Raw genomic sequence first — 70,927 nt, 5'->3', positions numbered from 1 at the left:
TCCTGAACCTAGTAATTCAAAGATGTGATATTTGTACAGTCAGTCCTGCAATTGCTCCATGTGGTAGTTCCTTAGAAGTGTATGCTTTACTTGCAAGTTTTCAAAATGCTTTCCTACACTTTTAGGTTGGGTTCCCCAGAAACAGCATAGGAAGAAGATTCATGAGCAAGTGACTTACAATGGAAGTACTCCCATGAGAAACCAGCAAGGGAATGCGGGAAACAGGACAGGGAAGTGGGAAGAGGCCCAGCACAGGTATGAGTTCAGGTGCAATCCCAGCCTCAGCTGACCCTAAAGGGGACTCAGGAGTATAAATTACAGCTTACGGTTTATCCCCCGGTGGGGAAGGGAACTGTCATTAGCTACAGGCCACTGGGGCCAGGATGGGCTCATGAATTCCCAGAATGTTCCGGATCTTTGCTTGTGGGAGAATAAGCTCCAGTAGCCCAAAGGCCAGCCTCCAGAGAAGGTCTCAGGTGGGAGCCTTTGGACAGGAACTCTCAGAACCTGGGAGACAGACACGCAGAAGCAGTAAGATTCTCCTAGGAGGCTTGGCAGAGCTAGCGCACTTGATCCAAAAAACCACCAGGGAACAGGCATATATCCTCCATTTACAGAACGGGGAAACTGAGATAAAGAGCCACTGTGCTCAAGACCACACACTCAGAACCCTCCCCGCGCCTCAGTCTTCCAGGCTCTTCCTTCACCACCAAGTAAGTGGACTTTTCTTACCGTCCACTGTGGTTATCCACCCTGCCCAAGGTGACACGCGCCAAGGGAAGGAATGTAATCAGGAAGTCAACTCAGCTGCATTCCAAAGCCAACTGGAAATTCCTTTCAGATTTGCTGCTGGTTTTTATTATACTCAGCTATTAACCCCCTATCAGAACAGGTTATCAGGATCTAGTAGCAGCTTCTTACTTATTAATCTCAACACCTCTGAGAAACAGACTGCGGAATAGGTTTTGATGAACAAGCTCACCATTTTAATGTGCCTTACATTGTCCCCACTCACTCCACCCCTGTACCTGTGCCATCCCTGTAGCTGTGCCATCCCTGTACCTGTGCCATCCCTGTACCTGTACCATCCCTGTCCTACCTGGGCAATGCCCTCTCCTCGACTCCCTTCTAAGTCATATCCTGCCAGCAGGCAAGATCCCCACTTAAGCCTTTGAGCATGTTTTGTCAAGACACCCACTACCCAGGGCCTGCTCCCCTCTGACCTTGGAAATCGGCTGTGCAGCCTCTTGCTAGTGTTTTGTTCTGCCTCCCTTTTTAATGGGTTTCTCTCCAAAGCAAAGATCCATTTCTTAGGACGCCCTCAGCCACATTCTCTGTATCTTCTTCAGTGTTCAGTGTGATGCTTGTAAACAGTGGATGTTTGGATAGCATTTAGCCACTCAGCGCAGGAGAAACGTGGCAGCACCAAGATCGATCTCAAGTCACGAGCTCAGCTCAGCTTGGAAATGTGTCCTCTATATGTTCCGATACATGTTTCCTCTTTGAAACTGGGTGGGATCTAGAAGACCTTCTGTTCAGGACTACCCCTCTAAGGGGTGCCAGGGAAAGGAGCGGGCTCTGGAGTCAACCTGACTGCCTGGGTTGTTAACTGTGTGGCGTCAGACAAACCTACTTCACTTTTCTCTGCCTCCATTTTCTAGTCTGTAAAATGGGGTTAATAATATAAAAAGCACCCGTCTCATGGGACAAGGGGATTAAATGAGTTAATGCATTAATGAACATAGAAGGGTACAGAGTAAGCACTCTAAATAGATCTACTGGCCAGGTGTGGTGGCTCACACCTGTAATTCCAGCACTTTGGGAGGCCAAGGCGGGTGGATTACCTGAGGACAGGAGTTCATGACCAGCCTGACCAACATGGTGAAACCCTGTCTCTACTAAATCCAAACAAATTAGCCAGGTGTGGTGGTGCATGCCTGTAATCCCAGCTACATGGGAGGCTGAAAGAGAAGAATCGCTTGAACCCAGGAGGCAGAGGTTGCAGTGAGCCAAGATTGTGCCATTGCATTCCAGCCTAGGCAACAAGAGTGAAACTCCATCTCAAAAAAATAAAAAATAAAAAAATAAATAGACCTACCTATTAGTAGTAGTATTGCTATTGTTATTTTACAAAAGTCAGAGGGTTAAGGAATTTGCCTCAACATTTTATATCTAGGAAGATTATGCTCAAATATCACCTTCTCAATGAGACCTTCCCTGGGCACCCTATTTTAAATGGCAGCCATCCCCTTTCCCATACGTTTCATCCCCCTCTCCTGCTTGTCACCTTCTAACCTGCTATGTAATTTACTTATTTAATTATCTGTTTTCCCCACTATAGGGGAAGTCAACAGCAGGGGTTTCCGCCTATTGTGTTCACTGCTGGATCCCCCAAGGGCTGGAACAGTGTCTGGCACACAGTAGGGACACAGGAAATATTCATGGAATGATGAAGCAGCAAATCTAGGATTCAGTGATGTTCTGGCAGCTGTGAGCACCACCACACACTGGCTTGGGTGATGGCCTTGGCTGTAGCTTCCCATACACAGTCTTCCCTCTTAGCCCCTACTCCCAACACCCACAAATACATGGTGATAGTTCAGCAGTAAGTCACAGAAAAGGCTCGACTTCTACACGGAGGCGCTGCATGAATGAGAAGGAAGACAGGCCACAAGAGGATGGCCATTTCATCATTTTTATTCTTCCACTTTGGTAACAAAGCCCTCAGGCGTGGGTCCACCTGAGACTGAACCCTACCGTATAGATGTGTGCTGTCCAATCTAGAGGCCATGTGCCACATGTGACTATTCCGCATTCAGCATGTGGCCAGTGCAGACTGAGATGTTGCTGCCAGTCAGAGATGCATTCAGTTCCGAGCTCTGCCCTTTATCAAGCTGCAGGACCCGTGCCAGACCCTCTGCTTCTGCCGACCCTCCTCTCCGGCATGGTGGTTGCCAGGGCTCCCCCAGCTTCCTCAGTCCCTCCTGCTGCAAGGCCTCCCTACTTGAAGAATCTGAGTATCAAGGTTTTCCTAGCCTGCCTTGTCATCCCTGATCTAAATCAGCAAGGGCGGCTCTGGGCACAGCTGCTGTAAATGCAGCCCCTTCTCGCGGGAGAGGAAATGAAGGGAACAGGCCTCTCGGCAAGGCCTGGCCCAGTGTTCCCTGGACTGGCCCTGGGGCAGCTTGGAGCAGGAGGGGCTGGGCCAGTTGCTTAGTCCTTTGAAGCTGGAATAGCTGCTTGGGTGGGGCAAGCGTGTGGATGGGGCAGGTTTTTTTCTTACTGGCAAGAATTTCCGCTTCCAATGGCATTCATCTTTCCCAGGAACTCCCTTCAGCTAGAAGAGAAAAGAAAAAGCAAACAAAAGCAACCCTCCCTGAACAAGGAGACTTTCTTTCTATGACTGTGAGTCCCTGATAAGAAAAATCTCTGCCATTTGTGGCATCCTGTTCTAGAACCAAGCCTGCAACTCCTCTCCCTGGCAAGGCCTCTCTGGGTGTGACTGATGGTAGTGGGGGCACTGAGTGGCCTTCAGGTGGTTGCCACAAGGTCAGCAGTAGATGAACTGTTGGCGCTCAGGGACATGAATTCAAGCTGTCAGCCAAGTGTGCAAAATTACCCAGCTGAGGCTAATTTAATTCTCTCTGTCTCTCTCTTTCTCTCTCTCTCCCTTCTTAATTTTGACTTAAGACACAATGACTGGGAGACACTTAAAAGAGATTAAAATGACCATATCATCATTTTTATTCTTCCACTATGGTAAGAAAACCCTCAGGCTTGGGTTCACCTGACACTGAATTCTGCTGTGTGGGTCCATGCTGTCCCACCCAGAGGCTATTTACCACGCATGACTATTGAGCATTTGGAATGTGGCCAGTCCAAACTGAGATGGGCTGTAAGTGAAAAATAGGCGCTGGATTTCAAAGATTTAATATGACCAAAAAAATAGCTCAATAACAATGTTTATATTGATTACACGTTGAATGACAATATTTGGGATATATTGCGGTAAACAGAATATATTACTAAAATTAGTTCTCCTAATTATATTTCTATATATATTCCTATATATATATTTTATATATATTCCTATATATATTATATATATAAATATACATAATTTATATATATTTATATATATATAAATTAGCCGGGTGTGGTGGCACATGCCCGTAGTCCCAGCTACTTGGGAGGCTGAGGTATGAGAATTGCTTGAACCTGGGAGGCAGAGGTTGCAGTGAGCCAAGATCGTGCCACTACACTCCAGCATGGGCAACAGAGAGAGAAACTTTGTCTCAAAAAAGGAAATTTAAAATTGTATACATGGTTTACATTATCTTCTATTGGACAGTGCTGGTATAGAACTCAGTTTTCTGAGGATTTTAAGTCTCTACATTCAAACAAGGAAGAAAATGCATTTGCCGTGCCAGCCTTCCTTGCACAGTCAACCCATTTTTCCCAGGCTGCAAGATAAGCAGAGCAAAGCTTAACTTCTCGCTCATTATTCATTCCAAAAACCTGAGAAAAGAGGTAAGCATAGGACTTTCCTCAGTCACTCAAAAGCTCCAAAAGGAATTAAATTCTCATTTTTCTCCAAAGGCAAAGCCATGGTAGTTCCTGCAGCAGGCGACCCTTGTTTCCAATAGTACCTCTTATTTAGACATGCTCATTATTTCAGTATCGTCTTTGTAATTCACTGTTCTTCTAACTAGCCAATTAATAAAATGTGTTTGGAAAACCATTTATGAACAGCCAACTCAAGGATATCCCTGGCTGGAAATGTTTAGGCATAAGTCATATCATTATTGCTAGGTGCTGCCCTGACTTGAATCTCCTAAAAGAAATTACTATAACCAGTACTTGGGAGTTAGGAATACCTATACCAGCTCTTTGACTAGCAGCTGCGTGATCTTGAGAAATCCACTTCCCTTGGCTGCACGTTCATCATCTATAAAATTGGCAGGTGCTTTCTAAGAGTCCTTCTACATTTTATGTTAGATTTAAAATTCTAGACTTAAAAAACCTCAGTTTTTTATATTGCATCTTGACTGGGACAAGCTTAACAATTTCTATCATAATTAAGATGCAGTAACAAAAAGTTGAACTTTTTGTAGTCAACTTTCCAATATTATTCAGAAGTTTTAAGACTATCTTACAATGTTTTTCTTCTTTTAAGTTTGGGGTTATCGAATCTAAGCAGCAGAAGAACCCTTAGTATATCCTCGTTATCTTATAGTAAAAATCACATCTGGTTTGTGTAATCACCCCAGGGTAGCAATTTAGTAATGTCTTTCAAAAACCGCAAAGGTTATCTCTCATGATCCTATAGTCTCCTTCTTGGAATCTATCGTAAGGAAATTATCAGAAATTTGAACAAAGATTTATACAGAGAGTTAATGAGCCAGGCTACTTAACAAAGCAAAATAATAATAATAATAATAGTAATAAACACAATTGGAAAGAGCCAGATGTCGAGTAACAGGTGAACGGCTAGATAGGCAGATGATAGATAGATAGATAGATAGATAGACTGGTAGACAGATGATAGATAGATAGATAGATAGATAGATAGATAAACAGATCATAGATAGACAGGTAGACACGATAGATGATAGATAGATGATAGACAGGTAGACGATAGATTAGATAGATAGATAGATAGAATAGATAGATAATAGACGGGTAGACAGATGATACATAGACAGGTAGACAGACAGATAGACATGTAGACAGATGATAGATAAAGATAGCTAGATGATAGGTAGATAGATAGAGAGAGAGAGAGAGATGATAGATAGGTAGACAGATGATAGATAGATAGATGATAGGTAGATAGATTATAGATAGATACATAGATACATAGATGATAGATAGACAAGTAGATAGGTAGATAGAGAGATGATAGATAGATAGGTAGACAGATGATAGATAGATGATAGACAGACAGGTAGACAGATGATAGAGAGATGATAGATAGATAGGTAGATAGATAGATAGATAGATAGATAGATAGATAGACAGACAGATGATAGATAGAGAGATAGACAGATGATAGACAGATGATAGACAGGTAGATAGAGTGATGATAGACAGATAGATAGATAGATAGATAGATAGATAGATAATAGGTAGGTAGATAGATGATAGGTAGACAGATGATAGATAGATAGATAATAGACAGATGATAGGTAGATAGATAGGTAGACAGATGATGATAGACAGAGAGATGATAGACAGACAGATGATAGGTAGATAGATAGATAGATAGATAGATAGATAGATAGATAGATAATAGACAGATGATAGGTAGATAGATAGGTAGACAGATGATGATAGACAGAGAGATGATAGACAGACAGATGATAGGTAGATACATAGATAGATAGATAGATAGATAGATAGATAGATAATAGATAGATAGGTAGACAGATGATAGACAGGTAAATGTGATAGATAGATAGACATGATAGGTAGATAGACAGGTAGATAGATGATAGACAAGTAGACAGATGATAGATGGATAGACAGGTAGACAAATGATAGACAGATGACAGATAGATAGATAGAGACTGGTAGACTAGATAGATAGATAGAAAGATAGATAATGGATACATAGGTAGACAGATGATAGATAAACAGGTAGATAGATGGACAGATAAAGTAAATCATAACAATAGAATGTTATCACAATATTACTAATGATTTTTAAAAGCCTCTTTACAACAGGGGAAATGCTCCTGACATATATTTTCAAAATCAGATTGGAAAACAATTCTTCAAAATCTTAACAGCAACTCTCCCTAGGCAGGGGCCTTTATGGGTAATTTTTATTTTCATACTTATGCTTTTCTATATATTTTCCAAATTCTTTAATAATTCCAATTACTTTAACAATCAGAAAAATAGTGACTTTTTTTTTTTTTTTTTGAGATGGAGTCTCTCTCTCTCTCGCCCAGGCTGGAGTGCAGCGGCACAATCTCGGCTCACTGCAAGCTCTGCCTCCCGGGTTCAAGTGATTCTCCTGCCTCGGCCTCCCAAGTAGCTAGGATCAAAGGCGTGTGCCACCACACCAAGGTAATTTTTTTTTTTTTTTTTTTTTCGAGACGGAGTTTCGCTCTTGTTGCCCAGGCTGGAGTACAATGGCTCCATCTCGGCTCACCACAACCTCCGCCTCCTGGGTTCAAGCGATTCTCCTGCCTCAGCCTTTGGAGTAGCTGGGATGTGCCACCACGCCCAGCTAATTTTTTTGTATTTTTAGTAGAGACAGAGTTTCTCCATGTTGGTCTGGCTGGTCTCGAATTCCCGACCTCTGGTGATCCGCCCGCCTCGGCTTCCCAAAGTGCTGGGATTACAGGCATGAGCCACCGGGCCCGGCCTAATTTTTTATATTTTTGGTGGAAAAGGGGTTTCATCATGTTGGCCAGGCTGGTCTCGAACTCCTGACCTCAAGAGATCCACTCTCTTTGGCCTCCCGAAGTGTTGGTATTACAGGTGTGAGCCACTCCACCCGGCCAAAACAGTGACTTTTAAAAAGAGAACTCATCAGCCGGTAGCGGTGGCTGACGCTTGTAATCTCAGCACTTTGGGAGGCCGGGGAGGGCAGATCATGAGGTCAGGAGATTGAGACCATCCTGGCTAACACGGTGAAATCCCGTCTCTACTGAAAATACAAAAAAATTAGGTGGGCATAACGGCGGGCGCCTGTCTCGGGAGGCTGAGACAGGAGAATAGCATGAACCTGCGAGGTGGAACTTGCAGTGAGCCGAGATCGTGCCACTGCACTCCAGCCTGGGCGACAGAGCGACACTCTGTCTTAAAAAAAAAAAAAAAAAAAAGAGAATTCATCGCTTTTCTAAGCCCTGTGGTGTTGAAGGCTTTGTTTGGTTCTTTAGTGGATTCATAGCTGAAGTGGAGAATCTAGCAACCCACTTGCTTTCAAACAGGACCCAGTGCATTGTGGTGTTCAATAAAGCTTTGGTTCATGATCAAATGAAGACTTGGAGAGAAAAAAATAAAGTATGAAGAGTCAAGTAAAATAAATTTTTATTTTCAAATGAATGCTGAATAATTTTTTTTTTTTTTTTAAGACAGAGTCTTATTCTGTTGTCCAGGCTGAAGTACAATGATGCAATCTCAGCTCACTGCAACCTCCGCCTCCTGGGTTCAAGCGATTCTCCTGCCTCAGCCTCCCGAGTAGCTGGAACTACAGGTGCATGCCACCATGCCCGACTAATTTTTGTATTTTTAGTAAAGATGGATTTTCACCACCTTGGCCAGGCTGGTCTTGAACTCCTGAGCTCAAGTGATCCGCCTGCCTTGGGCTCCCGAAGTGCTGAGATTACAGGCGTGAGCTACCACGCCTGGCCTGAACACCACAGAAAATAATTGTGATGAATGGAGAGGGTGATCACAGGAGCCTGGTGGAAACGGAAGTCTTTATGGGGGACACCTGTATTCATCTGCGGAGGCTGCCATAACAAAATACCACAGACGGGGTAACTTAAGCAACAGAAATTTATTTTCTCACAGTTCTTGAGGCTGGAAGTCCATGTTCAAGGTGTACCTTTGATTTCTCCTGAAATCAAATTCTTCCCTTGACTTTCCTGGTCTGTGCAACTGCATCACTGGTGTCTCTCTGTGAGTCTAAATTTCCTCTTTTTATAAAGACACCAGTCAGATTGGATTAGAGCCCACCCTAACGACTGCATTTTAACTTATCACCCCCTTACAGGTCCTATCTCCAAATGCAGTCACATTCTGAGGTACTGGGCATTAGGGCTTCAATATGTGAACTTGGTGGGACACAATTTAGCCCTTAACACCACCCATCCCAAGTGATTCCCCCTGAGAGGCTGAGCGGCAGGGAAACTGGCCAGACAATTATCCATCAACTGCCAGCAAGTGTTGGTGGAGAGATGCTCATGGAACCGAGGAGGAGAGGCATTAATTCCCTGGCATTTCCAGGCAAAGGCCACAGACTTCATGCCTGAGGAGGTAAGTATGGGCAACTCCCGCTGAAACAGCAGACAAAGATTTTTACCCGGAGCCCAAAGGTCCCCGTAGGGACGTTTTTGGAGGAAGAGTGAGGTACCAAGTTAGAAGAGTCAGAATGCAAGAAATTCTTTCCTCCTTGGCTAAGAAATTAGACTTGACCCTATAGATAGTGGGGAATCATTAGACACTATTTATATAATACTTGCATAACTTCCCTCTCAACTTCCCTGATTTTTGTTTTGCTTTGTTTTGTTTTTAACTCTAGGGACTGAAAGTGACCATTCTATATGAGACTACAGAAGTGTTGCTTATGAACACAGAGCACTTAAATAAAGATAATCTTGGCAAACAAGTCTTGGGGTTGAAATAAAAGATAGCCTTTGTTCTGCCAAATAAAAATATCACAAAATTGACATAAACACTGCTCTGCTTCACTGTACTCACACAGCCAAAGCAAAAAGTCAAGTCCGTTATCCGCATAATTCTGTTTTATTTATGGAGATTTTGGCTTTACTGGAGGATGCCTACCTAGTCTTACTCTCTTCCAGAAAATAATTAAATCCTGAGCCATCTAAATGCTAGAGGTAAAATGAACATTCTTTCTAGAATTTTCTTCTTTAAAATATGGAGTTCTCGTATTGTACAGACTGTCCAATTCTTTCCTAACCTTTGACTTCCTCTGCTACCCTTAAGAGTTGCCAAGTTCCCCACCAAAGATCCCAAGAGGAAGGTAGTGACAAGAAAACTGTCAATGGGCTGTGATGGAGCCTGCTTTTCGTATTGAAATAGGGATTTTAGGTCAGGGATCCAAACAAAAAACCAAAACAAAACAAACTCATCGAGATGCAGGCCCCTAAATTGAGACTAACACTACTTAACTTTTCATTTAAAAGAGAGATGGAACAGAATGCCATTGGCTTCCCAGAAAAAGTGGCACTGTTCCCTACTTAAGCAAAATAGATTTAATTTGCCTTCTATTTTAAGACTTGGCCCCATCTTCTGTCCCTACCCTTGCTGTCCTGTTACCTCGTCTGTCTTCCAGACTAGTGTTTTTATATTTGCAAGCCACCTTTATTCCCTTTCGGAACAAGACACAAATACAGACTCACGTACCCCAACAAATAATATTTGAGGGCCCTTGTTGATGGTGCCACTAAGGCTTTTCTTCTTTTCCCCATTTTGTCTCCTGAAAGGCTGGAGTGTGGGAAAGGAAACAGCCCAGTCTTAATCATCTATATTCATAAGTGGGTGCTGGTGAAGGTAAAGTTCAGAAAGCATCCAACAGAGGGCCTATTATTTGCACCCTGGATAGTTACTATGTGTTTGTGTCCCCCAGAATTCATAGGCGGAAACCCTAAGCCCCAATGTGGTATTAGGTAATTAGGTTTAGATGAGGTCATGAAAGCAAGCCCCAAGGCCCCAAGGGATTAGTGCCCTTATGAGAAGAGGAAGATAAACCAGAACTTCCTCTTTCTGCCATGTGAGGATATGTTGAGAAGGAGGCTGTCTGCTGGCCAGGAAGAGAGCCCTCACCAGAAACACAATCTGCCCATACCTTGATTTTGGACTTCCCAGCCTCCAGAACTGTAAGAAATAATTATCTGTTGTTTAAGCTAGACAGTCTATGGTATTTTGTTATAGCAGCCCGAGCTGGCTTCAGACCTCCAGGGATTGCATCAGCCCAGACTTGAAGGTAAAGCAGCAAACCTCCAGGGAGTTTTCCCTCTGAGCCACCTGGCAAGTCATGTGCGAGGGCCACAACAGCACTAATGCATTTCCGTCAGTTCTCTGCTGAGTGCCTGAACTGGTGTAGCCTTGGCCAGCCTTGAGGATTCCAGAGCCTTGGCTTAGCAATTTCTTTCTCCCTTATGAGAACTGGAAACACCAGTCTTTATGTCTCTGATGCTCACCCCAGAGTTTCTTACACTCATAGCATTTGGTGGAGCTTCACAGAGTAAAATTTTTCTCCTGTGCATTCTCTGGGGACCTGGCCTTTTCTCTTACTGCTAATGTGACAGTTTCCATAAAATATCACTATGTGCCATCTCTCTAAATTTATGGCTAATTTACTTTTCTTCTAGCTCATTCAATGAAAAGCAGTCACAATAAATTACACATTGCGTTTTTTAGCTGGGCAGACATTCCAAGTTGACAACAATATCTTAATTACAGAAGCTTGTCCTGTTCATCTAAATGGAGACCAGTAAGACTTAATTGCCTGAATTGGGGAGATGGGGTTGATTCTAAAACCTGTGTCACTGCCAAGATATTCGCTGCCTACTAAGCAAGCTGATCATGTTTCCCTGAAGCAATTTACACAGAGCACAGTGGAGCAGAGTTAGAATAATTATTCTGAAATTAATCTATATGAAAACCCACAAAAACTCGCTTGACATTTGGATTGTGATCAAAACACAATTTGACTTTTCCTCTCTTGTTGTCTTCAAGTTTTATATAGTAAGGGTCATCTTTGCTGGCACCTGCATCACTCAGGCCTTCCTGCAGTCTCTTGAAGGCCCAAACATAGTCTCAATTCAGTAAAAGGAATGTCTTCCCTCCCTCCCCAGGGTGGAACTCTTTTTGGGTGGGAAGCCTGATGGGTTTTTACTCTCTTCCTGACTGCTTGCCAGGTGGAGGGTCAAAGGGCATCAGAGAAAGAGAAGCGGAGGCAGAAGACGGTTCCTATTGCAATGGGACATCCCAAGTTGGGCCCTGCTCCTGTGCCTGGCAGACTGTTAAGGCTGATGCTCTTGCAGGGCCCTTTCAGAAATCCCCCGCTGGCCCCTCTCCCCTTTGAGGGGGAGTTCCTTTGATGGGGCAAATATATCTCCATCCCCAATAACCCCTTCGTCAACCTGAGACACCTCCAGGTTACCCCTCCAGTGTCCCGCAGCTGGGGCCTCCTGGACCAGACACATCACGGTCTCTGTCTTAGTCCGTTCCTCCTGTTAACACAATACCACAGAGTGGATAATTGATCAGCAATGATAATTCATATCCTACAATTTTGAAGGCTGGGAAGCCCAAGATCAAGGCCCTACTGGGTTTATGGTGGGGGCTGTCCTCTGCTTCCAAAATGGCACTTTGTCTCTGCGTCCTTTGGAGGGGACGAATGCTGTGTCCCTTGGCAGAAGGGCTGAAGGGCAAAAAGGGGGGCCTAACTAGTTCCCTCCAGCCCTTTTATAAGGCACTAATCACATCCTTGAGGGGTGGAGCCTCAAGGCCTAATCACCTCCTAAAGACATCACCTCTCTCAATACTGTTGCTTTGCGGATGAAGTTTCAACATGAATTTGGAGGCACACAAATATTCAAACCATAGTAGCCCCACAGCTGCCTTCCTGCTCCCGCAGATGTGGGGAGCAGGGAGCCCCCAGTCCAGCAGCTCCCTAGCACCTCCAAACACTTAGTCATCTCTGGCCTTCAGATTTTTTTCACAGCACTTAGACCCCAGTTCAAGGAGACAGAGGCCAGCCCTCAGGGGCTCCCAATGGCATCAACATATTGTCAAAGCTCTCAAGGCTCCTCTGGAAATCTTCCTGGTCTACACTCTGGGGAGGGGCAGGCAGGACCCAGCACAGCCCCGTGTTGCACTATCACAGCTCACTGCAGTCTCAAACTCCTGGGTTCAAGCCATCCTCTGCCTCAGCCTCCTGCGTAGACGGGACTACAGGTGTGTGCTATCGAGAACTGTCTCTAAAAGTAGGATTTCAGATAACAGCTGTTGTCTGGTAAGGGAGAGTTCCCTCACAGTAGTCCTTTCGATGTCTGTCACAGGGCCAGGCATGGTGGTTCACACCTGCAATCCCAGCACTTTGAGAAGTCAAAGCGGGAGGATCACTGTTCTGTGTCCTGTCTTGTCTTCCTTAGCATCTTTCCCTGCTGACACAGAGATCTCTTTCATTTGTCTAATAGCTGGTTGTATTCCTTTGTTGGTTAATGTATTTATCAATTCCCCGTTGAAGGCTTTGAAGCATTATTGTTTCTACAAGTGATATGGTCTGGCTGTGTCCCCACTCAAATCTCATCTTGAACTGTGGCTCCCATAATTCCCACGTGTTGTGGGAGGGACTCGGTGGGAGACAACTGACTCATGGGAAGGTTTCTCCCATACTGTTCTCCTAGTAGAGAAAAAGTCTCACGAGGTCTGATGGTTTTATCAGGGGAAGCCCCTTTTGCTTGGTTCTCATTCTCTCTCTTCCCTGCCACCCTTTAAGATGTGCCTTTTGCCTTCTACCATGATTGTGAGGCCACCCCAGGCACTTGTGACTGTGAATCCATTAAACCTGTTTTTCTTTATAAATTACCCAGAGTTTGGTATGTCTTTTTCAGCAGCGTGAAAACGGACTGATAACAAGTCAATCTCCCCTTTTTTTTTTTTTTGAGACAGTGTCTCACTCTGTTACCCAGGCTGGAGTGCAGTCACATGATCACAATCACGGCTCACTGCAGCCTCAACCTCCCGGGGTCAAGCAATCCTCCCACCTCAGCCTCCCAAGTAGCAGGGACTACAAGCACATGCCACCATGCCTGGCTAATTTTTTGTGCATTGGATGGGGAAAGAGTTAACATCTGAGAAGATAAAAGTAGAATCTGAAAGGAGGGAAGCAACAGAGAGTCTGGAAATGTGGCAGGGCCGGGGCAGGGTTGGGTTTGGAGTGGGAGGCGTGTGGAGACAGGTTTGGGAACAGCCTCAGTAGGGGAGAAGTTGGAATCTGGAAGAATTTGGAAACAGGTTTCTGAAGGGCTTCAGGCCCTTTATGCTTTTTTTGCTTATTTCTTTTTGAGCTTTTCTCTTAGGTTTGGAAGTTTGCCAAAGGAATGTGCTCTGCAAGTAAGTCAACAAATAGTTCCTGAGGATCTGCTCTATGAAAAGCCCAAATTGTCTTTGAAAAGCACGCATTGTTTAAAAATGTTTAATTGTCGTAAAACATACGTGACATAAAATTTGCCATCGACTATTTTTTAAACAATATTTTAGATGATGCATAATAGATATACACAGTTTCAGGGCTGCCATCAACCATCTTTAAGTGCACAGTTCAGTTAAGTATATTCACACTGTTATACAACCAATCTCCAAAATATTTCCATCACCATTAAACAACAGTTCTCCATTTTCCTCCCCCTGGACCCTGGCAACCGCCCTTCTACCTTCTGTTTGTATGAGTTTGGTTACTCTAGATACCTCATGGAAGTGGGATCATTCAGTCATTGTCTTTGTGTTGCAGAGCAAGCATTTTAAAGTCCTGCTATGTGTCCATCACTGTGTGAGACTCCGAAATAGAAAAGGAGGATCTTTAAAAATGGATCTTTTTTTCACTACCACTGTCATCAGCAAAGCTGGGAAAAGGGCAGACCCTGGCTATGGCCTCTCACATTGCCCCAGTCCCTGGCATGAGTGCCTCACCCAAACTTCTATTCTGGCCCTAACTTTCCTCCCTGCCCCCATCCAGTGCTGCCTGGACCAGCTGTCACACTGGACTCTGGGACAAATTAATTCACAAGAAACTGTCAACGGCTGACAGAGTAATAAGTCAGATTGTGTTTCAACATAAAGAACAAAATATCTTTTTAACAAAAATATAGAGAAGGGGGTCTCACTGTGTTGCCCAGGCTGGTCTCAAACTCCTGGGCTCAAGGGATCTTCCTGCCTCAGTCTCTCAAGTATCTAGAACTATAGCTGTGTGCCACCAAGAACTAAATCTCTAAAACTGGAACTTCAGATGATGGCAGTAGCCTGGTAAGGGAGAGCCCGTTCACAGGGGTCCTTTAGGTGTCTGCACAAAGCAACTGCGTTTCTCTCTGCCCGTCACTGTAAGCCTGTGGCCCTCAGGACAAAACACGTTGCCTTATAGGTGCATCCTAGGAAGAATTCAGCCCACTGAAGTTGCCATCAACTGGCAGAGCACTCAACTGGCAGTGGTGTGGACCTGCTGTCTCCCTGCTCTGTGCTGGAGTGGAGCCCCTGTGAACTGCCTCTGCCACAGGCAAAGTTCTGAGAGAAACTAGAGAAACTGGACTGACTTGGGGGAACCATTTATGACATCAGGTAAAAGACCTTAGAATGCCAACCTCTTCAGGGCCACGGCTGTCTTAGTTCAGGTTCTAGAAGCAGAGAACTTAGTTCTCTGTTTAGTCTTAGTTCCTGTCTTAGTTCAGGTTCTGGAAGCAGAGCCTAAGACAGGGATTCCAGGGCATGTGATTTCTCCAGGCAGTGCCCTTCAGGAAAAACCTCCACGAGCATTAGGGAAGGATGGGCCAAGAAAGGATGAGTCTTGAGTAAAGCCGAGCTGTGACCTGAGGCCCAAGGGCCACGGGGGCATTTCCATAGGGCAGTCACACCGTCCTTCAGAGAAGGGGGCTGGCCTTTGTGCCTCCCCATCAGTCAGCCTCTGGCTGCAGTAGCAGGACTAACCTCCCAGGTCACAGCAGCTTGGGACAAAGTCCCTGCCTGGTAAAAGGATCTGGCTGGTTCTTTCAGGGGAACGTAACATCTGCATGACTCATGCGTGCAAACCACCCACACGCTAGGAATCTGAAGTGGTTGCTCCTAGAAACAGAAATAAATGACCGTCCAGTGATGAAGAGTTTTCCCCAGCAAAGAGACAACTGGGAAGAGCTTTCCAGTGTGAGAACCGAGGTTGTGGTTTAAGGTAACTAATGATTTACATAAAGCCAACTTCCATATTACCTGATACATGGTGAAATATGGACACAGCGCTTTTTGAGAGGCAGAGAAAAATAACTCAGTACACAAGTTTACTGCCTGTAAAACCCAACACCATAAAATTCCCTCCAATAAGAATCGGCACCAGACAGGCATTGAAATATTCAGCATCTTCTGAGATGTAATTACTACTCCGCTGTGTGCATCTGTGTTTGCTGTCCCCTCCGAATGGAACAGGATGCGATTTCACTGAATTGGCAGATTTATCCACCTGGCTTTTGAGCAGTTGGTCATTTTACAGCCTGGTGGTGAATGCCTTTCCCCAAACCCCCAGCACACAGGCAGGCACCCTCCGCCCCCAGCTCCCAAATCCAACAGAAAAACTCAAAAAGAACTCAACCAAGGGTGGATGGTTTTTCTGTCAGTTACCTCCTTTCCGATCCTTCCAGAACCCACAACAGCCAGTCGGCTGTGACACTGGGGGCAGATCAAGAGTCTATAAATGACATATGACTAAGAAGCAGAGGGATACCAGCTGCTTATTGACAAAGTGGGTGGCTCCCAGTGAGGCGTGAAAGGACAGAACTGGCCCAGGCCAGCTGGGAGGCCTTGGCACATAAAACAGAGCCTGCTCGGTCACAGCACAGCCACTGCCATTATGTGAAACTTGAACCTGACCTTCTACCCAACAAGCTATCTCATAGGGGTTTCTCCTTGGTTTCTTGCAAGATTTATACTCACCAAGGTAGCACTGATTTCAAGGAAGTAGCTTCTCTGTTTCTTTATGGCTGAATACTGGGTCAACTAGCGGTTTGCCCAACCCAGAAATTCAGGGTGATGAGACTGTGCCCGTTAGGGTGGGGTGCCCCCTTCAAACTCCTGCATCCTGTGGGCACATGGGCTTCAGTCCCAAGGAGTTAGCCTCTTTGGGGTACACATCCGGTGCTGGGGCCAGCGAAAGAATCCAGATTCCCTAATCACACGAAAAAGGTGCCTCCTCCTCTGCCAAAGTTCACTGTCAACTCTGTCCCAGGGCCCCAATAGCGCTAACACCAGCACCCCCTCCACCAGTGTAGAACGGTGGGTCATAAGGTGCTGGCATGGATGTGGAGATCAGCTAGTTCAGGAGGCTTCACACTGGCTTTGGCTTACAGTCTTTAAATAAAAGTAAAATGTAAAGATGAGGCAGCTCAGGTCAGTGCAGAGGGGAGACCTGACTCCTGCTCACTCGCCCACTGCTGTCCACAAGCCCCGGGGGACCTCCATGGGTTCCCCTGGAATCCCTCAGCACTTTGGAAAGCACTGAGCCAATGCAACCCTCCTTCTGCACACGGAGAGACTCAGACCTAAAAGGGAAAGCCACGGGGGGTGGGTCCTGGGTCCTTCTCGCCAGCCTATGCAGTTGGCCTCCTGGCCTGCAGGCTTCAGAAGGCACCTATTGGAGCCCTGTTCCTTCCCCAGGTCAAGTCCTGTCCCTGGTCACTGCTCCGCACCAAGTGCCAGGCCTGATTTTTATTGTTCTCAGACTCAGGCCCTGCCTCTTCATCCCTGTAAACCCGAGGCCCCTGCAAGGCCCTTTCCCCACCTGTGTATGTTCTACAACGGAGGCACCTGGGCTAGGGCAACGACTATTTACCTTGTTGAGGCAAAGGACAAGCGTGACTTCCTTTGTTTGATGTTGCTACGTTATTAGAAAAAATAAAACCACAGGCCTGACAAAGAGGTTTCAGATATGACTGGATGGCACCATCTCCCAGGGCCATGGGGGTTGAGGCCAGGGCCCAGGCTAGGTGATGAGAATCACCAGGACACAAAGACAGCAGACTCTGTGATGATGAGGCAGAAAAATGACAAGGGGATTACATCACTCTCCTGGAAGCTTCGGAGTCCACCTGCTTCCCTAACGAGGCATTTCTTAAGGCCTGAAATGGCTAAGGCATCACCCCGCTGAGTCCTTCCTTTTCTTACGTCCTGTGCTTTCCGTTCGCTTCCCCGCCCTCTGCTCTCCACCTTTGCCCTGTCATTTGTTTCCTCGCTCCCTGCTCCTTGCACCCACTCCTTCTCTCTGTATCTGGCCTCCATATGTCTATTCTCTGCCTTTTCTTGTTGGCTGTCTTTTCCTTCTGTCCTTCTATCCTGCCCTTCTTTCTGTTTCTCCTTTAGCTGTGTGCAGGAACACACTTACTTGCACACAAGCACATACAATGCAGGTATGCACATGCATACACAATCCCACACAAGTTCACACTCAGAGAACTACACACAACCACATGCAGAAGCATGCGCACATGCATGCCCACACGCACACACGATGCATATGTGAACACACACGATCATCCACAATCACGTACAGTCCTGCACAATCTCATACAGCTTATGCTCACACAGTCACACACACACATACAACACTCACACACACTCACCTCTCTCTAGACCAAGCTAAGTAAACTCAGAAGAGACCTGCTTTTAACCCACAGGCTTGTTGACGCCTCTTTGTACTAAGAGCGATTAGCAACACAGGAGTGTCTCAGCTAATTAAATAAGTCTGAAGCTGGGGGCCCATAAGCTAGGAGTCCTCTTGTGTAAAACTGGTTCCAGCCATGGCACCCCCTGGAAAGGAGCCTTCTGTCTCAGTCATTTGAGCAGGTGGCGACCTCAGCAGCTGCAGCTAGACTGCTAAGAGAAGGGACTCCCCATAACTTTTGAAGACGGTTGTGGTTAGAGTTTGGAGGCCTACTTTGGTTTCGATCTTCTGAGACTGGATTTAGAAAGGAAGCATTATTTTGAGAAGGGAGATTGTAATCACACTGGCTTTTCTGATTGACGTCTGCAGTCTGGCTTAAAGGGTTCCTTAGGAGAGATGCAGGGTTTGCTACTTAAGTTGAAAGCAGGCTGGTAGGTCTACCATGTCAAAGAACAGAAACTAAGGGATTCTGAGTTTTCATCGTGGCCCTGCTGCTACAAATCAGCTGTTTGACACAAAGGTCAACTGATTTCTCAAGGCCTCAAATGACCTAATCTTGCCATGTCAGTATCCTAATAGTCCATTGCCTAACTAAAAATTTTGTGCTAAAAATTATTGATTAGGGTTGAAAAGTAACGAACAGGAAGTTACCAACTATTCTTGTTTCTTTTTAATGTATTTGAGGCAAACATAATGGTTTAGGATTCCCTGTTAGATGGTAGTTTGAAGACACTTACTGTGAAGACAAGTAGACTTTCAACTAAAGTGACCATGGCACCTGAGCCCTTTGTCAGGAAAAGCAGTCTGAGAAGAGTAAGGAAAGTAGGACAGAGTATCTAAAATTGGGACCTTTCCAGAGAGTCTGCAGTATATGGTAGTTTTTTGATATTCAGTCATCGCCAAGGGCGATGATGTAGTATTGGATAATAATCAGTGCCCAAAATAAGTTCTCCCACAAATCGCAAAAATGCTAAAGTTTAATGTATTCTGTTTAAGCAGAAAGGAATAATAAGAACATAATCTCTCTCTGTATATATGAAGAAATATATATGGAGAGAAATATAGAGAGATATATGGAGTTATAATACATATATATGATTTAGACAGAATGTAATCTTCCTATGGGTTAAAAATGTTCATCTGGCCAGGTGTGATGGTTCACACCTGTAATCCCAGTGCTTTGGGAGGCTGAGGCAGGAAGATCACTTGAGGCCAAGGGTTCTAGACCAGCCTGGGCAACATAGCAAGATCTCCATCTCTACACAAAAATAAAAAATTAGCTGAGAGAGATGGCGCACACCTGTAAGACTGAGGCGAGAGGACTGCTTGAGCCCAGGAGTTTGAGGCTGCAGTGAGCTACATCACACCACTGTACTCCAGCCTGGATGACAAAGTGAGACTGAGTCTCAAATACATATATTTATCTTACAAAATGTTTAAAATAAAAAAATGTTTGGGTCCTAAACAGGCAAGCCCTCATCTCTGTGGAAAAACTCATATATCACCATGACATATTTTGCAAGAGTCCCAAGTAGCAGGGATTTCCCCATATGCAATTCATAAGCAATTCTCAAGTACCTAGTAGCTGTGGGGAATTGGTTGCTTTTATATCTTTGAGGACACACCAGTCGATACTATGGCAGGACATTAGTTGTCTCTTGCTACTGTAACAAATTACAACAAGCTTAGTGGTTTAAAACAACACACATTTATTATCTTCCAGTTCTATAGGTCAGAAGACTGAAATAGGTCCCACTGGGCTAAGATCAAGGTGTTGGCAGGACTGTGTTTCCCTATGGAGTTTCTAGGGAAGGAATTGGAAATTGTTTCCTTGTCTTTTTCAGCTTCTGGAAGCCCCTCACATTCCTTGGCTCGTGGCCCCTTCCTCCATCTTCAAAGACATCAGTGGCAGGTAAAGTCCTTCTCATGTTGCATCCATCTGACTCACAGTCATATCTTCCTCCCTCCACAGCTGGGAAAGTTCATCTCTTTTGAAGGATTCATAGGATTAGATTGGGCCCACAGAATAATCGAGGATAATCTCCCCATCTCACAGTCCTTAAAATTAATCATATTTGCAAATTCCCTTTTGCCATGTGAGGTAACATATTGACAGGTTCCAGACATTAGGAGGTGGGCATCATTCCGGTGCCATTATTCTGCCCATCATAGTCAAGTAGACGACACGATTCCAGACTTGGAATTAGCAGAAGTCGATGCAAGCTCAATTAAGAAATGGCAGCAAACTAGCACACGACTAGAGTAAGGCATGGAATTGCTCTGAATTTGTGCTTTCTCCCTTGGTCAAAAAAAAAAAAAAAAGAAAAGAAAATAGGAGGTGTTCTCTATTTTATTAACTATGTCAGAGAGCAATCTGAGGCTGTCACGCTCCAAAAGCATGACACACAGTCTTAGGAGAAAGCCATTTGCAATGTCCTGAGGGAAGCAGGGCACTGAGAGAGCTCGGGACTTGTCAGAACATGTCATGAACTACCAGCTTCAGAGAAAATAGCTACCTGATCAGTATGTTGTGTTTGACATCTTTGAGCAAGTCTCCAGGGTGTATTTCAGGAGACCTGGGCTCTAGCACAGTGACAGTAAGGGAGGAGAAAACAAAGATGGTTGAAACCCTTGTGTCCCCGGATTCTAGTTACATATGATTTAGTGAAGGCGTCAAGCACGTGCATAACTCAGATACATGGCAGGATGAAAAAGGCTGCAGCCTGAGGAGGAACAGGCTACAGGACTCGTGCCTATGGTCCATCCAGGTTACTGCTTTGTCTCTGATAGAGACCCAAAGGAACAGTTTTGGGATAGGTCAGCCAAACGGAAAGGCCAAGAACACCCCCTAAATGTGCCTACCTTCCCTCTAATAATCCATTGTGGTTCTATCTTACATTAATTCCCTTAATCTCATTTTTAAAACCCTAATGCAATTGCATAGGCCTTTCAGACCCTGAAAGCATGCAGAGCAGATGTGGTACCTTTTTTTTTCTTTTCTTTTTTTAATAACATAGAAGTTTGTGAAATGCCTCCTGTCTTTTTTCCTACCAGGGATCCGGATGGCCTGGCTATCTGCCTCCCCAGGATAAAAGTAGCGAGGCACCTGTTTTTTGAGCTTAGTGTTGGCAAATGTGGCTAATACCCAACTGTCCAGGTGTTCATGAGAGGCTTACTATATTCTTAGCAGTGTGCTTGTTCATCATGTTGGAACAAGATTTTTCCACATGGAGTTGTAGGGTTTTTGGTGTTTTGCTTTGGCATGTTCAAATGGATGTAACAATATAAAAGAATATAAAAGTAAAGGCATAGTGAAGAGTCTGTCGGGGGAAGGCAAGTGGGAGAGGAAGTATGGAGGAGGATGGAAATATCAAAATCCCTACCTTACAAACAGAAAATCGAGAGTTGATATGGATAATTGATGGCACAAAAAACAGGAATCTGGGTATGCATTTGAAGTTGCAGAGATCACTAGCAGAGGAACTCAGGGTAGTGCATTTAGCAGGGAGAAAGGAGAGGAGAGAAGGCAATGGGGAGGAGGGTGAAGTGGCTGATGAGCTGTGGGGAGGTGGGGGATGGTGTCTCGGGGCCAAAGTCACATCTCTCAGGATAGGAAGTCAAAGACAATACCTAAAGTTGGTGAAATAAGAAGCAGTGGTATAAGCATGTTGGGGAAAGACAGAGAAATAACCTCCAGAAACAAATAAACAGAAGTGATGAAATGCGGTTAGCTCAGGGAGCAGAACTGGGGTCGAAGAGGGCTGAGCAGAGGTTAGTTGCTATTCACTGAAGAGCCCTTTTAACCCAAATGATTTTCTAAAAGCCAATGTATGTGTCTTAGCTGATGAAAAAATGTTGAGCAAGAAGATTCCTTTTATTTTTACAATATTTTACTCTTTCAGAGAGATTTAATTCTTTTTTTAATAAAAATGAATTATAATTACAAATATTAGCTACATATATAGTGTAGCTATCATATGTGGGGTGCACGTGTATAAGTATTAATTACTACATTGAGTTTTTATTCTTTGCCAACATTTTATTGTGAAAATATTCAAACACAAAAGAAGTTGAAAGGGTTTTACAATAAACACCCCTATACTTACTGCCTAGATTCTACCACTAATATTTCATTATGCTTGCTTCCTTACCTATCTGACCATTTATCCATTCCTCCGTCTGTGAATTTATCTTAGCTTTTTGAAAAAACACATAGCATAAAATGTACCATCTTAGCAATTTTCAAGTGGACAGCTCAATAGTGTTAAATATATTCACATTGTTGTGAAAGAGATCACCAGAACTTTTTCATCTTGCAAATCTAAAACTCTACATCCATTAAGCAAGTTCCTTTTTTCCTTCCCCTCCCCACACAGTCCCTGCTAACCACCATTCAGCTTTCTGTTTCTATAAATTTGACTACTTTAGATACCTCATGTAAGTGGAATCATACAGTATTTGTCTTTTTATGACTGGTTTATATCACGTAGCATAATGTCCTCGAGGTTTATCCATGTTGTCTCAAATGAGAGAATGTCTTTCCTTTTTTTAAGTCTGAATAATAGTCCATTATATGCTGATACCAGATTTTCTTCATTCATCTGTCAGTAGACACTTGAATTGCTTCCATATCTTGGCTCTTGTGAATCATGCGGCAGTAAACACGGGTGTGGAAATATCTCTTTGAGATCCTGTTTTCAATTCTTTTGAATATATACTCGAAAGTGGGATTGCTGGATCATATAGCAGTTCTAATTTTTAGTTTTTGAGGAATGTTCATACTGTTTTTCAGTTTATAATCCCATCAACAGTGCACAAAGATTCCAATTTTTCCACATTCTTATAAACACTTGTTTTTTTCTGGTTTTTTTTTTTTTTTAATAGTTGCCATTCTAGTGAGTGCGAAGTGATTATTACACTGATTTTTTTTAAAAGTTCGTGTTAATCTTCTAGGTAACTGAGCAAATAGGGTTCCCAGGAGAAACTGCAATGCTGATGACTAGATTAGGCTACACTTTCCTTAGAAGTGGATGATCTGTCACGGAGCTTTCAGGGCAAATCAGGGATGACAGAATTTCTCTTCATGGTAAATTTATTTCTTATTTCCTTGGTTAAATCGGTGTCACTTCATAGGTTGGTTTAAAAAGCCACAGGTTAGTCAACATTGCAGGTGCTAAGACAACTGTAATTCTACGTGTTAATGGTCAGATTAAGAACCATGTTTAATATGTTGAATTTCTCATTGATTCTAAGCCACTGGGCACCTTGCAGTGTCTATGCCAGATTAAGGCTTTGTTCTCTAGTTGAAAACATCTTTCAGATGAAAGGCATATTGGCTTTTGAGACAAAGTTACCTCTTCAGGCTTCTGGAACTTTGACTCAGTTTTCCTTAGATGGAAATGTTTGTCCCTCTGCTTGACAGAAAGACATTCTCTTTTTGTTTCCATTTCTGTGCAGGAGCCTGGAGATCACCTTTTTAATTAACCCAGGGACAGGAGTACACTCTGCCCTAACGGTATTATTGTAGATGGATCTAGTACTAAACGTGACCTTGGGGTGTTTGTGAAGCTAGTGAAGAGATTAGCAAACAGAAACCTTAAGAACGATTAATCCCTTTCTGCATAGCAGCATGGTAGTTGCTCTGCAAAGACAATTCTCAAAACAGATTTCCTAGTCACTTTCAGTGCTCTGCTTGCATTCGGGGGCGGATTGCAAGGCTGAAGCTGAGCAAGTGTGTGGGAAAGCAAGTGATTACTGCTCCCCAAATACCGTGTGATGCGCCCGGTCACCCCTGACAAATCAGTAGCCAATTAATCCCACCATAATTGGTTGACCCTTGGCTAATCCCATTTCTAGATCATATTTACTTGGCAGATCATGCCAGTCATCTAATTAGCATTCTTCGTGGTTATTCCGCCCCCGCATGGACCCCTTTGGAATACCATATGCACGGTGATATTCAGTGAGAAGCGAGGTGTGTGCATATGGCACTCCTCTCTGCTTTGATTAGTAAACAAATTAAATAATTGATGTTAATTTAGATAACAGGGCACTTACCATGTTGGCCAGCTCTCTGCTAAGCATTTTGGCAGGCAAGACCTTACTTCATTCTCACTATCCTATGACAGAGGTACTGTTGCTATTCCCATTTCAGAGATGGCCAAAGTGAGGTTTAAGAGGGGTAAGTGAGTTGCCACAGGAAAGCTAGGATTTGAGCCAGGCCTATCTGAGTCTGAGTCTGAACAGAACATTTTTTTTTTTTTTTTTTTTTGAGACAGAATCTTGCTCTGTATCCCAGACTGGAGTGATTCAGTTCACTGCAACCTCTGCCTCCTGGGTTCAAGTGATTCTCCTGCCTCAGCCTCCTGAGTAGCTGGGATTACAGACATGTGCCACCACACCTGGCTAATTTTTGTATTTTTTTAGTAGAGATGGGGTTTCACCATGTTAGCCAGGCTGGTCTCAAGCACCTGACCTCAGGGTAATCTGCCCGCCTTGGCCTCCCTAAATGCTGGGATTACAGGCATGAGCCACCGCGCCCGGCCTTGAGCAGACCTTTTAACCACGATCTGAATTACCCTCCTTGGTGTTTCTCTGTTCTTAGAGCTACTCCCACTCCAGTGAGCTCGGATGTTGCTGTTAACTGTTGTGTCAGCCGTAGCTCCCCGAGCTGAGAGTATACTCTCCAGGAAAGGGACCGTTTTCTCTTCTTCACCTGTCCCCGCAGCCCCATCCTGGGTGCATGGTAGCTCTGTGGTGAATGCACGGTAACTGATGAATGTGCCTACACAAGGACCTGCCCTTACACTTACCATACAAGGCTTCTCTGAGAAGCCAGCTCAGCTGCACACAGCACACCAGCCATGGTGGGCAACTCGGGCTCCAGTTACGCCTCTACCCGCCAAATACAGAGTGGCCTTGGACAAGTGGCTCAGCCTCCCTGGGCCTTTTTCCTCTCTTGCAATTGGAGGATATTAGCCATCTGATCTGTCTCTGGAGATTTCTCGCAGTGGGATTTGCATTTATAAATATAGATAACAAGGCATGACACTACTTGTGGCCCCAACAGTTGATAAGAGCCTGTTGCTGAAAACGGAGTTGCTATGAGAAGAGCCATCACACACCAGGCCAGGCACCCACTCCAGCGTTTAATAAGACATGGCAAAGCTCTTTCTTTCTTCTCCCATGTCGATCTTTGGGGATGTGCAGGATTTGGAAAGGCCTGATAGAGAGGAGAGAGTGCTTCTCTATGTTGTGGTCTGATCTAAGCCAGCTTAAAGGTTCATAATATTTAAGTTGTTTTTTTGGGTACTAGTAGTTTCTAATAGTTTGAGGTAGGGGAGCACTAAAGTTCTCTCACCCCAGAATCCAGAAGTCCCAGCCAAATTCTGACACACAGACTAACTTTTATAAGCCAGCAGGTCCAAAACACAACAAAGAAATAAAACAGTCACCATCCTATCTAGAAATTTGACAAGGTCCCAGCAATCTGCCTCTGAGCTTCATGAGTACCTGGCATAAAAAATTCTCTTGAGGAAAAGGCAAGAATATTCTACTGGCAAGTTTTAACCATCTAGATACAATCAAGATTCCTAGGCTAAACAATTAAGTGGATATTAGGCCCAAATGGTAACCCAGAAGGAATAAGCTGTCGAACTTCCTACATTCCTATATTTATGCAAGGGCGGAGGCGCCTGGACACTATTTCTAGCCAACTAATTCTAATATCTTAAATACCACTCATTTCACCAATATAAATAAAAAGCATTTCTAAAACTCCTTGTGCTAATTAATAAACCCTCCAGTATTGACCGATGATCAAAGTATTTGTATTTGTCAAAGTCCTGGCAAAAAACAAACATCAAGCTCAAATGAGGTAATGGAAGAAAGTTTAATTGAGAGACTATTGCAAAGGTATGGTCAGGTTTAAGAGAAATTGTCAAAGGATAGTCAAGCATCCTGGGCTAACAACTTTGAGAGCCTTTGCTACTCTCCTCCTAAGCTTGAAGGGACAAGATAATATTGTGGTCTTCTCCTGTTACCTCCTCATTTCCCCACACTCAAGGTGTTTTTTCTAACAAAGTTTGTGTAAATTGACTCCTACCTCAGAGTCTGTTTGTTGGAGGACTAGACTAACACAGCAATCACAAAGCCTTGGGGAAAACACCTCCCTTCCCTCACTTTCCCCAACATAAAATAAGAAAGGTGACTCAGACATCCTCTGAAGTTCCATTCTGCTCCTAGGTTAGCTGAGCTAGAAGCTGGCCCAGACTGACTTTTGAGTTGGGTCTAGGCCCTGCTGTCTGGGCTATCAGACTCTATGATGCCTCATTTGGAAGATTCCAGACCCTGATGCAGCAGAGTAAATGCTGAAAGCTTTTTGTCTTGTTATAAGATCTGTGCAGAGGCAATAGCCTGGCTCTTTCTATATTGTTTCCTTCACTCTCAAATGTGACCACTCCCAGTGCCCTGGACCACAGGTTAACCCATAGCCACCAAAGGTAATTGTGCGTTTCTAGAAAACTCTATTAAAGCTACAAGTTTCATCCTTGGAGGCACCTTCATCTTTACAAAAGTGCCTTCCAACTCAAGATCTGATCTCCTTCCTGACCCACGTTAAATAACCAAAATAAGTCTTGGGAAAACTGCGATTTTTGCTCAATGGGAGACTTAATTTTTTTTTTTTTTTTTCTGGGAAATGTAGACTATTCCTTTCTGCTTCCAGAACAAAGGGTAACTGGTTCTTTGGAGGAGAAAAGACTTACGTTCAGCTCTACATCAAAATGTCTCCTAATCTTGAGATTCTATCTAGGACAGTCTATATTTTCAAACTTCAGTTCAAGTTCATGTCCTTTGGTTGCCTTAAACTCACATTTGTCCTGCTTGCTGACGCAGGGTAAACATGTGCTTTCCTCTCAAAAATAAAAAGGAAAAAAAAAAAGGGGAGAAAAAGGAAGGTTCACATCTCAGTGGTTGGGTTTATTCTGAGTTAGGTACTGAATTCAGAAATGTTTTACCTCAGTTAATAAAGGCAATTTGGATTTTCTTGACATTGCAGTATGTTTGTCTGTCTGTCTCTCTCTCTCTCTTTCCCTGTCTCTATTTTTTCTCTCTTACTCCCCTCCCAGCTCTATCAGTTGATTACACCTGCAGTTTAGTTGCTTCTGCTTCTGCAGAGTTTGGTCTCATACCAATGGAATTAATGTAATGGATAGAAATTGAGCATTTTTGTTGAACTGGGGTTTAACTCAGTTCAGCCCAGTTGGCTTCAATCTTTCAAGTCCCAAATGGGCTATCAAGTTAGGTTGGCAGGTGGTGAAATACTCAACAGAAATAGGAGTGGAAAAGCTGCCTAGCCCAGAGAACACCTCAAATATGGAAGCAACACATAAACACAGATGAAGGAACTGGTCGTGGTAGCTCACGTCTGTAATCCCAGCAATTTGGGAGGCTAAGGCAGGAGGATCTCTTGAGTCCAAGAGTTCGAGACTATCCTGGGCAAAATGGCGAGACCCCATCTCTACAAAAAATAAGGAAAAAATATTTTAAAAAATTAGCCGGTGTGGTGGCACATACCTGTAGTCCCAGCTACTTGGGTGACTGATGTGGGAAGATCCCTTGAGCCCAGGTGAGCTGCATTCACACCACTGCACTCCAGCTTGGGTGACAGAGTGACACCTTGCCTAAAAAAAAAAAAAAAAAAAAAGACAGGAGCTGGGTAGGCTTTTTCCAAATTCTACCCCCTTCTGCTTCCACATAAGCCTTGAGTTAAGTATTGACAAAGGAGACCCTTTAGGAGGGAATGTGCCATAGGGTGGAGAAATGTCTCAGTTGTAGCTTTCATTCTCCTATTTTATCCCTTGTCTAAGTTTCTGGCTGAATCCTCCCTCATAATTTAGAGCTAGTGGACTTTCAGTAAATAAAAGAAAGAATTCTAATCCGGAGGACTTGCTGCTTAGCCATCACACTGAACCCTAGAGCCAAATAAGTAAGACCTTCTTCAAAGTAATCACCCTGGGAAGTTGTGTTTTATGATATTTGGGTTTTTTTTTTTTTTTTAAACATTACTATGGCTGGTTAAAATAGTTTGAGAATTCCTCTTTTGGAACCCTCTTGAAAGGCTGCTCAAAGAGCCTTGCAGAACAATTGGCTGCAATAAGTCGTACTAAACCTCTGAGTAGCTTATGAAACACAGATTATCACCCACTTTGAAGCCAGCACATTTCTCTCGTTGCTGTTTCATGTGAGGAACCATCTAATACTTATGTTAGTTTATGCTACCACCAGGCAGGTATACATGAGCTGTCCTAGTCCATTTCTGGTAATAGGGAAGATTGGGTTCTGCAGCAATCGGTAAGTAATGCACCTTCAGAGCAAGGTGAATTTAAAGTAAAACCAACCCTCTCCTTTCCCATCTCTCAGTTGGAAAACAACTCTCCATGAATCTCTGACATTTCTATACATCTTGTGAATAGAAACACTGATTACCTTCATTCCAGACTATCTTCCCAAGGATGTTTGTATAATAAATGGCATTAGAAGATAGAGATGGTGTCTTTCTCCAGAGCAAAGGCCATGCAACCTTACTATCTAGTATGAGAAAGATAACGCCTCTTTTTGGTACAAAAGGCACGCATGTTTTTTGACCAATATAAAAGATCCAGTTCACTAAACCCAAGGTTTCTTTCCTATAATGAAACCCACTGCATGTGCAGATATTATTTTGTTCTCATGTCACTGTATGGGAATTGGGGTTCGAGAGCTGACATAAATGCTGATACTCTGGCTACTGCTATTACTGTGAGTAATAAACCATCCTTTGTCTCTGACCCAGAAGTCTCATGTCTTCTGCCAGCATCCATGAAACTACAGCAAACTTGTAGGTAAAATGCCCTTCATAGTTTTTGACATTCATTCCCCGGATTACAGGAAGGAATGATGTCCTGGTGCTGAGCAGGACGGGAATGGGGTGGGGGGAATTCCCAGAGAAGCTGTAATGACAGGCCAGCTAGTGTGGTGGATTTGGAGCCTATATTGGCTTCCCGTAGCTGCTACAACAAATGACCACAAACTGGGTGGCTCAAAACAACAGAAATTTATTCCCTGATAGTTCTGGAGGCTGGAGGTCTAAAATACAGGTATTAACAGGATGTGCTCCCTCCAAAAGCTCTAGGAGAGGTTTTGTTCTGTTCTGGTGGCTGTTAGCATTTCTTGGCTCATGGCAGCATCACTGTACTCTCTGTTTCTTCTTCTTCATGTGTCTTTCCTCTGTATGTCCCTTATAAGGGTGCCTGTCATTGGATGTAGGATCTGCCTAGGTTAGCCAGGATGATCTCATCTCAAGATCCTTTCATTTATTTACACTAGCAAAATCCCTTTTTCCAAAATAAGGTAACATCCATAGGTTCCAGAAATTAGGAAGTAGACATATCTCTTGGTGGAACTACCATTTAGGCCACCACAAAAATCCCAAATTCATAAGACCTGGATGGTCAAAATAATCTTAAGCCATTAATTTAATTCAAAGTGATTCTGGACTAATAGAGTCTCTAAGAATTTGGCAGAAGCCAACACAAATCCGCTTTGAAAAAAATGTATCTCCACCTTAGACCTAAAAAAAGTCCTACAAATAATTTCCCAAGGAAATGAGCAGATCATGATAAAAGAAAATAACGAAGAACACAAGAAAACAAGGCACTATGAGTAAAAACCAGCAGAAAGAGATCTCTGTGAACAATTCTAAAGATAAGGGTGTTACAATGTAACTAAAACACTAAGGCTAAAATATGCCCTCTAACAACTGGAGTTTTTAGCCAGGCGTCACTGGCTCCCTAGGGATCTTAGGTGAAAGTGAAAATCCCCTGGAATCTTGTGAAAAAAATTTTATAAGTGAATATGCATATTTGTCTTGAAAGAGAATTCTTAGATTGCATCAGATTTTTAAAACAGTACGTAAGCCAAAAGAGTTGTATAACTCCTCCAGACCTACCGTGCACCAAGCGAAAGTAATTTGGGAAGCTATTAAAAATTGTTGGGCTATTGCATTATAAAAAGGGCTTTCAAATCGTAGAGTATAAGATGTTATAAAAATCAAAATTATGACTAACTTATTTTTTTTTTTGAGACGGAGTCTCGCTCTGTCGCCCAGGCTGGAGTGCAGTGGCATGATCTTGGCTCACTGCAAGCTCTGCCTCCTGGGTTCACACCATTGCCTCAGTCTCCTGAGTAGCTGGGACTACAGGTGCCCACCACCAAGCCTGGCTAATTTTTTGTATTTTTAGTATAGACAGGGTTTGACCATCTTAGCCAGGATGGTCTCCATCTCCTGACCTCATGATCCGCCCACCTCAGCCTCCCAAAGTGCTGGGATTACAGGTGTGAGCCACTGCGCGCAGCTGACTGCCCTTATCATGATCATTCGGTTATGGGAGAGATGCAAAAGCCCACACTGAATGAATTTCTATTTGAAAATCAGTAGATGAAGTCAACTTTAAGAAAACAATCTGAAAATAATAGTGTTCCCAACTTTTATGTCATATTCATTTCCTCCTTCATTCCTCCCTTCATGCTATTTATTTCATGTGGAAGGCTCTCCCCCAGCCCTGCTCTTTGTCATTTTATACTCCATCCCTCTTCAAAGTCAAGCTTAAGCTTGATCACCACAATGTCTTTCCTGTATTCTTAAGCCAGTTCTCCTTTCTATCGCTTCCCCTTTTTCTCACTTGTTCTCTTTCTCCTTAGAACTTCTATGGCTTTTGGAGAAAGTTCATAAATTGTTCACTTAACAGAAATTTCTCTTTTTTGAGACAGAGTCTGGCTCTGTTGCCCAGGCTGGAGTGCAGTGGCACCGTCTTGGCTCACTGCCACCTCTGCCTCCCGGGTACAAGTGATTCTTGTGCCTCAGCCTCTTGAGCAATTGGGATTACAGGCATGCACCACCACACCCAGCTAATTTTTGTATTTTTAATAAAGATGGGGTTTCACATTTTTGGCCAGGCTGGTCTCGAACTCCTGACCTCAAGTGATCCACTCGCCTTTGCCTCGCAAAGTGTTAGGATTATAGGCATGAGCCACTACGCCCAGCCAACAAATTTTTATTTAATTAAAATGACCAAATTTGCATTTGTTTTAATTCATAACTCCCTTGGTTGAAATAGAAAGTCCACTTTAACTAGTTTAGGCAGAGAGGAAGTGGGGGAAGGGGGAAGAGAGGAAAGAGTAAGAGAGAGAGAGAGAGAGTGTGTATGTGCACACGTGTGTGTGTGTGTGTGTGTGTGTCTGTTTATTAGACCCCTGAACCAAATAATGGGAAGAACAAAAACGAGGGTAGAATTGACCTTAAACCTGTTGGGAATGAAAGCTGTCAACTTTCTCTCAGCCTCTCATCCCCACTTCTGATGGATTGATGTTTTATTCTTTCTGCCACCTGATGGGAGACATGGCTGCTGGTGGCACAGCAGTTCAGTGATCAGGCAGAAGAAAAGGATCACTGTCTCCCAGAGCTACTGTTACAAATCTCAGTCTTATTGCCTTGGTTTTGTCACATGCTCACCCTTGACCTAATAACCATAGCTAGGGAGTTGACATCCACTGATCAGCCCAGGCTGGGTCACATGTATACTCCACTGTGGCCAGGAAAGATGGGAGGAAGGGTTGCTAGATAGGCAACAAGAACATATTCAGTGCATCACCTAATTCCATACTGATTCATATTGATCTGCCTTTAGGTCTTATCTCCCTAACTGTAGTATGCTCTTTAAAGACTATGGCTTATTTCACAAGAGAGGTCGAGCACTGCCTGCCACACACACACACACATACTTCATTCTTTCAGAAATTGCCCCCAGGCTACTCTGCCTAGCAACCTATGTTTTGAACCAGTTGATACTGACCTCTATTCTCTACCTCAGCTGATGACTAAAGTGGGCATAACACCTGAGGATGGTCAGTTTTCTGGTTGGTTCATGACCCATGACCTGATGCAAATAGCTGGCCTGGCTAATTCTCTCTCTCTCTCTCTCTCTTTCTTTCTTTCTCTCTCTCCTCTGCCCCCTCTCTCCCCCACCTCTTCTCTCTCTCTCTCTCTCTCTCTCTCTGTCCTCTCACTCACTCCCTCTAAAGAAACTAAAAAATTTGAACCAATAGAATTGGTCAGCTAGTGGTGGAATCTAAACCAAAAATCTCATGATGTGTAGGACGTCAAAAAGACCATGATGGTCAGGTACCATCCAGAGTAATGGCAGAAAAATACTGGGTAAGCAGAGGAATCAGAGAAACCAAGTGAGAGTAGACCTGATAGACACACAGTTACCTGGCCATTTACATGACAGAGAATAAGGCAACGATCCATGAACTCAGTGAACAAAAATACGAAGAGTACCTCATTTGTGCTGGGTGCTGGGATCATAGCTGTGAACAAGGTATACACTTTCCTTGTAGCCTAACAGGAATGTAGAGCAAAATGAACAAATCTGCAAACACAAACATTTTTAGTGAGTGGTATGAAGAGAAAGAAACATACTATTGACATGCCCAGAATAAATCAAAAACCATTTCCTGTCTGCATTCTTCCGATGCCCAGTGCCCATGCAGCCCTATTGTTGAATCTCCATGAAGCTGTAGCATAAGAATCATTAACTGAGATCACTCGAGTAGATCCCTTTTCCAATGCAATCAAGAGACAAACCAAAACACTTAGTCTCCTCTTCTATCTTTTACCTTAGTCAGCACAATGAGCCATCAATATTGGCTCTTGGATGATTCGAAGCAGTGCAAATTGAATATAGTCAAAAGCTCACTCCTTGGAATCTTGTCAATAGGCAATTTACTGAGATAGAAGAACTTTCATGTCTCCTTGCTACACCAACTTCAACCTTGATGTAAGATTTTAACACTGCAGAATCCTTTCAGTTCAGCACTCTTGGGTCAGTACAAGTCCAAAGCTATTTCCTGATCCTTGATCTGCCTAAAATATGCAAATAGGACTTTCCCTAGGATATGTGCCACATGCTCAGAGTGGGAAAAGATGGGTTGAGATGAAGGAGGAGTCCCCTGATGGGAGATGACCCAGCGACAAGAAAAAAGCAGTAGGCATCTGTGAGGGTGAAGGAGGAGAAGGAAGCCAATGCTACTGTCACTTCTGGGTGTCACAGCAGAGGTTCAGGAGGACACATGTTATATCTGCCCATCTCACTTCTCTTTCCCATTCTTCTGGGAATATTTTTTTCCTTTGGGGGTTCCCTCTTCCCAGCTACATGACCTAATCAATTTCAAGCCCCTTTCCCATCCTTTCTCTGGGCTTATAGGGGTAGTTTAAATTTGGCTTCTATCACTTGCTTCCCAGAGAATTAGGAAGGTTCTACCGATTCTGTCTCTGATATCAGGAACCACACACTTAAACGAGGGAAGCCTATGAGCCTTGTAAGTGCAGCGTCCTGATGGGGTTAATGAGAGATTGACTTCCTTATGGGGAGTGTCCAGCCCAGACTCATACCCTAGGTGTGAATGTGGGGCTGTGCAGGCCGTCTTGGCCATGTGTTGACCTAAGAGATTAAGTTGCACTAGACTACTCTATTTAAGAGCTACTTTGATTGAAAGAACAAACCAAATAATAATGATGATAATTATAACTCATTTCCCTCACTAAGTTATATCTTTTTATGAAGGCCACTTGAAAACAAGAATCTCCCCTTTGTGTGCACATGGAAATGAGACACCTGAGAAGTGTGCTCACCACGGGTCATAGCTTGTGGCATTTCCCTGTTCGCTGCCTTTAATGCTCTCAAAAGAACAGAGTGCTTACATTTTTCTTTGTTTGTCTCAATTCCTTTATCAGTGGTTTCCTTTCAATTTCATTTTTTTTTTTTTAAAAAAAAAATCTTTTGATTTTCTTGGTATAGCTTTAAAGAAATCAGCAAATTTCAAGCCCAGTTTGCAACTTTGCTGACCACTAAGTTTCTACCCTTGCTATTTGGGCCCCACTTGGCAGGGGCTTCCAGGCGACTTTCTTTCTCGGGCTGCACCAGGCATCTTCACGTGGACAAAATGTGAAGAGTGAGGCCCACGGGAAGCCACGCAAACCCTGTGACACACTATCTTGCAAAATCTCTCGTGACCTATGTGGAGTGAAAAGTCCAACTTCATTCTATCCAGCATGAAAACGCCCAGTGGTCAGGGACAGTGACCCACTGTGCTCTGGACAGCCCTGCCTGTGACTGGTGAAAGCTCCCTGCTGTAAGAGCAGTGGGGACGGCCAGGGGAAATGCTCATCTGGCCTCCTAGGTAACTCAGCCTGTGTCCCTCGCCGGATTGCTGGGCTGAGCCGGAAGTCCAAGAGGGAGCCTTTTCCAGCTCTGGCCTCCAGGCCACATGGGACATGCAAAGCCATTCCAATGCTCCATGAAAGAGCATAGAGCAGCCATTGTCATGTAAAACTAGCCTGGGCAAAACCCCAGAGAACATAGCATTGGACGCCATCCGGCTCGCCCTGAACAAGGGCATGTGAGAGATAAAGACTGTTCCAGCGCCTGCTTTTGGTCATCAGCATTTTCCCAGTTCCTCACTGTCCATCTGCTACTTTTCATCTCCCTACTGCCCTGAATTCATTGATCACCACTTTGCTTCTCAGCAGATGAGATCCAGGAGAGGAAGGCTCCTTGTAGCCACAGAGGACAGGGAGAATCCAAGGAATGAATCCACAGGCCCCATATTTGCTAAAGCTCCATTGAAATTGCACTCCCATTTAGCAAACTGATTTTTGGCTCTTCTTCCCGACTTGCTTCTCTCCATCAAATGTCTACTTTGCCTAAGATCACCCTTCAGGCCTGATAACCCAGAATTAGGGCACTGTCTGGTGTCCCTTGAGGTCTTTTATTAAAAGCCAAGGCTGCTGACATTCTGCATAATACCTCCCCCAAAGAAGGCTTCAGCTTTTTCTCCATGCCTATGAAAAGCTCAGAGCTTGCCAAGAGCGAATTATTCTGACCCACTAGAGCCAGCCAGAGTCAGGACAACTTTTCTGTAGGCCTCTCATCAATTACCATTTATTTTCCAGGCTGGACACTCCTTGCGGAGGAAGGCAGGAAGCTGAACTGTGCTCAGAGACAATCCTGGCAGTGAAAATGCCAGAGTACTAAATGAAAAACCGATTTTCCAACTTCTGCAAGTGGGCCTCACAGGCCACTGCAAGGATTGATTTGAATATTGTCATTTCTTGACACCCCATGCTGAATTTTCCAGGACAGAAAGGAATAAGGTATTCTGTCTACTTGATCATTTTTATGGCCCATGGGGAAGTAGAAGGGAACAAATAATTGGATGCACCAAGCTATAGAACAAACGAAACTATAAAATCTTTGCCATCAAGTCCTGGATTGAAGTGACTGGCTCTTAGATAGGCAAGAAATCTGGCCTTTCTCAGAATAACAAATGAGAATGGAGCCTCCACCAATAAGTTCCTGGGCTTCAAGGAGCAGACAATGTTTCCCATTAACCACCCAATATTGAAGAAAAAGAGCCACCTAAGAAATTAACTTTGGGTTACAAACTAGGGAGAACTATTGGTAGGAATTAAATCAAAACAGGCATACTGGTTGTCCTGTGGTGATAGGGTTGGTGCTGGGTACTTTTTTCTCTCTTTTCCTAACTTCCTGTATAGTATAATCATTTATAATGTAATTTTTTAAGTATTTTCAAAAAGCTTCTCTCCCTTTTTTAGCATGCATGCCACCCAAATACCTAGTTCAAAAGTTTGGCACTTTTTTTGAATGCCTTTCTTGGTTTCCCCTTAAATATCTCAATTCAAGCCGCACGTTGTCCCTGTCTCCACCTCTCTGTTCTAGTGGAGGCACTTGGTGCCATTTCACTCCTCTTTCTGGTCACTGACATCCTCCCCAAATGGCTTCCCAGTTGCTGGTCTCACTCATTGTTCTGCCCATCCTCCACCAGTAGCCAGAGGGAGCTTTCCAAAATACAAAGCTGGTAGCGCCACATTCCTGTTTACCCTCTTCAGTGCTCATCACTGCCTCCAAAAGACAATATCAATTCCTTTCCATACCCAGGACGATCCAAACCCTGACCTGCCAGGTTCTTCAACCCCATCCTTCCCTCTGCAACCACTGTCCCCACTTTCCCTCCAGATCCCTTCTCTCCAGAAATACTCAGCTTCCTGCAGTCCCCTCACCCACCTATCCATCCTCCACCCTCATAGCTTATTCCAGCCACAGGCCTTCATGTCCCATTCCCTTTGCCTGAAACACCCCTCCACCCACCACCACCCACCCACCATTGAGGAGCTCCATAAAGTTCAAGCATCCCACACTTCCCACCCAAGCGGGAGCCAATGGCTACATACTTTGTTCTGCACTGACCCTGTCCTTGTGATAGCACACAGCTGTGGAGCTGGGCATCCATATTTTTGTCTCTGTCAGTAGACTGCACTCCAAGAGGACAGGGACCCAATTTGATCATTGCTGTACCCTTAGTGCCTGGCTTTGATAGTGCCTGGCACAGAGGAGAAGCTTTAATGAATATTTGTTGATTTACTGAAAGGATGAGGGTAAATCAAGGAACGAAAATGTGACTTCCGGCCATCCTTGTGACCATATTTAAAACGGTATCATCTAAAGTACTCAAGAAAAAGGAAGTCACATCAAGTGTCTGTTGGTTCCCCTTTTGGCTTTTTATCTCTCTCACTGCTTTACCCTTTCCAGGCCCCAAACAAGTATCTATAAGGAAAGTATAAAGTGGTACCTACCAGAATTTGTTGTGTCTTAGTGTAGCTGTGCTCAGGACTTCACTGGCAAAGGATTATGGGTGACATAATGGTGGGACCTACGTATTACAGTGTGGTTCAGTGACAAAGGATTATGAGTGGCATAATGGTGGGGCCAGTGTATTACAATGTAGTTCAGTGGCAAAGGATTGTGGGTGACACAATGGTGGGGCCTATGTATTACAGTGTAGCTCAGTGGCAAAGGATTATGGGTGACACAATGGTGGGACCTATGTATTCCAGTGTGGTTCAATGGCAAAGGATTATGGTGTCAACACTGTGTTACAGGAAGGTCCATGTTTTGAAAAGGAGGATATTCCTAATAGAAATATCCACGGTAATTACAGGCACCCTACCTCAATCTCCTCTTTGTGCATTACAATCATTAACTTTGACGGCGGATAAGGCAAACATACAGAGAAACCCAAAACCAAAGCGGAAGCCACTGTGAGATGAAGATTAGCTAGAAAGGAAGATAAAACATCCCTGAAATTCTAATGTAAATCCACAGGAAAGAAAAGTTTGCTAACGCACCGCTGAAAAGTCCAGAGTCTGGGTTCTAGCCCATCTAGCCATTAGTTGTGTGACCTCAGACAAGCGCCATCTAACTTTTTAGAACCTTAGTTCCTGCAGTGTAAAATGAGGAGGGGATTGAAGTCGGTGTCCTATGAAAAGATGTGAAATAGTTTCAGAACACGAAAAATCTGTGCACAATACAACGGTAAGAACCCAGGCCGTGGTGAGAGAAGTGGGTTCAAGTCGTGGAACTGCTGTGTTTCATTTGTATGTCCTTGGGCAGACTTTCTAAGCTATTTGAGCTTCAGTTTCCTAATCTGAAGAATGGGGCTTATGCCGTGGAACTTCTAGAGCAGTTGGGAGGAATAGAAAGTAGCATATATGTAGTGAAGTTAGCTCTGATTATTGTTGGGTTTTGAGGCCACACAGCATAGTAGTTAGGAATGCAGATTCACCTGGTTTGAAACTCCAGCTGTGCTGTGTGACCTTGGGCAGGCTACTTACTCTCTCTGCACCTCTATTTTTTCTGTGACAGATGTAGAGAATGGTTTTACCTATCTCAAAGAGTTATTAAGGGGATTCAATAAAATAAATGTAATAAATAAAGGTAAAGATATTGCTTACGATCTGGCTGGCAATGCTTTTGCCCTTTCACTGCCTGAACTGAGTCCACATGACCAGGTGCTCTGGCCCCTCCCACTCTGGCTCCTTCTTGGCTCAGCCCCCTGAAGTCAGAAAGGCACTTCCTTCCCATCCTTTCAGAAGGAAGAGAGAAGAGGAAGGCAAGGTCCCAGTGACAGGGGAAGGACCCAAGATGACCTTGGAGGCACAGAGAAAGCTGGTCTGGAACACATCTGCCCTCAGAGCCCACTGGTTCACCCTCCCCTCATCTCTCTTGGTTTCTGAAGCTTAAAATAGCCTGAACCGGTGTGGCCACATTTCACTGTGCTACTCAGAGAGAACCCCTAGGGTGTTTTTAAAGCTAGAGCTGAGCTCTTCACGGCAGGCTCCAGCTATGAGTTGTTCATACACACCCCAGCTCCACCGGGTCTGCTGCAAAAATGTGTTCTGAGTGCTTTTCTGCTAAGGCCCCATCTACAGGCAGCTCCACTTGCTGGGAGGGGTCAGATCAGTCAGCTACTTCATTTAATAAACAGGGATTTTGAAACCTTCCATGGCTGCTAGGAGTGCTGCTGGCCAGAGCAAAGTGACCACAGGTTCTAGGCAGAGGCAGGGGCTACATGATGGGGAAAGGCATAGCCTGAGAGTCATGCAATTGGTGTTCTAGATCCACCTGCGCCCACACCGTTAGGTGACCTGAAATAAGTCACCTCCCCTCTCTTTGCCTCTGTAGGTCTCTCAAACTGGTTCTGTTCTCCGCTCTGTACTAGTCTCATTCTTAGACCTTAGATGATGTCAAGATGGCTTCCAGCAGCTCCAAACCTACTTCCTCTCATGTTCACATACAGCAGGAAACAAAGAGAGCTTCTCTTCCGCTCGTTAGCCAGACCAAAGTCCTGCCCTGACCCTTGTAGCTTGAGTTGGGCCATGTGCCCATCTAGGGTAGGGGACATGGTGAGCTGGCCCACAGGGCCCACTCTGACCTCCTTCTGGGGCTTTGATATACTGAAAAGGCTGGAAAACTGAAATATACATCCACAGCCTCCCTCTAAGCTGGGGTTCTGCAAGCACATTAGGTCCCAGCCACAGGATGCGCTAGGGTGAGATTTGAAAGACAGCTTTGAGAGAGGTATTCTTTTCTTGCTCTGGCTCCTGGCCCAGGACAGTTGTTCCAGTGCCCAGTCTCTAGCTTCTCAGATGTTGAAAAGCTTCAGAACCCTGGACTGTAGCAACTGGATATGCTGTTGAATGCAGGGGTTCCAGTGGGGGCCTCCTCACTCTCTGCCTTCTTGTTTGATCACTGGTGGGCAATGGGCATCTTTCTGGAAACCCAGCCGGAGCCTGCTCCTTCAGTCCTTCCAGTGATTTCATAAGCACCTGTTGCTTTGCATTGAATACCTTTCTGATTAAAAACTGCCAGAGTAATTCCCTGTATCTGACTGCTGGACAAGACACCATCCCTGAACCAGTCACTGGGCCAGAGAGAGAGGAATGTGCTGATCGCCTAGAATTTGGACACGTACACCCGTCTCTGGGGTCTGTGTTGATCACCTCTGCCAACAGACACAGACTAAGAAAGAAAAGAAGAGTTTCCTGAAATTACTATTACTTTAATATTGCTAAATTGCTTTAATAATTAAATTACAATGATTAAAATGGGGAATTGAAATTGGGCAACTAAAATCAGCAAATGCCCACTACCTATCCCAACACAGATCTCAGGGTGGGGAGCCCTAGAAGGCAGATAAATGGAATAGCAGCAGACATCAAGATTTGGCCCAGGCCAAACTTAAGATGCAGCAGACATTGACAGTACCACACCCAGACACCCCCAATCCCCTTCGTGTGCCCACCACCTGGTTCCTTGAGGAAAACTCTCCTGGGTGACCTCAGTCACTTTGCCCACGCTCACAGACAGCTGGTGGGGTGGGCGCCTGGAAGCTCACCTTGCCCAGGTTGACCCTTGACCAATGACTGACTACAGCCTGGGGCTGAAAGGCCAGCTCCCCTGCCTCAAATATGAACTGACTCTAAGTTTTAATTTATATTCCAGAGCTCCCCTGTGGGGTTGGGCCAAGGTTGGGACTTGGCTGGAGATTGAACCTGCCCTTAGCTGCTTCTCCTTCCTTTTCCTGCTCCCCAAGTTCCTGGAGGATTTTCTGAATCATTGGCACAGGAATCCTCCTCTCAGGGTCTTCTCTGAGGAACCCAGCCATATTGAAATGGCCAGAATCATTCAGTGGCTTGGCATGAAAATGGTCACAGTTTTCAGCCAGCGAAAACTCTGACCTCTACTCTGCCTCACTTTGAACATGGCATTGTCAGTATTGAAGTGAGTCTTACTTCCCAGCTAAGATTCAGGATGTAACATAGGTTCCTTCTTTTTAGAAAAGAGACCATTCCTTGGGGATCTTCTATAATTCTTTCTTTGGATTTCAGCCAAGATTGGAGCCTTGCAAACCTAAGACAGCATCAATTAATCTTGTTTTTATTTTCACTGCTTCTTGATTAGAAAATATTAACTAGTTATCGGAGGTAACCCTAAATTTCTTAATCAATATTTGAATAAGGAATCTCTTTCCTTTCATTAGCTTGAGAAAAAGGTCATTCTGGTCTTTGTATTTTAATACTGATTTTTTTTTTTTTTTTTTGTAGAAATCGGAAGGGAGTAGAAGAAACTTATTAAGTGTCCTTTTCTTTTTCTGAAAAGTAAGCAAATTCATTGCACCACTAGCAGACACATAAAGGCTAAAACCTGACCTTGCAGTGCTCAAGAAAGATTCCTGACCCCAGCCAAGATGAACACTGGGAATTTCCTTCTTAAGCAGCGGTTCAAGTGTCCAAAGCAGTAAATGTCTTTGTCTTGGCCCCATGCAACCCACAATCTCGCTGCCTCCTACTGGGAGGGCCCGTTATTTGGGAGATGGTTATATTGTAAGAAAACCTCTGTTTGCCAAATTGGAGGGCTGGGTAATTACAATTCCAGGACTTTGTGTAGGTGGTTTCTTCAAAGGCCTTCATTTATTTGCTGCTTAGTGTAGAAGAAACTTCATTTATGCAGTTTCTTTTTCTCCCAGGGAGCCTAAGAACTTGGTACAGCTAATGGACTGCTTATCACTGACTTTAATATAGTTCCAGGCAACTTAATGCTAAAGCAACTTGATGATTTGATATGAAAAGCGTCTATTTTTACTGAGAATGGAAGATTAACTACTCAGGTGTCCATAAAGAAAACAATGTATCTGGCCAAAGTACATTGTAAAGTTTCTAGTAATCACATTTAAAAAATTAAAAAACAAAAGAAAGTAAAACTATGTTTAATAACATATTTCATTTAACCTAATATATCCTAATGTAGCTTTTAATAATTATTTGATAATTAATGTAACCATTAATGTTTGAAATGAAATGATCATTTCAACATGCACTCCATAGAAAAAAAATTTATAAAATATATTGCATCCTCTTTTCCTAATTTTTCTAAGTCTTCACAGTTCCATGTGTTTTCTGCACTTGGAGCACATCCCGCCTCAGGCCACATCTCAACACTCAAACCCCTGTGCCAGCTGCGGGATACTGCAGTGGACGAACCAGACAAAACTCATCTTCACGGAGCTGACACTCTAACGTGGTCTGGTCTCTGCCTATGCCACCCGACTGAAAGGACACGAGTGACCTCCAAATGGCCTCTTCTTACTCCCAAGCCTCCTTGGCATTCTCTTTGATGGCTCTGCAATGTGAGTCACATTTGATTATCTGTGCCTTGAAATGTTCTCTTCCTGATTTACAAAATCCAACATTCCTGGTTCCTATCCTGTCCCTCTGGAGTTGTGCTCACAGTGCTTTCTCATTGCCCTCCAGATACAAGTTCTCTCTACGTCGTCTCTGTGTGAACAGCTCCCAATCCCAGGCATCCAGGCGGGACCTGGCTCCTCACTCCCAGTTGCCTGCCCCCCACCAACACCTAAGAACAAATGCTCTGGACAAAAACCCTCATTTCTCCCGCTACCCATGCCAGCTCTCTTCCTTGATGCCCCAGGTTTCATCCATGTCACCATCACCACTGAACAAATATTCAGTGAGCACTTGCCCTGTGCCAGTCGTGAGGATACTGAAGTGGACAAACCAGAAAAAAACCGTCTCCATGGAGCTAGCATTCTAACGAGGAAGGAAGTCAAATACATAGTGTGTTGGAAAGTAATGTCTGAGATGGGGGAAAATGTAGCCAGATAAGGAGAACAAGGGGTGGAGGGGAGGGGCAGTTAGGTCACCTCAGCAAGAAAGGGACACTAGAGCAAAGATTTGAAGGGGGCAAGAGTTCAAACCATGCAAATACGTTGGGAAAGGCTTATAAGCCAAGAGACTTCATGGCTGGGGATGTCCAGTGTTTGGAGTTGGAAGAAACCATGCTACTGGAGTCAAGGGAGCAAGGGGAGGAAAGAAGGAAAGGAGATCTGAGGGTAGTGAGGACCTGATATGGTTTGGCTGTGTCCCCACCCCAATCTCATCTTGAACTGTGGCTCCCATAATTCCCAAATGTTGTAGGAGAGACCTGTGGGAGATAATTGAATCATGGGGGCGGCTTCTCCCATACTGTTCTCGTGGTAGTGAATAAGTTGCATGGGAGCCAATGGTTTTATAAGGGGAAACCCCTTTCACTTGGTTCTCATTCTGTCCTTGCCTGCTGCCATGTAAGGTGTGACTTTCACCTTCCACCATGGTCATGAGACCTCCTCAGCCACGTGGAACTGAGTCCATTAAACCTCTTTTTCTTTATAGATTACCTAACCTCAGGAATGTCTTTATAAGCAGCATGAGAACAGACTAATACAGGACCCTAGAGTGGCAGGCCATCTAGGCCATTGTGAGGATTTTGGTTACCCAGGGGTAGAATGCAGGACTGGTCTTGCCTGTGCTTTTCCATTCATTCAGTCTGCAGAGCTGACACTCGACCTCCCTTGATCCCATTTCCTACTCTTCATTTTATCCAATCTCCCCCACCCCCCTAACACATTGGTAAGTTACTCTCTCTAAAACACAGCAGTGGTCATATCCTACTTTTTCACAACTTATCCCCAGCACCTTGTGTATAAGGTTTAAAGCCTCTGATGAGTCATTTAGGGCCCCCTTGCACAATCACCCTTCCCTCTTTGCCCATGGCTGCACCTGCCTCCAGCCAGATTGGAGTTTTTGCAGTTGCCTCTGTGGGTATTGTAACCTCTCTTGTTTCCTGCACTTGGAGTATACTGAGTCACTACTCAGTTCAGGGAATAACACAGTATCTTCGGTGAAGATGTCCCTCAACCAGGGTCATCCCCAAGGGGTAGTTGCTTCTTTGAGCTCTCATAGTATTTTGCATTTGTTTTTAGCACATTTGCCATTTTTTTGACTTGCACAATAATTATCTTCATCTTATCCTCTCCTAAATTTGTCTAGAAAACTCACCTTTTTGGTCTGTGCAGACCTCAGCGTTCCTAGGGTTATGCCTCCCCAGAATGGGGTACCATGTATTTGTTGAATATTCTAGTGAATGAATGAATGAATCACAGTAATTTAATTAAATGCTGTGTTGTACAGTTATGTGAGGGCAGTGGAATTGGACATTTTCTTTCTTTCCTCTAATCTCCAAAAGGAAATTACTGTTGTATTACTGAAATAAAATGTTTATAATTTTTAAAAATAACTGTAAGTCATCATCAGTCATCAATCATCAATCATCAGGCAGGCAACTTAAACTTCTCTGAGCCTGTCTCCTCAGTTCTAAGAAGAGGACAAGCATTCTCACCTCACAGAGTTGTAGTGAGAATTAACAGGAGATCATGTATGAAAGATATTAGGTACCTAGCCTGGCACAGGATAGTTGCTCAGCAAAAATACATGATGATGATGATGATGGTGTTGATGATGATGATGATGATGATGGTAGTGATGATGGTAATTATGACTTTCAAAGAACTAAAAATGAAGTGCTTAAAAGAGAAGGTTCTGTCTGGGTGGTTGAGTGATCACAGCTCTCAATGTGAGGTAATTAAGTTTTCCCTCCATCTGATGCTATTTGCAAAAGCAAAGGTCATCTGATATATAGAAGGTTCCAGATATATCAATTATTCATTCCCATGTCTGAGACTTTGAAACAGATAAATTTCATGCTGGGACTACAGATGACTAAAAAGGAAAAAAATCTAGTTAGCACAGCTATTCAGTATGATGAGCTGTGTACAGCTGCTTTATTAGATGTATATGTAGTATTTTTAAAGGAGCACGTTTTTCTTATAATAGTTTTGTAGTTTTATTTTTACATTACAAAATAATGCATGTTTATTGGATAAAATTTGGAAAATACAAAAAATAAAAAAATAAAATCACACATCATGCCATTATTTAGGAGCAACAACTGGACATATTGAGATATATTTTTCTTTCTGATGTGTTTTTTTTTTTTTCCTTCTAACATTTTGAAAAAGTGCAATGTATCCTCTCTATGTTACTGGTTAAGATTCATTTAAATTCATTCTTTGCTAACTATTAATGACAAGAATGAAATAATACCTATGACCTTTCTCTTATGTAAAATATTATATTTAGTATATTACTTACTTTCTTCTTCCAACCATTCTCAGTTCTGGTTTGATCAATGTGGAATTTTTGGATTAAATTACTGTTACTAATAATATGTATGTTCTCTTTCAATAATTATTTTAATATTTACTTAATTTTTCTAACCATATTAGCAATAATTATTTGGATTTACTTATATTTAACTGGTTTCCTAGTTTAAGACCTATACACTTATTCTGTGTGTCCTTCCCATTCTTAAGTTATTTGTTTTACTTCATCTGTCATTTGACTGATTCTGGTCCTTTGGGTAACTTTTTTCAGCAGGGCATGTAAGTGGTTGACTTTCTGAGGTCTAGAATATCTGTGTGTGTGTGAACATCACTCACCTGAATGTAAAATTAGCAGTTCATAAGCATTTTCTCCCAAATTATGTAGATGTTGTTCAGTTGCTTCTTTTGTTTCATGTAATGGAGGAGAATTCTAAATTCACACTGATACTATTCATTTGTAATAATTTTCCTGGATGCTTACAATACTTTTTTTTTCTTTACCCTCGAAATTCAAGAAGTTCATTAGGGTAAATCCACTGATCTATTTAATAAATCTTGCCTGGTACTTAATGACTCATCTCTTTTCTTTAGCAATTTAGGGTCACTGTGTTTGGTAGCGGGGTCAGAAATAATGGATTTCAGAGTGTCTGAAATCCAGGCAAGTCCCAAGCTTTTTAAATAACTGTGTAAGTAAAAGGCAGTGAGATGTGGTAGAAGGAACCCAGTCTGTTGAGTCAGCTCTGCAAATGATCAGCTGCATGACCTTGGACATGTCACCTGATTGCTTTTGGAGCCTCAGTATCCCCATCTATAAATGGAGATAGAAAGAACTCCTTGTAGATTTGTTGTGAAGAATAAACAAGGAAACAGTCAGGCCTGTTATAAATCATATCTCCTCTTCTGCAATGTGAGGAGAGTAATTCCTTCCCAGGCCAAGGCCATACAACTTTGGTTCAAAAAAAAATTCAAATTCTATATTGGAACTCAGAGCTGCTTTTCTTACTAAAGGGAAAGGGTGTTGGAAACATGGCTCCCTCCTCGAAGGATGGGAATATTCTAGTGGACCAGGGTGTCTGCCAAGGGGGAGAATGAACATCAGCAGAACAGACTCAGTTACAGGAGCACAAACTGCAACCTTGGGAAGAGCAGAGGGAAAAGAAAGGCTGTTTCTTTCTTGGCCACTGACATATGCCTCTTGTCCTGTCTTGGGTGTTCTTTTGTCCTTGTCCCATCATGACTCCAAACCGTAGACATGGTGTTGGTAGACCCAAGTGGCCCACAGTCCAGCAGCATTGCACCACCCAGGAGCCTGTCAGAAATGTAGAATCTCAGGTCCCATCCTGGAGCTACTGGATTAAAATCTGCAGTTGAACCAGATCCCCAGGGGATTCAAGTGCCTGTGAGCTTGAGAGGCTCTCATCTAGACCACATCTTGGTCAGAACCAAAGTTTTCGGTGACTTCTTTGTTGTCAACCAGTGATTTTATTTTCATGCCTTTGGAAAATAGCAGTGAAAGCACAGTAGAAAGTTCTAGAAGTTTCTAGAAGAAATGAAAGTAAAGCATATAGAATTTTAAAACACAGAATAAAGTCTAGTGGTTTCTATCTCAGCCAGTTTCATGGGAGCCAGGGAAGGATCTGGTTCTTTTCCCTGAGGCTGCTTTAAACTGCTTCCTTGCATTTTAGCACTTGGCAGGCTCAGGATCATTCTCTTCTGTACATGTTCTCAGCCTCTCTGCTTGATCACAACGATGAGAGCACAACCGCTGAAAACCATAATTGTGGCATGCATGACTCCTGTGGCGCCCCCATGCCTCATTCTGAGTCCATAGATGTGGTCACAAAACAGAAATTGGCATGCAATGCTACGGTTTCTGTGGGTGTTTTGCGGTCCCAGCCTTGATCTCTCTGGGCCCCAGGTTGTCTCTTGCCTCTTCTCCAGCTACCACCTGGATGGTGAATGTGTGTCCCCAGCACTGGCCACCAGTCCCTGGCCAGGGGCACAGGCAGAGCCACAGTAGACGCTGGATGATGACTCCAAGACTTTATGGCTACTGTCCATGCAACTTGAATTGCCAGAGAGGTAAAATAGGATGTCATTGGAACGGGGGCCTAGGCACTTTCTGAGGCTTTCCACAGTCTGCATGTGGCTGTCTGCCTCAGCTGCATGAGTTCAGGGAACGTGTCAGTCCTGTCCACTCTTCTATCTGTAGTACCCACTAGAATGTCTGGCATATAAGAGACACTTACTATATACCTGAACCTAAATCACAATGCAACAAAGAATCTGCATGATCTTAGACCAAAAGAGTGTGATATGGCTTAGTGAGAAATAAAGCTTATACCCAATCTATTGATGGGGGCCCCTGCTGCCTTCTATAAGAATGGCATAATTCCTCTCTGCTGCAGATGGTTGCTTCTTTCTTTCATTCTTGAGGATAAAAGTATTCTCATTGGTTTTGTGAGCCAGGTGGAGGAGGGAGGAGAGGCCTGTGAGCATAGTCTGCCTGGGGAAGGGTGAGATCAGAAAGCTGGGAAGCAGGCTTCGTGTGGTGGCTCATGCCTGTAATCCCAACACTTTGGGAGGCCAAGGCTGGAGAAGGGCTTGAGCCCAGGAGTTTGAGATTAGTTGTAGTGAGCTATGGAGTACACTACTGCACTCCAGCTTAGGTGATAGAGCGAGACCCTGTCTCAAAAAATAAAAAAAAAATTAAAAAAGAAAAAAAGCTTAGAAGTAAAATAAAGTGTGAGGAATGTGAAGATTTCGAGGCAGTCTAGCAGAGAGGAATGGGATAGCCAGGGAGGCTAGAGAAAATGGGAGAAAACCTGGGAACAGCAAGACCAGTTCCCAGGAACAAAAGGGGACTAGTACCACTTCAGGAGACCAAGGAACTGGGAAGGAAAAGCACCCAGAGGTCACCGCAGCGTCATGTTCTGTTGCAACTCCGCCCCATCGCCCCCAAGCTACCAGTAAAGTCCGCCAAGTGCCACAGTCTCGTAGCAGGGTGTCTTGTGGAAAGCAAGCTGCGTTCGACATTTGGGTGGGTGAGAGAGAGAGGCAGGCAGAGAGCACAGTCCAGGAAGGCAAGCTGTCAAGTGAGGAAACTGAATCAGGGAAGTTGCTGAGGCAGGGACTGGGAGCAGAACGCAAGGCTCCAGCAGGAATCTGCAGAAATCCGGGAGTGGATGCAAGCTGGCTCCTGGATGCGGGATGGGGCTGGGAGCCAGTGAGCGTCGCACTGATGGGAAGGAGGGAGCCTGAAGGCTGGAAGATTTCGAGACACCTGGTTGCTGTTACATGGGTTACATAAGGCTCTGCCCAATTTACAGAGCCACCTCTGGCTCTGCAGGGAGTCGGTCTTTAGCCTGTGGAAGCCGCCAGCACATGACTGAATCTTAGTCACAATGTTGTAAAACCTCTCTGGAGATTCCTGGACGAAAGTGAGAATTGTCACTATTCAATGACAAATGAACCGGAATAACCAGGGTTGGATGACCTCCACCAGTGGCCTGGGCTGCTTCCCATGACAGCAGAGCCCTCCCTACTTAAAGGGACAGAGGTGCTGATCACCCCATAGGCCTTCTGATGTGAAAGCCCACTCACTCTGGGGAAGGGCCCTTTCCTAAGAAACCCACCTAAGTTGACCTCTGAGGCTCTATGGAAAAAAAAAAAAAAAAAAGAATAGTCACAGTGGTGTAGTGAGGAAAAAATAAACAATCTTATTACTTGGAGAAAACTATTTTAGAGAAAAATTATACTTTAAAAAACCAGATGGTTCCTTTGTTTCCAATAGTTGCCTATAAATTCTCTATTTTTCTGGTCTGTGGGATTGAAATTGATTGAAATTGACATTTTTTTTTTTTTTAGCATGAGTCAGTTGACAAGAAAATTGAAAAAACAAAATGACCAGTGCCAACAAGGCTTGTTTTTTTTCTCTCTTATTTCTTTCCAAAAAAACTATGTCCAGAGGTTCTGATAAGCCTTAAAAAAAAAAGAAAAAGAAAGAAAAGAGAAGGAAGTCAATGATCTGTTTTTAGAAGCCTCTAGCAGTTCCCTTTCTGAAGCTGCTGTGCAGATTTGTGCACACATTTTATCCAGCTGCCGTACATCTGGAATCTTGGAGTTGTCCCTCTGGCTCTCCATGAAAAATAGCAAAAAACCCACACCATTGGTTTTCTGACCCATGTGGTTTCATAGCCTTTTCCAGGAGGTAAAATCCAGACCTGAGCTATGGAAAATTGCTTCTCTTGGCTTGAAAGTCATCGTTTAGCAAGTGGTGTGTTTCAGGGAAACTGGTGGGCCCAAAGATTGGTTAGTATTTGCTGCCTCCTGGGGCTCCCAATCAATCAGCCACTTGGCTCCCAGAGTCACCAGTCTCCATGTTGCAAGGCTCACCAGGGGCGAGGAAGAATGTGGCACAAATGTCACTGAGAACAGCCTTCCTGTCTGGATGTTTTCTGCAATTTCCTCCAAGTCACCATCACATATACAGAAAGGCCAGTGGCTGACATTCGTGTCTTCCACTGACTACAAAGTGCCTCCTGTCCCAGAGACCTGGAGGTGGCCACGCTTTGGTACAGCTATGTGTCACTTTTTTCCCCAGCCGCATGACCCACCCGAGATGCTTCACGCCAGCTGTGCTGATGAACATCAAGAAAGAGGCTGCAGGGACTGGTAGAAAACCCACTGACTGATTATGCTTGACCCATTTCTCCAAACACAACACACATGTGGGAGAAAGGCCACTGGGCTCTGAAAGCAGTGAATCAGCTTAGTAAACAGTCTCTTTCCCACCCCTTCGTAGAAATGAGTCCCCAAGGATGGTGAATTTTCCATATATGACTTTTAGAAATAGGGTAGAATTTGGGGTGGGGGCTGGGAGAATAATGAATGGATTTAAATCAATAAATACCATATATATGGTCTGTCTTCGTTCCAATGGTGCTTTCTTAGATGCACCATTCTCCGAAGTCCATGAGAAACGTCAATGGAATCCCAGCCCCAAGCTTCAGACAGTGTTTATGCATTAGCACAGATGCCAGCCTCACATCCCCCGTGCCAACCTGCCTAACTCTACCTACTATGAACCCCTGTAGCATTCACCATCTGGGTGCCTCATTTTGCACCCAGGTGGAACATTTGATGACTCTTAAAAATAATAATACCAACCTTTCTAAGTGTTCTTTCTATTTTTCAACTCTTTTAAAAGTCCCCGAAAGAGAAATCTGTGCCCTTTGTATCCCCGGCATCAAGTTCAGGGCCCTCCCTACAGAAGGTTTCAAAATAATTTAATGATGTGGAGTCTCATGTATAAGCAGATATATGGCTCACCCCAAGTGAGGATAAGTATCCTGCAGTAGGAAATGACAAGAACAGTAGTTCAGTTCAGCAAACATTACTGATGTCTTCTTGGGGTCATAGCTAAAAGAGACTATAACAGAGAGGAGCTCCCAATTCCAAAGATAAATGTCATTGTGCTGGGCATTTGGCCATTGTCAATGCGAGCTATAGTCATGGACGCAGGGAGTAGAGAAAATCTGAGAAGCCACAGTAATCAAAGTTTTAAAAGTGTAGACTTGCCATGGGTTATGGAAAGAAATAGGCTGGTGTGCTGGAGCCAGCTGTTAAATGCCCAAGAAAATTGCTAGAATTTTGAGAGCCAGTTGTCAAACCATTAAAATTGACTTAACTTGAAATTGGCTGTCGATAAAGTATTTACACCATGGAAATCAGCTATCACTATAAATCAGAGCTCCTCCCCCACCTCATCCCACCCACAGAGCTGGTTTGCCAGAACACTGCTAGCATTCAACCATCTGTGCTCAGGGAAGGGTAACTTTTTGACCAAAACCTTCCAGCTGACTGTGACCTTAAATGGCCTTATTACACAAAGCAACGGACTCTGCCAACAACTGCCTATGGTTCCAGGAGCAAAAGTTGAACTTTACCTGGAGCTAAGTGTGCTGAGAATCTTAGATCACTTCTTGCTCTCCTCAGCTAATCTGCCCACAGACACCACTTATAGTCACAGCTTTTCTTATAAAGAGCTACAACATGCATGTGTACGTAATATGCAACTTGAATTTGTAAATCTCTTTCACTATGAACCCTCAGAGCATTGCATATGAATTAGATCAACCATTGTTCCCAATAGTGGCTCCCTGATGGGAAAGAAGCAGAACCAAGAATCTGATAGATGTCTGGGGTATTTGCTTGACACTTCTTGGATTTTTGCTGCCTTTATTTGCTATCTATCTATAGTGTTTCTCTGGTTGCCCTTATCTAGTTCCTTGGCATTAAATTTCATGGTACACTGATGGTGCCAAAATGCAGCTATGATTTCTCCCCTGGACTTCAGACTCATCCAACTTCTTCCTTGATGTCTTCACTGGGATGCCCAATGGGCGTGTCAGAAACATTACATCAGCTCATGTCACTCCTCTGCCTCCAGTGGCTTCCCATCTCACCCCAAATACAGATCCATGAGATGGTCTGGTCTACACCCACCCCCACCCTGTCACTCCTCAGGCCTCCTCTCCTATGGCCCTTCCCCTTGAGGCTGGTCTCCTTGCTGTCTACCAAGGACAGGCTCTGCCATAGACAAATGTGGCATGCCACCTCCCTGGGAAATTCTCTCACCAAGTGTCCTCCCTCACCTCCTCCAAGGTTAAAGGGGCCTTCCTTGCCCACTGAACTTAAAATTACAGCCTCCTTCGCCCTCTCCCCTTTCCTTGTCTGCTCCTCCTGTCTCCTACTGATGCTCCTGTTTGTCATTCTCTCCTGCCCTGCAATGTCATCTCCTGAGGGCAAGAATTTTAGTCCAGCTCGTTAACCTGTGTATCCTCAAGACCGAGCGCAATTCTCAGCACAGAAGAGGAGCTCAGTAAATATGCATTGAATTAGTGAATGAAAATCTCAGTTTCTGTGCTTAAGCCTGCTTCTCTTCCAGTCTTCATCTCTGCTAATGGATTCACCGTTTCACACAGGAGCTCAGGATAAAACCCTGAGCTATCGTCATCCTCTACATCTAACACGTTGGCAGTGCTGATAGCTCGGCCATCAGAGTAGATGCTGGATCTCACCACCTGCCTCCCCTTCTCTGCAATCACCATAGACCAAGCCACCTTCATCCCAGTTGGACAATTGCAACCATTTCCTACCTGGATTTCCTGCTTCCAGGCTCACCTGTCTCCTATATACCCCCTACACATTACCAGAGTTATCTTTTAAAAATATCAAACACAACACTTGACTCCTCTGCCAAAAACCTCCCAAAGGCTTCTCAACACACTTAGTATAGTCTATGCTACCTGACTCGGCGGCCGCTGACTTCTCCAGGCTCATCCCTGACACCCTGACACTTTCCCTATTTTCTTTGCTTTTGCCACGTTGGTTCTTTTACTCCACAGTGTGTATTCAAGGCCTACAATGTGGCAGGGCTGTTCTAGGTGTTTGGGATATATCATGGAACAAAACAGGAACCTGTTTATACCCTTGTGGAGCTTCCATTCTACTGCTGAGAAATAAATAACAAGCAATAGACATGATATTAATTATATAGCATGTAAGAAGGTGATGAGTGCTGTGGAAAATAAAGTAAAATTAATGGGGACTGCAAGCATTGATTTGGGGCTATGGGAGGGCAGGCTATAGTATTAAATAGATCGGCACCAAGGACACAAGACATGAGCAAAGCCGAGGGTGCTGGGCCACCCAGGGCATCTTGCTGTTCCTAGAACAAGCTGGGGTGGGCTCCTGTTGTGTCCACTCAGCGAAGCTGGAGCTCCATTTCTATTCCCCTCCCTGCACAGTTCCAGGTTGGCGTGGCCCACAAGGATATTGTGCCCAAGATTTAGAAGATGGAAACGCAGCAGCAGCCTTCTTCTTTTTGCGAGGAAGGTCGTTGCAGGGCTCCAGGTGCTGTTGCAGCTTGCGCACGCTGAGACTCCCCCACTGGCTTGTGCTGCTGGTCAGCAGCTGGGCCACGGCTCCTCCGGTTCCCACAGGATCACTTCCTTCGGCTTCTGTGGCTCCTAGCCAGGTGCACGCTCAGCCCCTAGACCAAGTGCAGCAAGGGTGGAGGCTTGAAGGCATTGAGGGATCAGTGAGGTTGGAGCTCACCCCTGTCCTCACTTCCCTCACTTCTCTCCCCATGTGCCTGCCCTGCTGACTTCAGAGGCAGAAACAACAGCCTCACATGGACTAGCTGATCAGCTCCCACAGCTCACCATCTGGCTAACCTGTGAACTCACTCACTCATTCACTCACTAAATAAATGGACTTTCATAATGATTTGATATAGGGATAATATTTGTTTTATTATACTTACTATATACAGAATGGATGGCTTCTTATCATTTAATCTATGGTCATATGTCACCCCTTATAAAAATCTTATCTCAGTATCTAAAATAAAAGCCTCTGCAACCACCCCATGCCTTCTTACCTGTTTTATTTTCTTTATGGCAAGCATTACCCATGAGATATATATTTTCTTTTAGTGTATTTGGTTACTTGTTTAATTGGCCCCATCCTATTCATTGCTGTCTCTCCAGTGCTTAGAACACAGCCTGCACATTCGAAAAGTAATGATCAAATAAATGTGTTCAATGTCTCTTTTTGGCCAGGCGCGGTGGCTCACGCCTCTAATCCTGGCACTTTGGGAGGCCGAGGTGGGCAGATCACAAGGTCAGGAGTTCGAGATCAGCCTGGCCAACGTGGTGAAACCCCATCTCTACTAAAAATGCAAAACTTAGCTGGGTGTGGTGGCACATGCCTGTAATCCCAGCTACTGAGCAGGCTGAGGCAGGAGAATCACTTGAACCCAGGAGGTGGAGGTTACAGTGAGCTGAGATCACGCCACTGCACCCCAGCATGGGCAACAGAACAAGACTTTGTCTCAAAAAAAAGTCTTTTATTTGGGTGGCTGTCAACAGATTTCTGAATACCTAAATAAACTAAAATGGTTTCAATTGCAGACATTTTGAATGCAAATCTCACAACAGCATAATGGAAAACTCTAGCATTTTATTCATAAAATCCGTAAATGGAAATCAAACCATTTTTATGGATTACACTAGTCAAAGTTACTTTTTATCAATTAACAAATTTTAAAAGCACAACCAAACCAAAAGCAAACCTCTTATTGTATCATACTGTTCATTTTGCATACAAAAAGTTTCCTGTTTTTCCTAGTAATAAGTACTGAAATAGTCACAAGATATTGCTTCTGTTAGTAAATTACACTCAATTCCAGGAACATCTGAGTAAAAGCTAATGTTCGATATTACCTGGCTAGCAGGAAATTGAACTGAAGTTTTTTCCTACCAAGAAAATACAGGGCCAGACATAGTGGCCCACATCTGGAATCCCAACACTTTTCGGAGGCCAAAGTGGGAGAATCACTTTAGCCTGGGAGTTTGAGACCAGCCTGGGCAACATAGGAAGACTCCATCTCTACAAAAAACAAGAAGCTAACTGGGCATGGTTGTGCATACCCACAGTCTCAGCTACTCAGGAGGCTGAGGTGGGAGGATGTCTTGAGCCAGGGAGCCACTCTGGGTGACACAGTGGGACCCTGTCTTACATAATAAATAAATACATATTTTAAAGATACAGGATTAGAGGATTCTTTTAAGTCATACTAAAGCAAAACAGTCCTTTAAAACCCATGTCTCTGTTTAACATTTTAACGATTTCAAAGCAAAGAAACTTCCCAGTCAAAACTTCTTTTGCTAATTCTGCAGTAGAATGGGGGTGATTTGTGCCCAGTAACGCATTTCAATTGTCATTAATCATTCCTTCTGTACATTAGGCTGATGTTTGGCCACTTTGCTCTTCTTTCCTTTCGAGTCTGTGCTCGGAGCATCTCACTCCACCATAGACCTGCACTGGGAGAACTCAGTGTTTTCTTACTGTGGCCTCTCTCTTCAGTTCCCTCCTAGACATATTTGTTCATTCATGCATTCAACCAATATGAATTGATTCTCTCCTGTGTTGCAGAGGCTGGTTTAGTTTCAAGGTCCCTTCCTTGGAAGAGCTCCTTGCTTTTCGGGCCCGTAAATGTTGCACCATTGACCCCAAGCAGTAAGTTGAACCCTTGCTTGGTTTCCTGGACGTTCACGCACGGATCTTCTGGGGCGTAAACACTTCCTGCTACTATTCCTACAATTCTCAGCCACTAATTTCTATTTGTCCTTGGTTAAGTGCTCTTCCTTCCCATTTTTGTCCCTGCCCTTTTAAAATCTGAGAGCATCAGAGAATTTCCTATGCAGTCCCTGGTTTTATTAGCTCCCTTCCCCTTTTCTTCCACAGCAGAATCACTTGCAATGGCAGATTTAGAGTGACATTTCAGAGAGCTTCCCAACTCTCTTGAGACATCATTCATCTGAAAGTCCCTGAATGTAACATCTGGCCTATCTCTCCTCTGATCTTTGGGAAATCTGCTTCTCTAAGTCTAGAATGCATGAAGGCTACAAAACTTTCCCCATTCTCAGTTATCATGAGCTCAAAAACTGATTTGGGTTCCAAGCAGCCATGGATTTGCATCCTGACTCCATACTTATTGGCAATATCACCTCACCAAGTCATTTGTACCTAAGTTTTCTCAAATTCACAAAAGGGTACTAACTACTCTAAAGACTGTACTTTCCAAAGGTGGCCACGTGAATAAATATATATGTGTGTGTTTCATCCCATAGGATTCTCCTACAATGTGATATTGATCCTCCTCTATCTAGGCAGGAAGAAGGATGCTATGCAACTTCTAATACTGAACCAGAAATGGCAATAGAGCTGTTGCCTGATTCTCTTTCAGGACATGCACCTCTGGAACAGGGTTGCAAGGTTTAGCAAATAACAATACAGGACATTCATTTAAATTTAAATTTTAGAAAAACAACAAATAATTTTGTAGTATATCACAAACATTGCATGGGTCATACTTACACTGAAACATTTTCTATCATTTCTCTGAAATTTAGATTTTAATTGGGTGTATTTTATCTGGTAACCCCACTTTGGAGACCAGAACCACCATGTCAGCAGTTCGGCTATACCCTAAGGTTACTAGCTCTTCTGGTTTCTCAGTGTTGGAGTGTTCCCAGCCCAAGCACCAGGCATTTGCACTAAGAAGACTTCAGGAACCAGCACATCTCCAGCTCTCTCTGATTCTCCTCCCTCCCTCTTAGAAAGACCCTTGTGATCACATTGGGCCTGCTTGGATAATAAAGCATAATCTCTCCATCTCGAGATCCTTAACTTGATCACATCTTCAGAGTGTTTTTTGGCCATGTAAAGTAACGTGTTCACATGTTCCAAGGATTAGAAAGTGTGATGACTTCTGTTTAGAAAGAAGAAGAGAATCAGCCAGAATCTAATCCCACTCTGTCTGCAGTCTCAGGATTCTTGCCTTCAGGATTAAATCTGTCTGTGCTTTATAGTGAGAAAGACACAAGACACCCATCTGTGATAGAGACTGTTAGCTTTCACCAAACCCATTTCCTTTTCTTCCCAGGCAGCATGCAGACAGCATATCTGAGACCACCTTGCCACTGGCTGTGGCCTTGACTGAGGTCACCAGTGGAATGTGAGTAGGTGATGTGGCCACATCCAACTTGCCTTCCTCCAAATCTCCTGTGTATGTGACTGTGTATATTCTTTACACTTCCTTTGGTTTGATGCAGATAATTATGACAACCTTGGAAGCCACATGTTGGGGACACCAAAAAATGGGAGGAGCCTGGGTCCCTGCCTTGCTCGGGGTAGAATTGCCAGCCAATCAAGAACGCCTGTTTTGGACTTTATGTCAGCAAGAAATTAACTTCTGTTGCATTGTGCAATTATACACTTTGGAGTCGTTTATCACAGTAGCTGGCATTATTTTAAGGTAGCATACCATTCAAATTCCAAATATTTTGGGTAAGCATAACCTGTTTTGCAGACAGGCAAACCTGTAGGAAGTTGATTGGAGTTTTGGGTTTCACTGCGAACACAGCAGGTTTTATAAACATGCCTAGAAGAATGGATCTTTGCGGATTTGCCTGGCTCAGCCCAATTAAAGTCACCGCTGATGCAACAAACCCTGTTCTCAGTGCATTACATAACTTATATTAACAAAAACGGCACGGCTTTCCTATTTTCACCATGGTCTAAATCTGAATGAGGACATCATTTAATTCTGTTTGACTTTGTCAAAACACAGTTTCTCTGGACGCAATCATCCAAACATTCTTTGGTGTCCAAGAGAAATACCAATACTCTTGTCTCCCCACCTAAGATTGGGGTGACCAACCATCTCAGTTTGCCCGAGATTGAAGGGGTTCCTGGAATGTGAGACTTTCTGTTTTAAAAGGTGGACAGTCCCAGGCCAGTTGGGGAGTTAGTACAAGATACTGCACTGCTAGAGGCAAGTCCACATATGTAGTTGGAAACGTAGAAGACAAGGAAGAAGAGAGACCTTTCTCCTTCTTCTACCAGGAAAGGCACACTCTCAATTTAGGAAGTAAAATTGAGAATTAGGAAGCCTTAAGGCACCACTGACTGGGAATATTTGAGTGTTGGATTCATCCAATGGTTGTGTCCAGGCCCTCACAAAGGCGTAAGGAGAATGACGTTAGACTGACTGAGGATGTGTTCCCAGCTTTCCCTCTCGCACAGCAAAGCAGGCAGGTCGCCCTGAATACTATGAGAACAGACTCCAGGCAGGATGACAGCGCTGCAGAGAGCTGGTGGGTACAGATGGCAGCCAGGAGGGCTCTGTTACAGGGGCAGCAGCTGTCAGGCAGGGGAGGGGTAGGCACCAAGCATGCAGTACAACCACCTGCTCTCCCGCCTGGGGTCTCCCTGTCACCCAACTCAAACACTTGTCACTGGATTGGCCCATGTGGCGGCTCCTGAAACATTGGACTCCTAATTCATCTGTGTGGTACCTACCCCACAGGGCTGTGCATCTCACCTCAAAGCCTCTGAGCCTCGTGTCTTTGAGAGTAACTTACAGGAGAGAAAAAAGCTAACTGTATTGCCCTGATAAAAATCACAACAGGCCACATGAGGTACTGCAGTGTGTCCCAATACCCCATCTTCTCTATGCGAGTGACGTACAGGAGAGAAAAAAGCCAACCGTATTTTGCCCTGATGAAAATCAGAACAGACCACACAAGGTACGGCTGTGTGTCCCAGCATCTCATCTTCTCTATGCTGCTGTCACCATTTTGGTCATGTCCCAGTACTCCCTATGCCTTTTTGTTTGTTTGTTTTGTTTTGTTTTTGAGATGGGGTTTCACTCTGTTACCCAGGCTGGAGTGCAGTGGTGTGATCTCGGCTCACTGCAACCTCCACCTTCCGGGTTCAGGTGATTCTCATGCCTCAGCCTCCCAGTAGCTGAGATTACAGGTATGTGCCACCATGCCCGGCTAATTTTTGTATCTTTAGTGGAGATGGAGTTTCAGCACGTTGGCCAGGCTAGTCTCGAACTCCTGACCTCAAGTGATCCGCCCACCTCAGCCTCCCAAAGTGCTGGGATTACAGGTGTGAGCCACCGTGCTTGGCTCCTTACTCTATTATTAACCAAAGATTTTTTTTTTTTTTTTTTTTTTTTTCCAGATGGGGTCTCACTTTATAGCCCAGGCTAGTCTCTGACTCCCAGACTCAAGAGGTCCTCCCCACTCCACTTCCCCAGTAGCTGGGATTACAAGCACATGCCACCACGCCCAGCTCCGGATTTCTCTTTATATTTCCTCACTTGGTAAACTCAGTTCTATTTTTTAAAAGAAATTGCATATCATCAACATAAATGAAAAACCAGTATCACTTGGCAGAAATGTAACAGTCCTAAAAAATTAAGTACCATGAAAGCAAAGGAGTATTATTAGATTCCTGCTTGATGTAATTTCAGATGGAAGGCTCCAAGTCTGAAGCCTGTTCTGTCTTGAATAAAAAGAGACAGTAGCAGAAGTCAAGAGATGCTATCGACATACTCATACCACATGGAGACTTTCTCCTTATTAACTGAAAGAGAATTGAAAAAGAATGGTATTCTTACTCTGAGATTCACTATTATTTAACCATGTGTTTTGTGTCACCAAAAGTCATCTCACAGTCAGTGGGTAATTTGATTTCACTTTAAATGTGTTATCTCCAGTGGTCCTCAATATAGCCTGATAGTTTCTTTCTCTTTCTAGTAAGCATATTTTCCCACTGAACAAGATACTATTCCCAAATCTTGTTCTCTCTGATATTTCTACACCCCAGTTGTCAACTGCTAATCTTGCCTCACATATATTTTAAAAAATAAAAACATAGCCAGGCTTGATGACTCACGCCTGTAATCCCAGCACTTTGAGATGCCGAAGCGGGTGGATCATCTGAGGTCAGGAGTTTAAGATGAGCCCGGCGGACATGGTGAAACCCCCTCTCTACTAAAGATACAACAAATTAGCCGGGCATGGTGGTGCGTGCCTGTAATCCCAGCTACTTGGGAGGCTGAGGCAGAAGAATCACTCGAACCTGGGAGGCGGAGGTTGCAGTGAGCCGAGATTGCATCACTGCCCTCCAGCCTAGGCAAGAAAGTAAGACTCCATCTCAAAAAAAAAAAAAAAAAAAAAATTAGCCAGAAATAACTTAAATCTGTGTGCCTGTTTGCATTGATTTGAACCTTCTCCTTCCTCTCTTCTCTTACCACTGAGCAAGTGTCTGCCTGCCTATCAACGACCAAACGCTACCAACAGCCAACAGGTGTCCTGGATCACTCATTCCTCCTGCCTCCTCAAGGGCTTTGCTACTATGACCATCTCTCTCCCTTCCTTCTTCCAAATTAGTGTGTAAGTATATTCATACCTGTAATTTTTTTTGAGATGGAGTCTCACTCCGTCACCAGGCTGGAGTGCAGTGGCTTGATCTCAGCTCACTGTGACCTCCGCCTCCCAGATTCAAGCGATTCTCCTGCCTGAGCCTCCCAAGTAGCTGGGACTACAGGTGCGCACCACCACCCCTGGCTAATTTTTTGTATTTTTAGTAGAGATGGGGTTTTGCCATGTTGACATACCTCTAATCTTAAAGAAAACCTCTCTCTGTGTTCCTTTCCTGCTATGTCCTTATTTAGCTGGTCCTTTCATCCAAACTTCTCAGAGGAATTGTTCCCATGCTCACTGTATCTGTCTCCTTTCTACTCCTTAACCCACCATAATCCAGCTATTACTCTCCTCACTTTGTGATTCCACTGAAATTGTGCTGGTCAAGACCTCTAGCTTCTTATCCTCCTCTGAAGACACTCTTTTTTCTTGGCTTCTTTGACATCCACATTCTTGGCTTTCCTTGCACTCTATGTCTGCCTCTCCCAAGTTTCTTTTGCAAGACCCTCTTCCTCCATTCAATTTCCAAATGCTGGAGTCCACCAAAGGTTAGCCTTGAGCCCTCTCCTCCCATCTCTCTATTCTCTCTCTAGGGGACCTTAGAATTCCCACAGCTTTCAGTATCAGCCATAGGCCATAAATGCCCAAATTTGCTTCTTCTGCCTGAGCCGAAACTTTGAACTCTTCCTGGCTTGCACAGATCTCTATTTGAATGTCTTACAAGCATCTTAGATATCATATATCCAAAAACAAACTTGTGAGTTTTTCCTGCACACCAATTATTCCTTAGTATTTCTCATTTTAGTAAAAGGCACCACCATCCACCCAATATCTGAACCAGAAACCTGGGAGTCAGGCTTGATTCTCTCTTTTTCTCTTCCACTCTCATCTTCTGTGGTTACCTCTAAGATATATCCCCAATCCATCTTCTTCTCTCCACCTGCACTGTTTCCTCCCTAATTCAAGCCACCATCATCTCTTTTCTGGACTGATGCAATAAACTCAACATCCCCAATACTCCAGAGGTATCTTTTAGACATATCACGTCACTTCCTTCCTTGAAGGCCATCTGTGGCTTCCCAGTGGATCTAGAATGAAACCCAAAACTCTTACGACCAAACTGCAAAGCCCTGCAAGTTCCACTTCTGCCAACCTTTCCAAACCCATCAAATTTCTCTTTCAACCTCTCTCTTACTGTAACCTTGCAACCCCCATTGGCTTTCAATAAACAAATGACTTTGAGTGAATGAGTGAATGGAATGAATGGATAAAGTGCCAAGATTTATAGGAAAGCAAACCTTGATGCAAGGTTTTCAGATAAAAATTTGAGAATAATTAAAAGCTTTTACAGGAAAAATACATATAAAACTAAGAGTGTGATCCTAAAACGAATAAAAAGTATTCATTTCAAATTTTCCCAAAGGTACTTGAATAGCACACATACCCATTCCTGAAAATTTCAGAACATCTTGGTTTGAAACAGTGTTTACATCGATCTACCTGAGAGAGTGGATGCCTGTTTGCTTCAGACACACAAACACTGTCAATATTCCTAAGAAGGAAAAATGAGAAGGACCTATGCCCACAAAAAGAAAGCTTTTTCTTTCCTTTCTTTTCTTTTCTTTTCTTTGTTTTGACAGAGTTTTTGCTCTTGTTGCCTGGGCTGGGGTGCAACGGTGCAATCTTGGCTCACTGCAACCTCCTCTTCCCGGGTTCAAGCGATTCTCCTGCTTCAGCCTCCCGAGAAGCTGGGATTACAGATGCCAGCCATCATGCCCAGCTAATTTTTGTATTTTTAAAGTAGAGATGGGATTTCACCATGTTGGCCAGGCTGGTCTCAAACTCCGACTTCAGGTGATCCACCTAGGCCTCGGCCTCCCAAAGTGCTGGGATTATAGGCATGAGCCCCCACGCCTGGCCAAGAAAGCCACCACACACTTGCTAGGACTTTGTATAAGCAGCTCAACATCTCAGTGTCTCTACTCGCCTTTGTCTCTGCTCCCCTCAGGGTTGCTATTACAACAAGAAAAATCATTCCCAAGATGTCACCTTATTTTGGAGAAAGTGTCATGTACGTAAATCCAAACCAATATAGAAAAAGTCTGACACTGGACAATGAGAGATTTGTATGTCTTAGGAGTGTCTGAATTTATTCCCTTAATAGGGTGAACTATAGTTATAACAAGGGTTCGAAGGACGGCCTTCTTGAATTATGTGTAAATATATGTTGGAGCAAATATTTAAGAAAGTTTTAATATCATAATTAGAAGCTACTTTTACTCAAAAGATTAAATATAGTTATCACAGGACTTAGGAATTCCACTCCCAGATATATACCAGAATTAAAAACACACATCCACAGGAAGATTTGTATGCAAATGTCCTCAGCATTATTATTCATAATAGCCAAAAAGTGGAGACAGCCCATATGTTTATCAACTGATGAATGGATGAAGCATATGTGGTATATTTATATAACAGAGTATTATTCGGCAATACAAAGAAATGAAGTTCTGATACATGCTGCCACATGGATGAACCTTGAAAGCACTTAGTCTGCTAAGTGAAAGAAGCCAGTGACAAAGGACCACAATTACATTATTTCTATTATATGACATCTCTGGAATAGGCAAACCTATAGAGATAAAGTAGATTGGTGGTTCCTTAAGGCTGGAGGTGACGGAGGGCAGGGAGGATTAGGGAGTAATGGTTAAGGGATACAGGCTTTCTTGCAGCTATGATGAAAATTCTATAATTGTGGCAATGATTGTGCAACCCTGTGATATACTAAAAGCCACTGAATTGTACTTTTTAAATGAGTAAATTGTGTTGTATATGAATTATATCTCAATAAAGTTGTTAAAAGTAATAATTATAGCCTACTGTCCCTAAATTTTTATTTATTTATTTATTTTAGAGGCAGGATCTTGCTCTGTCACCCAGGCTGGAGTGCAGTGGCACAATCACAGCTCACTGCAACCTCAAGCTCCTGGGCTCAAGTGATCCTCCCACCTTGGCCTCCCAAAGTGCTGGCATTACAGGTGTGAGCCACCACGCCCAGCCTTCTTTCTATTTTTAGAGAAGGATTCAGGATGTTAATTTAATCAAGACTGTGTTGTTAAATGCCATCACAAATATTTGTTTATTTTTATTTTATTATTATTATTACTTTATAGAGATAGAGTCTAACTATGTTGCCCAAGCTTGACTTGAACTCCTGGCCTCAAGCAATCCTCCTACCTCAGCCTCCCAAAAGTGCTGGGATTACAGACATGAGCCACCATGCCCATCCTAGATTTTTTTAGTGATACGAAATCAATTAACAGAGTTGATTAAACAGTTGACGTTTATAAACTGGTGGGTCGCATTGCTGAGGCTTTTATTCATGTGCTCATTTGTAATTACCTTCCTTGACCTGCCTCTAGGGTGGACTTTTAACATTAGCCAAGAAGTTTGCCATTTTCAGGCTGTCTTTGTCAGGTTGGACTGCTATAACAAAGTACTGTAGACTGGGTGGCTTATAAAAACAACAGAAATTTCTCATAGTTCTGGTGGCTGGCAGTCTGAGATCAGGGTGCCAGCATGGTTGAGTTCTGGTGAGCACCCTCTTCTAGGTTGCACTGCCGACTTATTGTATCCTCATATGGAGGAAAGAGGGCAAGAAGGTTCTCTGGAATTCCTTTCGTAAGGGCACCAGTCCCATTCATGAGGGCTCTACCCTCATGATCCAATTACCTCACAAAGGCCCCTTCTCCTAATATCATCACTCTGGGGGTTCGTATTTTAACACAGGAATTTGAAGGGGATGTGTTTAGTCTAAAACAAAAGCTAGGCATTTTCTGCGCCTTTGAGGATTTGCCTGACCGTGTCCTCCCGAAGACAGAGCATTCGACCTGTCAGGTATTTCACGGTCTTTCTCCACTGGATAGCCTTTTCTTTTGTATTTTAAAATATTTATATTTATTCCTCACTTATGAATAAAATGTCACTTTGATTAAAAATTGTGTTCTTACAATGGAGGTGTTCAATCACCATGGCAGAGTGGTCTTGACCATGTCTTCCTGTCACCCACTCAGCTGTAACCAAATTCTCCGGTATGATCTGAACTTGACCTTCAGACAATGACAGCCCAAGCATGTTGTTGGTTTAATGCCATGTCAGAGCTGCGACCAACAATAACCAAAATTGTGTCCAAACAGTCTTAATAGTCAACAATGTCAAACAAGACTCTCAAGGGTACATTGTGCTGGTAAAACTGGGCTTGATGACATTGGCTGCTCTCTGTAGCAAGCGTTCTGGATTCATTTGTATTTTGAAGTTTCACTCTTCTAAGTGTTTCTATAGGAGTATTTTACATTTTAACCTGGTTGAGTCTCTGTATTCAAGGTTGACAATCATTTTAATGGCCTGGGTTGCATCCATTTTGGTAAAGGAAAGTGACTTGTTTCCAAACTCTCCAAAGAAGATGGTGCTTTTTACCTACACAGGGTGTCTTTTTGGAAGAATTCCAGAGAGCATATTGTCATTATTGTTAAAACAAGCAAACAAACAAAATTATATTCCCCAGAGTCGTTGCAAGCGTATCTTTCATGGTTACAGATTTTAACAACTTGAGCTAAATTATTGTTGCACAATCCCACATCAATCCATGCAGTAAAAAAGACACATAAATCATAAGAAATGTTCCAAATATTTCAAAAGACAAGATGTATTGGCCAATGACAGGGTTTATATTTAGGAAACACAAATGTAACAATTCCCCTAGAATCGTCGTGCTGTGCTCACCAAGAAAATGGCCATTTTAAGTGGTATAAGATACCACTTGCACTGAATGACTGACTTAACTTTCCTTTGGTAATAACTTTAGTAATAACTTTCCTTTGGTCTGTTATGTTAACACCAGGAAGTGTGTCACTAGCTTTTGTTTTGTTTGTAGTTTAAGTATTCCATACAATAGCAAACTAGGAACGTATTTTATTGGGGAGGAAGAGTAATGTATTCCTTTCCGTAAAACTCAAACGACGATGAATTCCAAGTTCCCCAAAATAATTTTTGTGTAGATGGTAAACAAGCAGTGGAATTCCAAGGCATGAATCACTGATGTTTTTGAGTAAGCTGTCAGGAACTCTAAGGCACTGGAGACTGGGGGCTGCTGTGGGTGATGGATTGGAAGATGGGTGCCCCAACTTCGGATACACAGCAGTGAGCAAGGGTGGGCTCTGGAAGTGCAGCAGGTACACATGACAAGCAGGGAAAGCTGCAGAGTGAGAAAAATGTAAATAGGACAATGAATGATTGAACTTCAGACACATATTCCAGCAAAAGAAGCGGGTGGCTGCATTTCCAATCTTGAATCAGTGACAAACAAAACAAATGATTCATCAACCTGGGGTCTCTGGGAGGAGCAGTGAGTTAGAGACTGCCACTCAGCCATGCTCTTTTTTTTTTTTTTTTTTTTTTTTGAGATGGAGTCTTGCTCTGTCGCCCAGGCTGGAGTGCAGTGGCAGCTCACTGCAAGCTCCGCCTCCTGGGTTCAGGCCATTCTCCTGACTCAGCCTCCTGAGCAGCTAGGACTACAGGCGCCTGCTGCCTCACCCGGCTAGTTTTTTGTATTTTTTAGTAGAGACGGGGTTTCACCGTTTTAGCCAGGATGGTCTCGATCTCCTGACCCGTGATCCACCCGTCTCGGCCTCCCAAAGTGCTGGGATTACAGGCTTGAGCCACCGTGCCCGGCCAGCCATGCTCTTAACACCTGTGACAACTGAAGACCCAGTCCAGGGTCAAGGGCCAAAGGTCAAGGATCTCTGGACATCTAAAATCCCTAAACAGAAGTCCCAGGAATGCTATGCTAGATTTCCTCTATGCACCAAAACTAACCCACCTCACTTTCTTTTAAAATAATTAATAACATTGAATTTTCCTGAATATAAGAATAACACGCATTGTAGAAAAAAAAGACAGAAAAGTGTAAAAGAACAAAATTCCATATACTTTTTCTGCTCTGAAATAATTACCATTAACAGTGTAGCATTTGTCTTTATAGTTTCTATACAGATATGGTTATGACACAATTGGAACCACGATGAATATCCGATTTGGTATCCTGCTTTTTCACTTACTGAAAAATCACTTAATATTATATTGTGAGCATTTCTCCACATCATAAATATCCTTAGAAACATGATTTTTAATGGATGCATAATATTCTATTCCATGAATGTATCATACTTAACTATATCCCTACCTTAGGCCTTCAGATTGTTTTTGACTTTTCGTCATTATGAATGGTTCTGTCATGAACATTCTTCCTCACTTATTTTTAACAACCCAGGGCAGAGGAATCATTGTGTTCAGTGTGGATAAAATTGCTAATATGATCAGAAAAATGATGGCACCACATACTTAGGAAGGAGTTTGAAAAGACTTCATCCACCAAGGATTTAGATCTGGGAGCTCTGGAGATGGCATGTCCGCTGAATAAGCACACGATCAGCCAACCTTTGCTCAACATTTTAGGACTAGATTCCAACTGGTCTTGAAATAACGCCAGTCAACAACTTGCTTCCTCTAAGGGGTAACCAAGCCTCACATAGATGCTGTAGCACAAATATCCCTGATGAAGCACGACAGCGCATGCCAGATGCCCAGGATGAGTGACTGCGGCAAAATGGTGAAGAAGGGAAAGGGGGCCTGTTGGCTCCAGCCTGATTTATTCATGTGTTTAATTAGTGGTAAAACATACATAACATGACATTTACCATTTTAACCGTTTTTAAGTGTACAATCAGTGCCATCAGGTACACGTTGTTGTGCAACCATCACCACTATCCTGTTCCAGAACTTTTTCATCATCCCAAACAGAAACTCTGTACCCATTAAACAACTATTCCCCCACTTCCGCCTCCCCAACCCCTGCTAACCATCATTCTACTTTCTGTCTCTTTACATTTGGCCAGGCACAGTGGCTCACGCCTGTAATCCCAGCACTTTGGGAGGCCGAAGTGGGAGGATCACCTGAGGTCAGGAGTTCGAGATCAGCCTGGTCAACATGATGAAACCTTGTCTCTACTAAAAATATAAAAATTACCTGGGCATGGTGGTGGGCACCTGTAATTCCAGCTACTCAGGAGGCTGAGACAGGAGAATCACTTGAAACCAGGAGGTGGAGGTCGCAGTGAGCCGAGATTAAGTCATTGCACTCTAGCCTGGGAAACAAGAGGGAAATGCCATCTCCAAAAAAAAAAAAAAAAAAGTTGTCTTATTCTAGCTACCTCATATGAGTGAAATCATACCATATTTGTTCCTTCATGTCAGGCTTATTTTACTTATTTCACAAGGATGACTGTTTGCAGCACAGATCAGAATTTCGTTTCTTTTTAAGACTGAATATTATCCCATTTTACGTGTATATCACATTTTGTTCATCCATTTATCTATTGATGGATATTTGGATTGCTTCCACTTTGGGACTATTGTGAAAAATGCTGCAACGAATATTCGTGTGCAAGTACCTGTTTGAGACCCTGCTTTTGATTCTTTGGGGTATATTCCTAGGAGTGGAATTGCTAGATCACATGATAATTCTAAGTTTAATTTTTTGAGGAACTGTCAAGCCATTTTCCACAGTAGCTGCATCATTCTCCTTTCCTACCAGCAGTGCATGAGGGGTCCATAACCTTTGACAACTCTTGCCTATTTTCCTTTTTTTTTTTTTTTTTGAGACGGAGCCTTGCTCTGTCGCCCAGGCTGGAGTGCAGTGGCTTGATCTTGGTTCACTGCAAGCTCCGCCTCCTGGGTTTACGCCATTCTCCTGCCTCAGCCTCCCGAATAGCTGGGACTAGAGGCACCTGCCACCATGCCTGGCTGATTTTGTTTTTGTATTTTTAGTAGAGACGGAGTTTCACTGTGGTAGCCAGGATGGTCTCGATCTCCTGACCTCATGATCTGCCTGCCTCGGCCTCTCAAAGTGCTGGGATTACAGGCTTGAGCCACTGCACCCGGCCCTTTTTTTTTTTTTAATAGTAGCCATCTTCATGGGTGTGAAGTGGTGTCTCATCGTGGTTTTGATTTGTGTTTCCCTCATGACTAATGAGGCTGAACATCTTTCTATGTGCTTATTGACTATTTGTCTATCTTTTCTGAAGAACTGTCCATTATTTTTTAATTGGGTTGCTTGAGGAAGCTGCTTTGCTTGGGACATACAGACACCCAGCAGCAGGGTGCTTTCCACACAGAGCACTTGTTGGCAAGAACACTGATTCCTCAAAAATGCACAATTCAGAAGGGAGTTATCATGAGGCAAAGGGGGCTCCTCCTGGGATCCTGAAACGGGAAGTTCCGTGGGACTCTAGGGACCTGGAAAGGCGTCAGGTCGCTACCCTGTCCCTGTACCTCTCTCTGGGGTTGTGTGGTCCTGTCTCCACCTCTCCCTGCACGTCTGCTCCCCCAACCCACCCGCCAGTGGCAGACAAGAGCTGCATCCCTGCTCTCCACCCTTAGCTGCTGGCTTCCCATGACACAAGCCCAGGCCTCATCCATCCTCACATGACCTCAGGGCTCCAGGGTCCCCCAGTAGACTCAGGCTTCTCTGTCCCTTCATTTGGAATTTGTCCTCTGAGGTCAGAAGCCTCTCCTGACCCAATCAGCTGTGGTCATAGGGCCAGTCACTGAAGGCAAATACTGCCAAGCTGGGTCCTGATTTCAGCAAGGGCTGTGGGTGGGGAGCACTTCAAATAAGGGTATGTCATGGGTGGGCAATGATGGCTTTGCTTAGCACACAGAGGAGAAATGTAAAGCTTTTCAACTGTCTCATATCCCATTACTTATTATTTCCAAGTCTCAAACCCCCGAGATCATTTGACATTGGATATTATTTGCCCTTGACTTGATGTATTGTCTTTCAGGATGACATGGCTATCGTGCTCAGAGGGCACCTTTGGATGGTGATGTGACAGTGGTGTGCCCGATGCGGGGACAATTTCCACTTCCATTCCAAAGACCGGATACTGAGCTAAGCTAGGCAAACTTGCTTGATTCAGAGCACTTACATGTGAACCTACTGCTAGCTGGTCTCCTTGGTGCTACATGCAAGCTAGTCTCTTCTCATCTTTTCATTTGGTTCAAAGGGAAGAAGGCAATCATCTTTCTTTTAGGGCAATCAGAACCTGTGGGAGTCAAACAGCAGGGTGATGTAAGCCCACAGCCTCTAGAGTCAGCCTATGTGAAACCCAAATACACTTGTGAAACACTCAATTTTCATCATTATTTACAGGCTATTGATGACCCGTGGTGAACACAATAAGTGACAACGCCTTATACTTAGGGCAAGAGGCTACATTACATCCTGAAATGTAAAGGATAAATCACGAATTTTCTCACTGTTCATCCCGGCCCCTTATGTCTGGATGGGACATCTATTTAAATGCTGTTCACGTTAGTTCCCATGAAAGGAGAGGTGGAAGAGTGCCTGCTTGTCACTCCCAAAGGAGAGCACAGTCTTTTCTGTCTTTGTCCTATGGTGATAGAGCTGACCAAAATCCCATTTCCATTCTATGTCATCTTAAGAGGAAAATCTTGTGAAGGATAAAATCAAAAAGGGAGACAGTCAGAGAGTGAGAAAACCTGAAGACAACGCCTACTGGCAGGTACACTCAGAGAATTTGTAGGATGGGGGAACTGAGGTGGGTGGGATGGCATTTTATATTCAGTTCATTACCACACCTTTTTTCAAAAAGAATAATATGCTTTCGTTTTTATAGCAGTTTTAGGTCTACAAAAAATTAGGCAGGTTGTATAATCCCTTTCCTATCACATAATTTCCCCTATTACTAACACCCTCCATTAGTGAGATACATTTATTATACCTGGTGAACCAATATTAATACATTATTATGGACCAAAGTCCATAGCTTAGGGTTCATTCTTTGTGTTGCACATCCTATGGGTTTTGACAATTGCATAATGCCCTGTATCCACCATTATCATGCAGAAGAGTTTCACTGCCCTTAAAATACCCTGTGCTTCACCTGTTCATGCCCCACCCACCCACTCACCCACCGATGCAACCAGTGGCAAACACTTTTTTTTTTTTCTTACTGTCTCTATAGTTTTGCCCCCATGCTGTTTTTAATGAAAACTGGAACAGCAGTGAACACTGGTCAGGATGGGATTAGAAGAGTGATAGACTCAGTTTACCGAGCACATACTTACTTTGTGCCAGGTACTCTCTCAAGTACTTTACAAAACTTAGCTCACCTAATTCTCATCATTGGGTAAACTGTTCAGATTACATAGCTAGGAACGGGTGGACCTGGGACCAGAACCCAGACAGACTACAGAGGCCGTGCTTAACCTCTGTACTCCTCCTCCTCCTCAATTTCTGGTTATTCTAAAATTAACATCATGACTATTTTTTCTCTTGAACCAAATGAAAAGATATGCAGATGTTAGGACTTACTGTGATTAGCATAGATTTGGTCCATTGGTCTTAAAATCTAAAAGTTTATTTAGAACCAAGTTGAGCATCCCAAATCCAAAAATCCTCCATTTGAAATGCTTTAAAACCCAAAACTTTTGAGTACCCACATGATGTGCAAAGGAAATGTTCATTGAAGCATTTCAGATTTCAGATTTTGGAATCTGGGATGCTTCAGTATAATGAAAATATCCAAAAGTTGAAAATTCAAAACACTTCGGGTCCCAAGCATTTCAAATAAGAGATACTAAACCTGCATAACATGTACATTAGAAAAAAGTAACCATACTTCTTTTTGTTTTAAAATGAAATTACAAAATAGCAAAAATAGATACATGGGATTATAACAAACTTAAAAACTTTTGTGCATCAAAGGACACAATCAATGAAACAAAAAGGCAACCCTTAGAATGGTACAAAATATTTGCAGATCATATCCCTGACAAGTATTTAATATCCAGAATATGTAAAGAACTCCTATAACTCAACAACAAAAAGTCAAATAACCCAATTTGAAAATGAGCAAATAACTTGAACAGACATTTCTCCAAAGATGACATACAAGTGTCCAACAAGCATATGAAAAGATGTTCAACATCACTAATCATCAGAGAAGTGCAAATTAAAATCACAGTGAGTTATTACCTCACACCCTTTAGGATGACTATCATCAGAAAAATAGAAAATAAGTGTTGGCATGGATATGCAGAGATTGGAACCCTTGTGCACTGTTAATGGGATTCTAAAATGGTGCAGCCACTATGGAAAACAGTATGGAGGTTCCTCAAAAAATTAAAAATAGAACTATTGTTCGATCCAGCAGTCCCACTTCTGGGTATATAGCCAAAAGAAATAAAAGCAGAGCCTTTAAAGAAATATTTGCACATTGATGTTCATAGCCACACTTTCAAAATAGCCAAGATGTGGAAGCAATCCATATGTTCATCAAGGGATGAATGA

General features: G+C 43.6%; 1 long non-coding RNA gene across 1 annotated transcript; it reads left to right on the top strand.

The window, feature by feature from the left end:
* Positions 1-13,474: 13,474 nt before the first annotated feature.
* On the top strand, positions 13,475-36,453 carry LOC103887741. The gene is made up of 3 exons (XR_002524447.2): positions 13,475-15,649; positions 19,972-20,039; positions 35,181-36,453. It is a non-coding gene; the product is annotated as an uncharacterized LOC103887741 (long non-coding RNA).
* The last annotated feature ends 34,474 nt before the right edge of the window (positions 36,454-70,927 follow it).

The sequence above is a fragment of the Papio anubis genome, chromosome 11, assembly GCF_008728515.1.
Source record: "Papio anubis isolate 15944 chromosome 11, Panubis1.0, whole genome shotgun sequence".
NCBI lineage: Eukaryota > Metazoa > Chordata > Mammalia > Primates > Cercopithecidae > Papio > Papio anubis.
Note: the sequence above shows the minus strand (reverse complement) of the source record. Positions and strands in the feature narration are given on the sequence as shown.